This window comes from Mustela putorius, unplaced genomic scaffold (assembly GCF_011764305.1).
Source record: "Mustela putorius furo isolate JIRA1106 unplaced genomic scaffold, ASM1176430v1.1 tig00003869_pilon_pilon_pilon, whole genome shotgun sequence".
NCBI classification, from domain to species: domain Eukaryota; kingdom Metazoa; phylum Chordata; class Mammalia; order Carnivora; family Mustelidae; genus Mustela; species Mustela putorius.
Window position 1 is genome coordinate 31,883,422 of NW_025422021.1, and position 71,864 is coordinate 31,955,285.

Below are 71,864 nucleotides of genomic sequence, written 5' to 3' on the forward strand. Positions count from 1 at the left end.
CACCCTGTCCCTATCTCCAGACAACACGGCTCCCCCTACCCCTCAGCCATCTCACAAGAAGAACAGGGCTCACTCCTGGATGTCTTGAAAATGTGTAATTATCCTTTTTTCAGAAAGAGCAAATAAAGTCTTAGAAGCCCTCGGGTGCTTCCATATGCAACCCATCCTTCCAGCTTCCCAGTTTGTGAGGACAGGGCAGTGCCTCCATCCCCCACCACCCACGTCCCTCCCAGCCACGAGGCAGGACAGAGAATGGTCCTACCGTGGGTGTAGACATGAGGTGGTTGGCATGTCTGGGAAGTGGCTCATGTACAGTAGAGTGTGGCTGTGGCTGGGGGTTTCATGCCCACAGACCCCCGGCCCCCACCAAAGCTGTCTCTCTGAGGCAGGGATGTGTGGGTAGGGAGAGGGACTGCTGCTCCTTGTTTCTTTTCTCACTTTGTGCCTCTGATGTCTGACCTCAGCAATCACATCTGCAAACAACAGAAAACCCTCTGGTAGACCCTGGTCCAGTGTCCCCAGTTCCCAAAGCTTTGACCTGATTGTTTCCTTGGGGAGATGTTGATGAGCAATGGGCAGATTTAAGGTTGAGCCAAACGGTGGATGGATGGGTGCATTTCTATCCAGTCCACTCTTAGCTGAGTCTGGCTACAGCTGGGTCCGTGTGTCAGACCCCTTGTCCATGTGTCAGACCACTGGGATGGAGAGTCCTCACCAGACTAGAGAACAACACAGGGGAGGGGTTACAAAATGAGCCTGCCTGTGATGGTGCTCTTTCCGAGAGTAGTGGAGATTGAAGTGGGGGTTCCCCGAGCCTGGGTTTCCTCTGCTGGGTAAAGGGTGTGCTCTTCCCAAGTCCCACCTCTGACACCAAGAACTTTTTAGGTCACAGTTGATGCCTTCTACCTAAACAAGCCCGTGTTTCTCATGCAAAGCTTGTACCTACTGAGGGCTTCTAGGACCCATGTAATCCTCCCTCCCACCATATAATGCTTTGCTTTGAAGTTTTCTATATTCCTTCCTAGGATTTATCTCCTCCGACCGTAGCTTGCTTTAGGGAAGAAGGCAGGGGAAGAATGTTAGCTTCATTTTCCCAAGGAGGAAATAGATGGTTAGTCAGATTAAACATTTTCATGGGTTCCATGGCTAGGGAGCAGCCAGTGAGGGAGAGCAGGTTAGGGTTAGGTTTTTTGCCTTCATAACACCTTTGCAGCAGGAATTTTGACTCCACACAGAGAATTTGTTTTGTCCCTCACTCTTCACAAAAGCCAGGGCTGCTATGCCAACTTCAGGATTGACTTCATATCCCTAATGGTCGGGGGTTTACTGATCATCTGGGGACCCCATGAAATCCTGCCTCTTTGGGAAATAAATCATCACCATGTCTTCCTTGACTTCAGAGGTGTGTGTGGGGGGGGTCTTTTGGGAGGAAAGATTCGCTCTCTTAATGGAAAAAGAGATAAATGAAATGAAGACTTTGATTATCTGAGACAACATCAGCAGACTTCCTGCTCTCCACAGGGAGTTAGTGCAGAAGGTAATTGTTTACTCAGGAAATTCAAAGAACGAAAAGAGAAAAGATAAGGCAAAGTGATAGTTGATCCAAAGACATATATTGTAGACTTACTTACTTATTCTTGGTATATTTTTAGCTTTTTATTGTATAAAATTTAAAACATATACAAAAACCACATAGATACTATAATGTACTCTCATGTATCCAACACCCAACTTTAAGTATTGGTCCCTGGCCAGTCATTTTTTTTTTTTTAATTCTAAACCTCCTCCTGCTTCCTCCTTCCTCCTTATTATTTAAGAGCAAATCTAAGACATTATAAAATATCTTTTGCAAATGTCTCTGCATGTATTTCTAAGAGAAGAAGTCATATTTTCAGGCTCAATAATGGTTTTGTGGTTATGTTAAAAATTTCTTAATATAAAATATCAAGTCAGTGTTCAAATTTTCAATTGACTCACAAATGTCAATTTGTTCTTTTTACATATTGTTTGAATCAGAATCCAGACAAGGTTAACATAGTATGAACATTTGATGCTTTTTAAGTCTTTTTCAGTCTGTAGATTTCCTTTCCATATATTTTTTCCCACAATTTATCTGTGAAAGAAGCGTTCCTGACATATTTCACATTTGGCATTCATTGATGAATTTCAAGTCGAGGAGAAAAGCAAAGAAAGAAAGTGTGTGTCCAGTGTAGCTCTTCTGGGCTTTTGATAAATGTGGTTTCTCATGACTTTTCAAAATAGAGAATGAAGAGAAATTTGAGATGTGTATACTCTGGTCCTTTATGTTCTTGGCTACAGCTCATATTTCAATTCTCTGTGACTGTCTAGAGAATGGGTTGAGACTTAAGTAATTCCCAACTTTTCAGAAGAGTTTCTGAAGATGGAAGACAGAAATGCCAAGCTTGGGGGAGAGCCAGGAAGGTGATTCAAGAAGTCAACAAAAATAAGTAACACTGACTGAGCACCAGCTCTCGACCAGGAACCAGGCTTAGTCTTTTAAATGGATTATCACATGGATTGATCATTCCCCTTTTAACAGAACAAATCATGTAATCTAAAAATGTCTTTAAATCATCACGAAGCATTCACCCCTCTTCTTACTATTCTGAAAACTCCACAGGAAAAGGCTAGAAAGGAGTCATTTGCTTTGCCTCTAGTACCTTGAAAATAGGCTCAACAAATACTTGCCATTCATGGTCTAACAATTCACTAGCTTGGGAAAAAAGGAAGAAGAAATGAAATTCATTTTTATCACTGTCTCTGCCAAAATAGGTCTGAAAAGGTCAAAGGAAGATGTCCATTTTCTATAGTGGTGAACTATATTCATCACTATCACTGAGAACCATTCATAGAGACCTGGATAAAAAAACAAATTCTAAAAATCAGTTTAGGGATACCAGAGATCTGCCAAGGCACAGTGTAATTGAGGAGTCAAGATTCTGAACATAAGAAAACACCTTAGAAATAAACCCAACACTTGGCTCTTCATTCTCTCTTTAGGCATTTATTAGCATTGGTTCTAAAGACTGACAACCCACTGAGTGGCTGAGGCATCAGAGACCCTGCGGGCAGGGGTAATACAAGGAGTATTACAAGGTAATACAAGGTGTCTCCCAGAGAGGAAGGGTGTGGCTGAAACCTTAGCACTCAGCCAAAACTGACAGGTCCACCTTCCCAGAGACCCACTCAGCTCACCCCACCTGGGGTTAGGTGAAATTCCCTTCCCATTACAAGCCACCAGAAGCCAATAACTGTCTCTTTGGAGGAGATAATGTAATCCAGAACCTCAGACTATGCCTCAAATATTTCAACATAATGTTAAATACTTAATCAAAAGTTATCAGACATGCTAAAGGTAATGTTAAATGACTACAATCCCAGTAAGAAAAATAACCAATAGAAACAGATCCAGAGAAGATGCAGGTATAGGAATTATTACAGACTTTTTTTCTTTTTAATGCAAAAAGACTAAAATAGAAGTGCTGAAACTGGAAAATAAAGTCACTAAATTGAGAAATCATTCAATGAATTTAATAACAAATCATACAATGAAAGACATTAGTGAACTGGAAGATGGACCCACAGAAAATAGAACAAAGCACTGAGAGACCAAAGGATGACAAATGCAGAAAAAAGACATATGGGAGATGGTGGAGAAGTCAGACGCACATGTAGCCAGAGTCCCAGAGAAGAGAGAGGATAGAGCAAAACAGCTTGATAGACACACTGGCTGAGAATTTCCCAAACACTAAAAGCATCAAGCCATAGAACCAAGCAATGTTACACACCCCAAGTGGAATAAATGAAAAGAAAGTCACAACTAAGCATACATAGCAAAACTACGGAAAACCAAGGATGACAAGAAAATACTAAAAGAAGCTTAGGTCACTTCACACCCATGAGGATGGCTACTATTTCCTAAAAAATGCCCTCCCCACACACACTGAAAATAATAATTTTGGATGAGTATGTGGAGAAATTAGAACCCTTGTGCATAGTCGGTTGGAAAGTGAAATTGTGCAGTAGATTTGAAAAACACTCTGGCCCTTCCCCTCAAAATTACATATGTATTTATTATATGACCCAGCAATGTCACTGCTGGTTATTTTCCCCAGTGTATTGAAAGAAGGATCACAAAGACATACATGAACATCCATGCTCATAGCAGTGTTATTCACAATAGCTGAAATATGGAACCCAGTATCCATTGACAGATGAAGAGATAAGGAAAACACAGTATACAAATACAATGGACTATTATTCAGCTTTGAAAAGGAAGAACATCTGACACACACTACAACCATGTTTGAACTATGAAGACATTAAGCTGAGTGTAATAAGCCAGACATAAAAGGAAAAATTCTGTATGATTCCATATATAGGAAGCACCTAGGGGAGTTAAATTCATAGAGACAGAAAGGAGAATGATGGGTACCAGGGCTAGGGTAAGGAGCTGGTGTTCCATGAGATTTCACTTTTGTAGATGAACGTGTTCTGGGGACAGATGAAGGTGATGGTAGCACAACACGAACATATTTCATACCATTGTACTCCACACTTCAAAATGGTTAAGATGCTAAGTTTTATGCTATGCATATTTTACCACAACTTTAAAAAAAAAAAACAAGAAAATCAAGAAATTGTTGTTGTTGGTGGGTAGGACACGTTATTTTCAAAGAAATAAACCTGACAGTTGCTTACATTTTCAACAGGGAAAAAATAGAAGTCAGAAGACAATTGGATGCCATCTTTCACATTTTAAAAGAAAATAATTGCCAACTTAGAATTCTGTGCTCTGTGAACACATCCTCTAAAAATAAAGGTAAAACAGAGACATCTTCAAATAAAGTCTAAGAGAACTTGTGATCAAAACATATGAACTAAAGGTAGTGTAAAACGGAATTCTTCCAGTAGACGGAAAATGATCCCAGATGGAAGCATGGAAACAAAGGATGGACTAAAAGTGTAAATGCGTAGGTCAGTCTAAATGAGTACTGTGTGTTTATAGTAACAATAATCATTTCCTATGAGATTAAATTGGATGTAGAATTAAACTATGGAAGTAAAAGGGATCTGAGAATGATCAGGTCTTTGCATTGTGTTGAAAAGTCTAATTTATTTTAGAATTTTATAAGTGAAGGCTACATTTGTTAAACTCTAAGCCTGAGATAAAAGAAGAGTAAAGTATGGCTAAGGAGCTGATAGAAGGAAGAAAGCAATTATAAAGAAAATTAACCCTAAGGTGTGAGAGAAGAGAAAAAGGTACAAAAGTTGAAGAAAATAGAAACAAAACAATAGAAGAGCAGTTTTAAAGATCAGAGAGTGAGGAACCATATTTGCAGCACCCATTACCCGTGACTCAAATCCAGAGCTTGTAAAGTACTCTACCTCAATGAGAAAAAGTAAGAAAACCCAACAGAAAAATAAGTGAGATGCTTGAACAGGCTATTCACAGCAACGACACCCAAATAACCACAAACAAGGAACGTGCTCAGCCTTAGCCACAGGGACACACAAAGCAAGACCCCTGTGTGATGGAGAGGCAAATAAGAAATGGCACAGACCAAAGTTGTCAGGGGTGTGGAGCCCAAGTTGGCACACATACTTTACAAAGCATCAGGGGTTCCTGCTGTGGGGGGACGGGCTCATACCCTGTATCCCAGAAACTACTTTCCTGGGTAGACAAATAGTAGAAAAATCCCATATGTGTGCACACAGACACAAGAAAGAAATACCCACCAACAGTAGAATGGGTGCCCCGTGGCAGCTAATTAAGTTTCAAAGAGCAATAAAGATGAATTGAAGGGTTGGTACACAAGCTACCAGGGCTGAATCTTACAGACCCAATGGTGAGCTAAAGACGTCAGACCCAAGAGAATACTCTGTACCTTTGCATCCATATAACTTACAAATCAGGTGGATGTTACAGATGATGTAGAAGTCACAAGAATGTTTTCTCTGGGGATGGAGGGACAGGTGGTGACTGGATTGCCAGTCATGCTCTCTGTCTTTATCTGGACGTGGTTAACAGAGGGATGTTCACTTTGTGAAAAATCCAACCTGCCACACACTTCTGGTTTGGTACGTTTCCATATGGAAGTTAAACTTCAATATCAGAGCGTGTTTAAAATAATAAAAGAGGCCAAGGGCCATTTGGGGGTTATGGTTATGTAACTGCAGTCATTCCAGGAAGCTCTTGATTAAGAGCAGGGTCTAGAGACAAGATGATGTCATTCCATTAGCACAATGCTCCAAGAAAATGCAGTGGTAGGAAGAGCTGGCTAATGTAGCAAGCCTAGGGCAGGGTGGGGGGGGCCCACTGCTGTTGCACTTCCCTGGGAGGCCAGGGTGAGAGGGAGCAGCAGCCATAACCAATGGAGAAGCACTCCCAGCAGGGGCGGTGTGGGGAGAACTCCAGGGAAAACATGGCCCCTTCTTGTCCCTGAGTTGGCCAGTTACAGTGGTGTAGCCTCCTTGAACCCCAATGTGGCCATATTAGGATTGTGGACATGTGGTCTTCTCCCTCGTGTGTTTGTTCCGACTAACTGATTAGACTAAGCTGACCAATCGAACTCACCCAGTTCCGTAACCCAGTGACCTGTATAAACCCACATCTCAGGCTCCAGGGACAGAAACTCCCCTCTGAAGGAACCCAACCTAGGACTGATGTGGAAAGGGGTGAGGATCAGTAGCAGAAGGGTGTGGGCCCTTGCCGGAGAAGGTGAGATGCAGAGCTGGGCTGAGCAAGGCAGAGCCCCCAGGCTTGTGCACCTAGACTCACCTTCGAGACAAATCACTCTTGCTATAGAAAGGAGCAAGGAGGGACTGAGATAGGCGGGGGCTGTCTGCCACCTGCTCCTGGGGATCCCATCCTGGGGAAGGCAGCATTGGGGTGGGAGAGAAGTATGCCCCAACACGTGAGGCCCCAGCTCTCTCATCTGTGTTACTTGTGGCAGCCCTGGTTGAGAAACTACTGGGAGGGGTGACTCTGCCTTTCACCCAGTTCAACCCAGGGGCTCCTGGGCCCCCATGAAAGGTGGGGTCTACCTGTCACCGTGGGCTGTGCCTCTGCTCAAGAAGCCTTGTGGGCGCCCTCTGCAGGGCACGGCCTCCCACACCTGCACCTACAGGGATTGTGGATCCAAGGCCGGTCCCTCACCCACACTCCCTGTCCCTTTCTGCTCATATATTCAATCCCTGTCAACACAACAGAAACAACCAATTTTTTTGGTGGGGGGGAAAGCACATCCTGCATAGCTATATTTTTCACAGTGCTTCGAAAATTGGCTGAAGCTGGGAACGCAGGTCCTTGCTGGGTTTATGAACTCTGGATCGTGTTCCAGAGAAGCTTCTTAGGGCCGATAATAGCGTTCTATAATGGAAACACTCCGCGATCAGTAGCCATAGCAGTTTTAATGGTGCAGTTTATAAAAGAGTTTTTAATTAGGCAGTGTTCACTGACTGTGCGGAATTATGCTCGGGTCCTAATCCTTGGAATTAAGTGGCTAATAGTGAGTAATACCTCTCGCTGTTCTTTGTAATAGTTGTGTTCTTACAGATCTTTTCTTTCTTCCTTCTTTCTTTCTTTCTTTCTTTCTCTTTCTTTCTTTCTTTCTTTCTTTCTTTCTTTCTTTCTTCTCTCCTCCCTTCCTCCCTCCCTCCCTCCTGCCTTCCTCTCATTCTCTCGTTCTCTCTCTTCTTCCCTCCCTCCCTTCCTTAATTCCAGAGATACTATATAATATTTATGTGGCAGAGTTCTGGTAGAATTCAGATAAGCCACCAGATAATGAAGGCATGCTTCTTGAACAGACTACTTCTCAGTTCTACCTTCCAATTTCAGCAAAACAACACACTCGTGTTATTTTCAATCTCTACCCATAGATTGCTGCCTATTAGTTATGGGAATGCACGACGGGGGCTGTGGCTCAGCTTCTTTGTTTTATAGGCTGGGAAACTGAGGCATGAGGGTCAGGTTACCTGGTCAGGGTACCTAACTTCTTAGTGGATGCCGGGGCAGATTCTAGTGTGGGCTCCTGGCCCTCGGAAGTGTCCTTCGTAAGTGCTCAGCTTTGTCTTCATTTAGGATGGCTGCTGACAACACGCCTGAGCCAACTTCCCAGCTGCTTCCTGGTGCTCCTGCCTTGTTCTAGAAATCGATACTGTATCCGCTCCCCACTACTGGGAAGAATGCTGGCTAGGCTCAGACAACAAACAGTTCTTACTCAAGAGGAACCATGACATGAGCCATAAACACGAGTCTGACCCTAGTCTGTTAGAATCGCACTGCACGATTTGCACGTGTGCACAGCTGGAGCCTCTCTGTGCTTGGACAGCAGGCATGTGATCAGAGTCGTGGGCTCAGTGATTCTCGAGGTGAACTTGTGTCCAAGCGTTGGTCATGGGCGGCAGTCTTGGGCTCCAGCTACAGGGCAGGTGGTCAGAGCAAGGGGACTCTCGTCCTGGGGCAGGGAGGTGGTCCCCCGCGGGTCCCTGTCCTCCTTCAGTATCCAATAGCTTTCGAGCCTGCGACTGCCTTGACCCACTGCCATGACCCACTGCCACAGACACGTCTAGAGTCTCTCTTTACAATGGGAAAGAATAGTCCTAAAATAAGACACAAGGGGGTACACAGATGTAAAGGGCACAGTCAGGACCTCGGAGGATGCTGGGTCTGCTCCTTCGTGCCCACAGACACACATTTCCATGGCTCGCTTTGCATTCACACGCCCCTCCACCCCTTCTCCAGAACGTGTCTCGTGTGTCCATCATCATCTCTTCCTGCCACAAACCCACCTGAGGTCGGGTCAGTCTGGCTGAGTCCTTGGTCCTGCCCCCCAAAAGCCAGAGAGCAGTCGCCCCCAGAGCAAAGGCAGACGGAGGAGCAGTGGCCCCACCATGACCCTGTTCCCTCCCAGGCTATGGCCTCCTGGCAGTTTGATGGGGGACCTTCGAAGGTCCCCTCACTTTCCAGACAGGAAGGAGTCCTAATGAGCTTGCAAACTTCCTGCTGTCCGCAAAGACAGGCAAGGGCTTGGCCAGGTGCTGGGGCAGTGGGGCACGTGCCTCCGGGGGGTCGGGCTGGGATGAGGGGACATGGCCTCTCAGTGTCAGACCTGCAGTGTCAGTGCCCTGGGCAGGACTCGGGCAGCAGTGAGCCCACAAAATCTACTGTTCCTAAAGTGTGGAGCCCTAGAAATTTCCAAAATAGGGCTGTGGTTTTCTCCTTTGGGAAAGACTCAGGTTGAGGAAGCAGGTGTTCAGCTGGGCTCTGACCCCTGTGGTTGGTGGAAGAGCCCCAGCCGGCAGGGCCCAGAGCTGGTCCTGGCCGGCCCCGTGTTTCCTTTCTCAGACACGTCTGTGAGGGACACTTGGCTCCTCTGAGTAGCCTGTCCACTTCCTCTGGGTGGGCCACCCCCAGGAGCCGTGGAATGCATTCTGTGAACATCTTCCTGGGGCAAAAGGGAGCTATGGCAGCTAGGCCCCCATGAGGGGCCAGGAACTGTCCTCACGCTCCATGAATAGTGTCCCTTTCCTGCTGCTGTGACTGCTTAAGGAAATAGAGACCCAGAGAACCTGCTCACCACCCTGGGCCACAGCCTCAGAGGGGGTTTCAGGACTCATCCAGGAGCCCTGACCACCTCTACCCCGGCACCCACAGGTGGGGCCACGCTGGCCACAGGTGACATCTGCGGAGGGAAGAGTGTCCAGCTGCTTTGTTTGGTAACTTCAGGATGCTACCGATAAGGGCAATTCTTTTATTCCAAGAGCGACCCGGAAGCTCAGTAACTAGAATTCAGTAACGGGATCACACAGACCTCGATTTCTGCTAATGTGTTCGCTCTTATTAAACCTTATCAGCTTATTTCCTTAGCCTGTATTTTACCACAGTTCCTCTGTTAATCTAGAATAAATAAAAGCTAGCATGGCCGGTGACTCCCATGAGAAAAGGAAGTAATACTGTTTTCCTTTTCCCTAGTGCTCACGAGGCTTGTCAGAAGAGGAGAGAGAGAGAGAGTAGAATGCTAGCCTCAGATGCTCCATCCGCCACTTTAAAAGTGGGAGCTTAACTGCAAATCATTTGAATGCTTTCCTGTTTGCTGGATCTGGACTCGGGCACCACTGAGCGTTCTGGCGCTGACATTTGCGCCTGGACTGCGGAGAGTGAAGGCGAGAAAGGCTGTAACCGGATCAATTACTTGACACTCCAGGTGGGTGAATAACCTTTTCAAGTAAGTCACAGAGGGACTGGCCGGCGCTAAGACGCGTTTTGATCTTTGGCATCTCAGAGTCTTGAAAATGCACTTCTTTCTCTTTGATTCACCTTCTTTATGAATTTCTTGAGGCGCTGGATCTTAATGAGGGAATGTCTTGTACGGCTTACAAGCGAGACCCCGTGCGTCACTGCAGTGCTTTGATGGTTATAAGCCCAGCTTTCTTCCTCTGGGATACCTTGTCACCCTGCCTGATCACTCAGATGGGTCTGGACGAGCAAACGCCCTCAGGAATGGGCTTGGCGGAATCTGTGTCCTGACTTGAGTCTTCATCCAGTGACTTCTCAACCCGCCCGGGACAGGCCACAGACGTCATCCACATTTCATTTGTAATTTGCTTCTGTGATGATATGCTGCTGTCCCTGAGACAGATACCTCACCCCAGAGATACAGGATGGCTCATCCAAAACCACCACCATCACCCCAATTTTCAGTGGCGTTTTGGCTGTGAGCTTCCAGATGCCATCCAGCAAAGACAACGATGAGAGTGAAGGAGATGCCAGAAATGATATAAATTTGGAAATTTTGAAATATTTATCTATGGGCCAACCGAATAATTACACTGCATGCTGGGTCTCTAAAGTAGTTCTGTTAATTAATAAGTTTCAAAAGTAAAATTACTTTGAACTTCCAAGTGCCCGGATGGCTCAGTTGGTGAAGCATCTGCCTTCGGCTTAGGTCATGATCTCAGTGTCCTGGGATGGAGCCCCCCACATTGGGCTCCCTGCTCAGCAGGGAGCCTGCTTCTCCCTCTGCCTCTCCTGCCTCTGCTCATACTCGCTCTCTCTCTTTCAAATAAATAAATAAAATCCTTTTCTTTTTAAATATTTTTTATTTATTTATTTGACAGAGAGAGATGACAAGCAGGCAGAGAGGCAGGCAGAGAGAGGGGAGGAAGCAGACTCCCTGCTGAGCAGAGAGCCTGATGCGGGACTCGATCCCAGGACCCTGGGATCATGACCTGAGCCGAAGGCAGCGGCTTAACTCACTGAGCCACCCAGGCGCCCTGATAAATAAACTCTTTTTTAAAAAAGTAAAATATTTGTCAAAAATAACATGGGCGTGCTCATTAAGGCAAAATAAATCTTCTGCCTATGGATTATCTCAACACTAAACCAACGTTTTGAGCACGTGGCCTTTGACACACTGAGAACATTGCTAGCCCCTTCTCTTGGCACGAGTGTATCTTTTCTCCTTTATCTCTTTATCTCGTCATGGAATGGCAATCTTCTCTTATTTGTGGTTAGTAAATTTGAAATGGTAGACTCTTCAATCAACTTTTCTGTATGGATCAGAGTATGTTTGAGGAAATGTTCTGTCAACGCCAAGGTGTAAGATCAGAATAGTTACACTAAAGGAAGGCTGATCTTAATTCTAATTTTCATATATAAATGTGTAAATATTTCAGGTCAAATGTTTTCATAGGTACTATCTTAATGCCTCCCTTCAGGGTGCATTTCTTTGGAAAATATATTTATAAGATAAAACTTGTCAAAGAAGTTGTATTCATGATTCATTTGAATGTTTTTCACCATATATAGATCATGCAAAATTGTGTGACTTCTCAACTAAATTCCTTTCTGGTATGGGGTAGAAATTTATCCAATTAAAAACAACTGTTCCCTCAAAAGATTTTTCCCACAAACTGAGATATAGCACAACACGTGGACTTTCAAAACCAAATCTTGTACATGTTGTCACTCTTATCAGTTCAATGGTTCAGGACTTTTTTCGACTTTGGCCCATTTATATTTAATGAAATTACTGACAAAATTGGTTTTAATCTTGCTGCTTATTCTGTCCCACCTGTTTTGCCCCGTTTTTCCTTTTCACTGTATTTTAAAGATATTATTAAGTTAATATTAATAATTATAAGTTAATGTTAAGTTAAAGATATTATTAAGTGCTCTTTATTATTTTATTTTGTGGCTATTTAGACCACATTTTTGTGTTCTCCTTTTAGAGGTTGCCTAGAGATTACACGATGTAGTCTTGGTTTATCCCGGGCCACCGTGGCCTGGAACGTTTCCCATGCCTGAAGCAAATAAACATGGCAGCTGTGAGGTGTCCTGGGGTTCCCAGAGACCCTGCTATAGGGAAGGCAGTTGGGGGCAATTCCAGCATCTGGCTGAGACCACGGTCTTGTGTCCAGGCTGCTCTTAGCCAAGGATTGTACTTGGAGGACAATGTCATGTCTTTCCTGGGCACAAGATTCCTTTGATGGCAGTTCTAACCTGGGGCCCCCAGAGGCCTGGCTGGGCCACCACTGAGGCTCCTCTGACCTGGTCCTGCCCTTACTGTCTCTGTCATGAGGGTTAGGCCAGCATCATGATTTGAGGCCTCTGCTCACCTGCTCTTCATTCCCTCACAGGTGTCCCCAGTCTTCTGCAAATCTTCATTCTGGTGTCTGCTTTATGGTGTTGGAATGGACAACAGGACACTCTGGCAGGAATGTAATTCCATTTACACCTTGCCTCTCTCCAGCCCCATCATTTGCTGCATAAGCCTGAGAAACATAGAAGTTACTGTTGCTTTAGACAATTAGTATTCTCTGATATTTACACACAGTATTTGTCTTTTCTCTGGCTTTTTTTTCTTTTCTTTCTTTTTGCAGTTTCTATTTCTAGTTCGGAAATTTTCCTTCAGTCTGAAGAACTTCTTTTAGTATTTCCTGAAGCATGGGTCTGCTGATAACAAATTCTCTTTGCTCTTGTTTTTCTAAAAATGTCATACATTTTACCCTCCTTTGGAAAGATTAGTGTATACAGATTTTTAGGTTGGTAGGATATCCTCCTCCAACCCACCCTTTCATTTAAAAATCCAATTTCCTTGCCATTTGACTTCCGTTAGACTATTTACTATTATTCTGTGGCCCTCACATTCTGTTGCTTACTCTTTCCTTTTATTTCTCTGCTCCATCTTGGGTATTTTCTATCAACTTATCTGTCCTCTGCAGCGTCCAGCACACTTTTAAATCCATTAAATAAATTTCTCATTTTAGGTATTGTGCTTTTTATTTCTAGAATGTCTGTCTGACTTTTTAAAAATAGGCTTCAGGTCTCTGTTGAAATACTCCAGCCTCCACTTTGAGTATCTTCCCCCACTTAACATGTTAATTGTGTATATACAATTAATCATAACGTATAATCTATTAGCTTAAAAACCTTGTCTGATATCAGAATCACTGGTGAGTCTGATTTTCTGGTCTGTAGTCTAAAAAAAAAATTAGAGGAAGATGTTATTTTCCTCAAAAAAGTTGAAATTTTTTGGTATACTTTATCATATTTCAAGCATTGTATACCTTCTAGTTTCTTCCTGATTTGGCTTCTCTCCCGTACCTTGAAAAAGTTCATTATAAACTGATTTTTTTTTTTTTAGCTTTTATAATGACTACTGGTGGGAGAATCAGAGCTATAAAATCTACTATTTTATTTATTTTAATTTCATTATTGAAACTGAACTCCCCTTTCCTTTTTCTTAGTTGAGTTTCAATGCCTTCCTGTTTGTGGCTTTGTTTTGAATAACTATACTTGGTAAAATCCTCAAAAGCTAAAGTTTTTGGATATTGTTTTCAGTTAATACTTTAACTAAAGATTTCTAAATGTCATTTTTTTAAATAAAGTGCCATTCATAGCATTGTAGGGTGTCCTGGTCCTGCTGACTCATATATTTTTAAACTCAAATTCACAGTAGGTATCAAAGAGAAAAAAAATGCTCGACCCTGATATAGATATTTTTATTTAATATCTGCTTAATCGTAAAAGTTCTGTAGCCGGCTACTCTAACTCTGTGTCTGCATACATCTATCTCATACATACTAATAGGGTAAAATGCGATGCCTATAACTTCCATTACCATTGGCAGATGATCATAGCTCGTCCGACAAGATTATGAATTATATTTGCACCGTGATCAATGCCAGGTTCCTCCCCGTAGTCTCCCTCATTTAGCAAGAATGCTACTTCACCCCCAAACTTTTTCCTCATTGCAAACAGCTAGCTTTATTCCAACGCTGAACTTGGTGACTGAATTGCATTCACAAGAATACACATTTACTTTGCAAAAGGATGAATTTCTCAAGGCTTTTCTCTGATTCTATGAATTAAATTGTTGTAAAAACTGGAATCCTTTGTTGGAATGAACACACCCAGTTTGCTTCGTGGCATCGATGTCACTAAGGAGGCAGTCCGTGGAGTGTCTGGGGGCTCCTCTCATCCCGCTGACCTGGGTGCACGCGGAAGCCTAGGGTTCAGGGTGAGCAAAATGGATTTAAAAGAAAAATCAACTAATCTAAATGAAAAGTTAGGCTTCCCGGTGCAGGCAAACCCAGCTTTTGTATCCGCACGCGCAACATTACGATTTTTGGTCATGGTTTGATATGAATTACAACTTAGTTTTTAAAGTAGATGCTGACATTTTCCCCTCGTTTTTGTGAATTCAGGATGACTATCAAGGTCCCACAGTGATAAAATGCTGATACACATTTTCTTTTTCTTTTTCCTTTTTTTTTCCAAAGATTTTATTTATTTATATGACAGACAGAGATCACAAGTAGGCAGAGAGGCAAGCAGAGAGAGAGAGGAGGAAGCAGGCTCCCCACCGAGTGGACAGCCCGACGTGGGGCTCAGTCCCAGGATCCCGGGATCATGACTTGAGCAGAAGGCAGACGCTTTAACCCACTGAGCCACCCAGGCGCCCCGATACACATTTTCTGCAGTTTATATGCTTATCATCCACTTAATTGAGAAACAAATGAGGTAGAATTTTTCATTAATTGTGTACTTTTTAAAGCTTATTGTGTTAACAGGATTTCTGGCCAATTTGAAAGACATTACCAAATACTAAATTAAATACATTGTTGATATTTACTCCACGCAGAGCAAAGCTGCAGAAGCAAGGGCCTTAAACCATTGCAGAGTGCTCAGCTGTTACTTCCCTGCAAGCGTGTATCAATGTCCTGGGGCTACCTGACAAATTACCACAGACCAGGGGACTTCCCACAAGAGAGATTTGTTCTTTCACCATTCCGGAGGCCTGAAGCCTGCAGTCGAGGTGTCTGCTGGGCTGCTTCCTTCTGGAAGCCCCGAGGGAGAATCTGTCACTCGCCCTCCCAGCCTCTGGGGCCTTCTGGCAACCCTGGCATCCCTGGCTTGTGGGGACATTGTTGCCTTCTCTGCCTCGTCTTCACAGGTTCTTCTGTGTGTCTCTGTCTTTAGACCTGCCCTCTGTTCCCTTGTAAGGGCTTCCGTGTTGGTCTCAGGACCCCCGGCTCCAGCGTGGCCACATCTTAGCTTCATGATGTCTGCAAAGATGCTTCTTCTGGATAAGGTACACCCTCAGCTATGGGGTCTAGGATTTGAACCCATCTTTGGGGGACACCATTCACCCCCACTTCGAGATGTTTCCCAGCCTCGCGGCCTCTGGCACTGGGCTTCTCATAGTCCACGGCAAGGACCACAGGTCAGGGCACAAGTGTCTGGGTTACCCAGGGGCCACTGGGGCAGCGGCTGACTCTGGGCCCAGCCCTGCTCTGCAGGCTTGAGAGCCCAGGTGTTGCCCTGCAAAGGGGCTTTTAGGAAAACCCAGATCTGGACAGTGGAACAGGGTTCATTTAGGAAGTTGTGCAATAGGGGGACAGAACAGGCAGAGGTGAGTGGGGATTTCTAGCCAAGGAGCAGGTCTGGGTGGGGGATGAATTATGAGAACTAACACCAGGAGGGGGTGGTCCTGGCTCCTGGACCTGGCAGGATTCCTGCTGAAGGCCAGGTGATCGGATGTCACTGGGGTCGGGGGAGAGGCATGTGCTAGCTGTGAGGGAGGGGGAACGCACCTGGAGCGAATGGAGCTGGATTCCCACTGACACTGGGCAATGCTGGGACAACACGTGTACTAGACAAGGGGGATCCGAGGACCCTAAGTCTGGTGAAGGAAGGGGGGGGGTCTATCAAGGTGCTTGTCACCATTGCCTGGAAAGGCTCGAGGACAGAGAGGTGGGTGACGGCAGGTCATCTGAGATCTGGCTGCTGCCATGGGAGGACTGAGTCCCTGCCTACGGACCTTGGCCTACGGTTGTCTCTGCTTTCCCTCCTGGCGGGCTGGCCCCAGCTGCTGTCCTTCTGACCCTGGAGGTGGTCTAAGGCCGTGTTCTGAGGAGGAATCCTGGGGCCAGACCCTCAAAGCCGAGAGGCCACCACAGCTGTGCTCATCCTCCCACTGCCTTGAGCCATGGAGTCCTGTAGACGGTCGCCTAATAGACACTGCCCCTGATGCCGTCCCCACGCTTAGGGCTGCTCTGGACAGAATTCTTGTCAGTAGCTCTGTGGGATGTCTAGGTATGCCTCACCAAAGCTGGCCCCTCACTGCTTCTGCTCCTGCTGAGGGACACCCCACCAAAGTTGGCCCCTTAGTGCTGCTGCGCCTGGTGAGGGATGCCCCACCCAAGCTGGCGACTGACTACTTCTGCACTTGGTGAGGGGTGTCCCACCCAAGCTGGCCCTCCACTGCTGCTGTTCCTGCTGAGGGATGAGAAAGAGAGGGTTGCATTCACTGCTCAGGACAATACCATCATTCGAGGCTTCAGGGCTCCCATAAGTCCCATAAGGCTCTTCTGAGGGGATGGCAGGCATGGCCTCCTTCCTGCCTTAGGACCAGAGAGAAGACAGGGATAGAGCAAGTCTAGGGGGAGCGAGGGCTGCTGCCACCACAGGGCAGAGGGAGACCTGAGGCACTCTCCCTCATCTCGTATAGACTTGGCCAAGAGGCTGTTAGGATGAGGACACTGAGAAAGGGGCCCTGTGGGCAAGTTTGAGGTGAAGCCCAGAGAAGCTGGCACCTCCAAAATCACCCACCAGGAGCCAACCTCAGCCCATACCTGGACTACAGCTTCACCCTCAGTCACAGCGGACCTGGAGTTCGTCAGGGTCCCTCAAGAGGAAGGGCCGGGCTCCATCAGACCTGCCTCTATGGGCTTGGCCCGCCACCTCCTTCGCCACCCCCAGGGCCACATGGATGGCTTGCCTGGTGCCCCCGGCCACTGAAGAGCCACACACCAGCCCCAGGGACCACCATGGCACAGACAGACCCCGCAGGCTCAACTCCACAGTCCTGGCCGTCCTCAGGCCACAGCACCAAAACCTCCGGTGGCTGGTGCCTCAGCCTGCAAAGCTGGTTCACTCGCCTGGGAGGCAGGACTTGGAGTTGCAGGGGACGTGGGCTCAGGGAGCTCCATGGGCTCGGGGGCCCTGATCCCTGGTCTCCCAGACCTCAGCATGCTGTGTGGGGTGGTTGGCTCAGCATCTCTGGTCTGGGGTTCCCATCAGCAGGATACATGAGGGGTGGTTTCTGGTGTCCTTAACATGTACATGATTTAAGCTGTCTGGCATCCCAGAAACCTTTAAAAGAGATTTAAGATAAAGAGGGACAGGGGCACCTGGGTGGCTCAGTGGGTTAAAGCCTTTGCCTTCGGCCCAGGTCATGATCCCAGAGTCCTGGGATCGAGCCCCACGTCGGGCTCTCTGCTCAGCAGGGAGCCTGCTTCCCTTCCTCTCTCTCTGCCTGCCTTTTTGCCTACTTGTGATCTCTGTCTGTCAAAAAAAAAAAAAAAAAAGATAAAGAGGGACAAAGCGTTAGGCTGCTTCACCAAAGGGCACATCAGTGTGGTTTTCAGCTTTTTTGCAAAGAGCATGGAGTGTCTGCCAGATGCTGGGGATAGAGTGAGTCTCATGACTGCTCCTCATGTCAAGGGGGTGGGAAGTGCAGTAGCAGCAGGTCTGGTGACCCTCTGGGGTCTGGCACAGGCTTTGGGCTCCATGCATCCAAGGTCGGTGGCACCAATGTCCCTCCATCTCTTTCCCTGATTATCAGCCTGGACCACAAACCTGTGTAGAGGACATTCTGCAAATCAGGGGGAGACCCACCTCCTGGATCTGTGTGATGGGGCTGTGGGCTCCCTGTTTGCCTCAGTGCGGGGGTGGGACCCAGGGCCACCTTTCAGTTGCTTTCCTTGGGGGGCTCAGGGACTGTTCTTGCCCATCGACCCCCTGCCCTCAGGTCCATCCAGCAAGATGGAGTAAGATGACAAGACCAAGGTTTGGGAGTCATGTGGGGGGCTCAGTCGGTGAAGCATCTGCCTTTAGCTCAGGTCATGATCTCTGGGTGCTGGGATCGAGCCCCACTTCAGGCTCCCTGCCCAGCAGGGAGACTGCTTCTCCCTCTCCCTCAATCCCTCCCCCATCTCGTGCTCTCTCTGTTTCTCTCTCTCAAAAAAAAATAAATAAAATCTTAAGAAAAAAAAAAAAAAGACTGTGGTTTGGGGTGTAGTGCGAGGCCAGGCTATGAGGGGAGCACTGGCTGTGGCTCGTTCACCAACACGTCCTGTCATCAGAGAGCTGGGGCCAGAACCCAGCCCATGATGTGTTCCTCTGCTATTGTCCCTGCACGTGTACCTCTCTGGGGCCTTGACCAGAAATAGCAAGAATCACGCCAATAGCTGTGCTCTGGCAGGATATTCTAAAATTCTAAAATTCTAAAATTTCTAAAATTCTAAAAATCTACATGCACTGCTTTTCTTAACCCTCCCAACAGTCGTAGGATAAATGTTAGTATAATGTCCACTTTATGGACAGGTAAACTGTAGGTGAACCGGTGGCTTGGGGCCGTAGAGGCACAGGTCATCCTTGTAACTGGTAGGCCACACAGAGTGAGGTTCAGCCTCTGATGGTGTGGCTTCGGGGTTCACGCTCATCCCATGGATCCCCTGAGGCCCTGCAAGTGATGTCACCGAACAGGAAAAGCAATTCCCCCTCACGCCTACCAAGCACCCTAACAAAAGAGTATTTTTGTGGTTCAGCTCACACCCGTGGAATGATGTTCTCTTGACTATATCTGGAAATGCCAGGTGACCCTACTCCTTGTTTCTGCAGCTGGCCTGTGACTGAGTCCCTAGAGGTCATGGATGGTTTGATCTCTATGTGTCTCCAGTCATGGACATGTGGTCCCCCAGCCCAGGAACCAGGTTCTTCTCATTATTGGTGCTGGACTGTGCTTCCCGGGGCAGAGCAAGGATCTAAGGATGGGCCGTGTGATCTGTGGAAGGTTCCTGTGGTCCAGAACATGCACAGGAGAGCACGTCTCAGAGTAAGAGATGGTCAGGATGACCTGTGTGATTGCGGGGCAGGCCAGGGGCCCAGGGTGGGGGGTGCTGTGCTGTTTCTGCAGAGCAGCTCACAAGTGGGTGGCTTTGTCTGCCAGCTCCAAACTTTAGACACATTTCCATTGGCTGACCATTATTTCTACGGTTTATGCTGGTGGAAAACATTTAATAAATTTGGGAATTCTGGGCTGACAGATCAGAAGGTCCAGCCACCCTGGGCTCACTGCTCCTTTGGACAAAGTAGCTGGAGCTGAGTGGCCTTCTGGGTGGGCCTATGCATCAGGAGCCCCAGACCCTGGCCATGTCCCTTTGGTGCAGACACCACAGCCCGCCTTCCTCCATGTAGAGGGAACCGGGGACTCTGTGCCGAGCGGGTCTCACACTTCTGATCCAGATCTGCACAGTTGAAATTTCATGGTCAACCTCTTGTAGATTTAATTAATAACTGAAGTCATAATTATGCAGGTCTGATTTCACAGGTAGGGAAGATCAACTGTTTTTGGAAATCATGAAAACATGTATTTTAAGGATATATTTTCACAGGAAGAGAAAACAGCTCAAGGAGTCTGTGTCCTGTTTTAAATGTGCAGTTGGCTAAGGCTCAGAAACTCAGCGGCTGCTTCCTGGGTGCCTCTGCTCCCACAGGCTCTGCGTCACCCATGTTCCCCACGCTGCAGGAAGAGGTGCTGGCAGGTGTGTCTGCTCCTGACAGCGATGTGGTTCAGGATGGGACTGGTCTTCCAGGAGCATCTGCAGGGGACATAAGGCCCAGGGGAGCTTTCTGGAAAACTGAAGCCTTCAGTGTGTTCAAGTGGCACCGAGAGGCCTGGTGTGTGGAGCTGGGTGCCGGAGAAGGCACCCTCCCACCTCGGAGGACGCCGGATCTTCCCAGGCCGTAAGTACCAGGAAAACACTGGTCTGGGGGTCCCGGGCGCTGAAGGTGCAGAGACCTGAACTGTAGGGTGAGGACTCACATGACATGTCAGGCAATGACCCGAGGAAGAGCCTCCAGGGAACCAAGTCTCTCTCAGCGTCCCTCTGGGGGTACAATGACACACATGGCTTCCCGGGGATGTCGCCTATTCTCCAGCCTATCTTCTGGTGGCCCTGAACCAGGAAAGAGGCTGACGTGTCTCCAGAAAGATTGGCACACCTGGCTTACCACGGTGTGCAGTTGGAGCTCAGGAAGACGCTGATTCTGGTGAGCAGGACTGGGGAAAGCCAGTGTGTGCACCTGCCCCTCCTGGCCCTGGTCAGAGACAACGAAGGCCAGTACCCATGCTCTCCCTTCGCTATGGGTGCCACCCTGGGTGGCATGAGGACCATCAGTTTCTGTGTGTACAGGGTGTGGAGGCAGCAGGCGATCAGAGCACCTGGACCCCGAGCCTGCCTCTGTGTTCCAGGGGCCCTGCCAGGGCACCTGCAGTAGTAAGGGCATCCAGCCCCCAGCTGGCACAGATGTGGGGCATCCCGAGTCCCACCTCTGATCTAGACAGCCACATTTCCCGTCACAAAGACTGCTGCACTGACATGGAAATTTTCCTTTGTCTCCCCGTTGGTGGCGGCGTTTTGTGATTTATTGGCTGCTTGGCAGAATTTGGCAGCCCTGCGGGACAAGGGTGCCTGCTGCCGTGCTCAGGGGAGGGACCAATGCGTAACTGCGTTAATTACAGTCTTGCTCAGTGCGCAGTCCTCTGCCTGTGGGCCATGTGCTTTGAGACTGCTGCCTGTACCTCTGCACACTCCCCTTCCTTTGCACCTTTGAAGGGGCGGATGCCCTCTGACAGCCAGCAGAGGCCATGGCCACGTCACTTCTCACCTGCAGCATGCTGAGGGAGGCCAGGAGCGGTTGGGTGCCTGTGGCTGAGGGTGGGTGGGCTTGGGGCTGTCCTCAGGCAGGCCGCGGCAGGATTTGGGGTTGATGGAAGTGTTATACAACCTGAGTGTGACAACGCTATGGTAAATCTGTGAACTGCTCAAAATCATGGAATTGTAGATTATGATGGCGAGTTTTGCCATATGTGGGTTATCTTTCAATGAATTTTCATTGCTGCTGGGTGTCTGGGCCAGCGAGTTAGCCAGCAGACTCTGCCTCTGCTCTCACCATGCTCTGCCTCAGTTTCTCCATCTGTGAAGCAAGGGAGGGATCTCCAGAGAACCAGGCATGCTGCAGCCTACCATTCTCCGGAGCAGGGCCTGTGCAGTGCCCATGGGAGTCGGGGAGGGGGTCTCCTGGGTGCCCCTCCCAAGCTGTGACTGGCTTGGGGTTTGAGGTGCCCTGTGCTGGGTGGTGCCTGGTTCAGCCTATGAATGGCATTCTGTCTGCTCAGGAGTATCTTCTCCACTGTCTAAAACCCCAGAACCGGTGTCCACCACGCTGATGGGCTCGTGCCAATCTAGCTGTGGTTTCCCTGAATGCATCTGTCGTAATAAACCACCAGGGTTCAAATAATGTCTCAGGAATGTGGCTGTGTGTTGGGACTTGTGAGGTCAGCGTGACTGCTGAGTGTTGGGTGTAATCAGAGTGGCTGAGCGGATGGGGGCCCTGGGCACACAGACCTGTCTACCGAGCTCCATCACGGGCTGCACAGACCCAGAGAGCAAGACACTGGGGTCCCAGAGGGTGAAGCCAGGAAATGTAAAACAGCAGTCAGCAGGTAAGAATGTAGGCCACCCAGGCCACAGCTCCTTCAGAGAGGCCACCAGGGCCGCAGTTCCTGTGGAGACGCCACCCCAGCCCAGGGACCCAGAGGGCTGGGAAACTTGATTTCGTGGGGCACAGGGACCATGGGGATGGGGTGAAATCTGAGAGGTTGCACTTTGACCCAATGGGCTAATTTAAAGGCTGACATCATATGGAGGCCTCTGGAGCAAGGCCCAAGCAGAGACCGAGAAATAAAGGCGCCACATTCCCCCACCCGTGAGCGTGGTGGGACTACATTTGCACCCCCCCCAACACACACGTGTAATATGAATATTCAGTGACAAAGATGTTGGGTAAAATTAATGGATTCAGATTCATCTGAAATCCCCCGCCCTCCACAGAAAATATCTGCCATGGTGTTCTCTTGGCAATACCCTTCGGTTTGTCTTTGCTAATGGTCAAGGTGAAACCAAACTGACATGTTAATGTGGGCATGCACTTGGTGGGGGCCTGGGAGGTGGCCAGTACCAGCCCCCAAGCTGAGACCTGGGCTCGCACCCTGTCTCAGGCTGGGCCCCGGGCAGCTCCAAATGCTGACCCCTGGGGGGTTGGGCCCCGTCTTCTTCCCTGGCATGTGGCAGGGCTTGTAAGCCCCAATTCCCTATTTTGTCTCGGGATTGCCAAGAAAATGCCACCTGTAGCATCTGCCCGCCGTTCCTTTCGCTGGACCTGGCTGCCCCAGGAGATGAGGCATTGGGAAGGGATGGGAAGTTGAAGGCAGGTGTTTACGGGAGTGAGGGAGGAGGGGAGGGGCAGGTAGGGCCCTTCTCCCCGGGGTCCTGCCGCGGGGAGGGCCTCTGAGAACCCCCACTGGAGTCACGATAGACTGTTTGGCAAAGCCAGCTACCATCCATGCTGACGCCGCTGTTCAAGTGTGGCCCAGAGTTAGGCCCTCCAGGTGCCTAATTGAACAAAGTGTTTGTGAGCTTAGCAAGTGCCTGGTGTGTCCCGCAGGGATGAGCCTGACACAGCCCTGCCCTCACATGGCTCCGGGCCTGTGTGAGGACACCCTGAGGCTCACAGTGGGTCCTGGTGGGCAAAGAGGGACCAGGCCACGCCAGCCTCTGCTGCTCCTGTGGGTGGGGGTGAAGGTCCCCACCCCCATGGTTGTGGCGCCCCTGCCTTTCCATCTGAGGGACAGCAAGCAGGCCAGACAGAGTTACCAGGAAAACCTGCCCCTTCCCCCAGACCAAGGGCTCCTGGAATAGAGCAGCGCTTGCTACCACTGGATAGCCGCTCACTCCTTCATCTGCAACCCAGTCCGCACCTGCCTGCCCACGATGATGCTGCCACAAGACCCTTGGGAGCCGCTGACCCAGTGTCGTGAGTGTGGTCTGCCCACGAGTGCTCAGTCCAGCATGGGACAGCCGCCCAGGGCTCTTGGACAAGAGAGCGTGGGAAGACACTGAGCTGGCATACAGAAGGCGTTCAATAAACGTTAGGTGAGCCCAGTCCTGTGAAATGGCCTGACAAGGTGTCCTAGGTCACATCGTCCCTAGAGGTGAGCAGTCGTCAGTCTGGACAGAGACAAAGAGATGGGGACAGAGACAGAGAAGGGAGATGCAGCAGGGAGGGAATGGGGCGAGCCGGGGACAGGGGATAGTGGGCATGCTGCCTGGCTATCTCGAGGAGGGAAGAATCCTTTCTTGGCCAAGCTGGGAGTGGTGGTAATGTGTTCATGGAGCCCATGAAGTCGCTTGGCCCCAAGGTCCCACTCTTAGGAGGCATGGAGGGGCCTCAGGAGGAGGCCAGGAGGAGAATTTACCCTGGGGTAGAGGACGCTCGGACCACAGAGGCCCTGGGTGGGATGTTGGCTCCTAGGCCTCGAGGACAAACCCCTGAGCCACTTCACATACCTGAGCTCTGGTTTCCTCCTGTGGAAGATGGCATGGGGGTGGCCTCCTCACACGCTGGGGCTGACGGGCTCCTGGGGGGTGCTGGGGCCTCCTGCCCTGCAGGCCAGCTGGTTTACTCCAAGCCCAAGCTTTGTCCCTCACGGGGGTGCATGACCAAACGTTCTGCTCATAAACACGCACCTTCAAAAGCTGGCTAATTCCATCTCCCCCACCATCCCCACAGCCCCACGGGTGAACTGCAGGGGGAGGCGGGGCCTCCTCATGTCCACTAGGCGGCCAGTGGACATTGCCACCCCTGGACGACATGGGATCTCTTCCAGCCTGTGGAGGCCTGCACGCAGGAGAAAGAAGGTATTCATTACAAAGGCCTCTCTGGACGGGAGCGAGGGCCCCATGTCCCTCCATGGACATGTGTGGATGAGGAGGTCCCCGCCTGAGCATCTCTAGTTTCCCTGGAGTCAGAGCGGGGGCTGCAGGTGCTCCGTCCCCTGCTGGGTCCCCGCCGTCTGCGCTGGGCCCCAGGGAAGCAGGTCAGGTTTGTTCAGAGTTCCCACCTGCCCTTTGCCCTCGATGCCTGGTCCGAGGAGCTCCTGCCATGGAGGGGGACCAAATGTCAGTGTCCTCAAGTGGACGCCGCGGGAGAAGGCCGGAGGGCCTCAGCCAGGCTCTCCTTCCACACGCACCTGCCATTCGGCCCAAGAGAAACTTGAGCTCATCGAAGGGCTTGCAGAGCTGTCTGGGGCTGCCAGGTGCTTGCCCCACAGCAATGCCCTCTGTCCGTCCGCCGTGCTGCCCTCTGTCCATCCACCACACCCATCCTGCCTCTGCCATCTGATAGACCCTCGGCAGCAGGGTCTGCACTCAAAGCTCCACCTCGGGTCTCTCGTAGGGGCTTCTTTTTCTGATAAAAATAGAGTGATTTCACCCAGACTCTCCTCCTACTTCTGGAAATAATTCAAGTTTTAAAATTTTCTTATATATTCTGCTTCTTTTCCCCTTATGTCCAGGCCTCCTTTCCTGCATGGATCATGCAATGTCTTCCTTGTTTACTCAGTCCTAGGAACCAAGTCCAACTGGGTCTCCTGGTACATGAGACTCTCACATGAATGTTATGTTTAAGATCAGACTTGGAAGAGACCCCAAGTCCCCCCATGGCCTGGTTTTATCCTGGAGGAGGTAGAGCCCAGAAGAGAAAGGAAAAGTGGCCAGGGTCACAAACACGGTGAAGGTCTGAGCCCTGACGGACGTCGGGGGTCCAGGCTGGCCCCCCCCCCCCCCCCGCTGCATGCCCCGTGGAGGAAGGGTGAGATGTCAGCAGCAAGGTGACCAAGCTGCGTCTGCAGGAACATCAGCAGGGAAGGCCCTCCTTCTCCCCTGGGGAGCTGCCAAGTGACATAGCCCTGACCAGTGAGGCACAGGGGACTCTTGCCAGGCACATCTAAGAAAGTCTTTCCTTTCCCCATGAAAACAGTCCAATACTGGGCCCCGGATTTTTCAGGTGGACGCAAACACTTGGGCCACCACATGTCCCTGCTCCCTGTGGCCCACCAGGCTGTGGGTGACTGCCAGCAGGGGTCTTGCTCTCCCGTGGGGATGCAGGATGCCCCACCTCCATGCTTGTTCACATGGCTGTGGGTAGAATTCAGATCCCCAGAGGCAACGGGACTCAGAGCCTGTTTTCCTAATTAGCTGTGGTTGGAGCCTGCTCGGTCCTGGCCATGGGAGCCCCACAGCCTGGCAGGTGGCTCCATGAAGGGGAGCTAATGGTGAGGGCCTGCCACAGGGGAGGCTCTCAGACTTGGGACCTAGGATTTTGGAAGCAAAATCCAGAAAGTCTGGAGAGGATGAGATTTCTGCTTCTGCCAAGCCTGTCCCTCCTCTGAGGCCACAAGCACTGCCCTGACCATGGCCTGCTGGGACCTGGAGAGCAATGAGGACAGGGAGTCAGAGGGACGAGCACAGGAATGCACGTCCCACAAGAGGTGAGTCCCTAGACTGGGAGGGTGAGGTTCTGGGGCAGCAGTGACATGGGGATTGTGCTCCTGCCAATGCCCAGCAGTCAGCCAAGTGTGGGTGGGTTTCACGTGCTCTTGTGGAGACAAGGACACACAGAGTGAACTCTGGCCCAGGAGCCACCCTTGCGAGGACAGACGTGTCCATGCTGTCTGAGAACGTCACCTTGGAGGTTCCAGCCAACACCGCAGACTGTGTCTCATGTGCGCAGCCAGCTGGGAAAGCACCTAGCACATGGGCCTCACAGCAGATCATGGGATTCCAGTCCCACGCATGCTTTCAGGATTTTCCAGGCCCCATCAAGAGGTGGAGTCTCCTCTGTTCTTGAAACATGCAACCTGGTGGCTGCCTCACGGAAGAGCCATGTTGGGAATCCCACATCACTCCCAGGACCAGGAAGTCTCCCTTGGCTCATGGATCTCTTGAGACCCTTGTCACCCAGCCGCCATGTTGTGAGGAAGCGAAACTAATGGAAAGGCCGAGAGCTGCGGTGTTCTGGCCGGGAGCCCAGTTCAGGTCCCTGTGCATAGGAGCATCACCACCGATGTGGGAGGGAGGGAGCCTTCGGGGACCCCATGCTCCCCACTTCCAGGGCCCGAGGAGGTGCTGCCCCACACCCATGCCCCCCTGTGTCACAGATTCAGCAGCAGAATAGGTGTGGTCAGTGTCCCAGTAACTAGAAAACTGCTGGTTTCCTCTGCAACATCCAGGAGCTATGATAAGACCCTCCTTCTGTGTTGTCCACAGTGAACACATGTAAAATGTGTGGCAAGAACCAAGGGAGGCCACCTGCTCTTTGGGACTGGTGACAGGAAATCAGGTAAATGCCAGAGAATAATTGTCCTGTGGCCTCATGGTCTGGCTCTGTGGGCCAGCCTTGTCTCTGGGCTTTGCTCCAGTCGTAACAGTAAGGCGTGTGACTCTGAAGAGGACGGGCACATAGACATGCGTCTGGGGACACGCAGCAATCCCACAAAACCCTCTTCCGACCATTCGCTGGCCCAGCACGCGGGCTCACTACACTGCAGGACACTTGTCTTGCTGCTTTCTGCAAGGACACTTGTACGCAGTTCCACCCCATGGGCATTGGAGCCTTCAGGAGGCAAAGGATGAAGTTGTGGGATTCCCAAGAGCAGACCCTGCACACCCACCCCCTGCTCCCTCTTGGAGGCACTATCCCCGGCAGGTCCACAGGGAGCCATTTTCTGCTACCCTGAACCCGTGCCTGGATAGGCCCGGTAGGCTTTGTCCCCAAGCACAAGACCTGGGCTTTGCTGGGCCCTCCCACCTTTGCCTGCCTTCTGGCCTTGCGTTCTCAGGAGCCACGGGAGCAGGGGAGAAAGGACTCACGCTCTCGCTCTCACCCCTCCCTGTGCAGGGGTGGCTCGGGAGGGCCGGTCTGAAGAGTTTACAACCTGGGCAGGGAGTCCAAGGAGAGAAAGAGAGAAAAATCGCAGATACAAATTTGGACATAAAAGTGAATATTTATTGAGAAGGAGAAAAAAATTGCAACCAATCATCATACCTTAAAAAGAGCTGGCAAATAGCACAAACATCACAAAATCCAGAAGAATAACGTCATTAATCATGAATAACTACTTGTCTGTTACACTTTCTCCCCTATGTATTTTCAGCTTTATGCTTTCTGATGGCTTTTCCTTACGATGACGTCCTATCATTTGGCTGCCATGTGGGAGAGTGAGGCCACGTCCACACCCACTGTGAGGGGAGAGAGGACTCCACACAGAAATGCAGCTACTGGACCATGCAGACGTGCTTGGGAAACATGAGCTTTCTTGTCACCGGCATCGTTGCTGTTAGTGACCGTGACAGTTTTCTCCGGGCCTATAAATGGCACAATGGTCACATGTGTGGAGCAGCCTGGACAGGTGCCCTATAGAATGTAGGCCTTAGAGTCCTCAGCTCGCTAACGTCACACAGACGAGACAGAATTGCCATCCATTAAGGGATGGGGCATTAGTTAATGGAAAGGGTCTGTCATTCCCAAGGAAAAGAGCATTGTCCTTAGAAACTGGAGACCGTCCAGTCAGCACGGCCAAACACACCTGCTGGAACAGTGGCGGAGGGCATGATGGCACCGAGTGAGGGCATGGGGGCATGGAGCTCAGACCCCGCAGGAGGGACGAAAAATGGGGCAGCCACTGTGGACAATGGCTTAGAAAATTCACCATATACTTACCAGATGACTCAACAACCTCAGCTGGGGTATTTGCCCGATATAAATGACAATGATGTCCGCACAGGCTGCATTATGCACACGGAGGTCTGTAACACTTCTGTTGATTACCATAAACACTGAAGATCCCGAGTATTCTTTCATGTTGGATGGCTTAGCAAGCTGGGAACATCACACCATGGGGCGCCGCTGAGCTGTAGGAGGGACAGTCTGCTGATACACGACAACCCGACTGGGCCCCAGAGGCATTGCGCTAAGTGAGGAGGCCTATTTCAAGAGGCTCCCACTGCTGGGGTCCGGCTCTGTGTCATTCTTGAGGGGCCACCGATGTGATAATGGCAGAGCAATTGGAGGCCCCCGGGGGTCAATGGTGGGTGAGGCTGGGGCTGGAAAGTAGCTGCCCCAGGGGCTTTGATGAGTGATGACTATCCTAATTGTCATGGTGGTCACACAAAGCCGTACGTGTGGAAATCGCGCGAATGGTGCACACACGTGAACACGATGTTACTGTATGGCAAAACCTGGATGAGCAGTGACTGGGAGTGGAGCCATTCAGAGCCTCACCAAATAGGTGATGTGGGGGACAGAGGTCACGTGCAGAGCCAGGCTCAGCCTCTTCCTGCTTCTCTGCCCAGCAGTGGGGCTGTGCCTGAGCCTGGAGGGCGGCCCTCTGGGGTGACCTTCAAGAGAGCGAGGCTCAAGAGGAGGAATCTGGGAGGCCTGGGGAGGGGGGAGGGAGCCACGTGTGCCTGAGAAGGGCAGAGGTCACCCAAGGCTGACCTGGCGTGGTGGGCACAGCTACGAGGCTGGAGGCCCTGACCGGTGTCCCTTGTGTGTCTGGAGACTGGACCTGGTGGGCAGTCCACCCTGAAGGTGGGAAACATTTGGGGACACGCCAGCAGGGTGAGGCGGGGGCACTGGGGGAGGCCATGTGGGGGTCACCGGGGGCCTCGGCGGCAGCACCGGGCCACAACCATCTCTGGGGCAGGGAGTCCCGCGAGCTGCCCCGCAGGATGGGGGCCACATGGGGAAAGACAGGCCTGTTGGCTGTCTGCGCCTATGCTGGCAACGCGGGGCCAGGCCAGGGAACGGATGAAGGCAACTGGAGCAGCTCGGCTTCTACCCCGCGGTGTGCAGCGTTTCTAATTTTAGGACTGGTTGTCATGACAACGGGAAGTGGTTTTGTGTTAAAAATAGCAGCTGTTCCAGTTTCGTGGTGCCCTGTGGACAGGAGTGCGTTCTGCTTTGAGGTGGCTGAGGACGCTGTGTCGGCTGGGACGGAACGCTGGGTGTCCCTAGGGACGTGGGGACTTGGCATGACAAGTGGGGTTTTCAGTGGCCCTGCGAATCTGGGGCTGGACCTGTCTGAGTCTCTGAATGAGCCCAAGGGCAGGAGCCCCACTACCAGGCTGGGGGTGGGGTCCAGGCCTGCAACCCTTGCTATGGCATGACTAGTGACCTTGTCTGCAGGGTGGACATGGCCTGGGTTTTCTCTCCCCAGAGCCCGGGTGATCCCTCTCCCCGGAGCTCAGGTGATCCCCTGTCCCATGGTCATGCTGAGCCTCTGCATAAGGACAGCATCATGTCCCCGGTGAGATGATGATCCTGGAGGCCTGTGAGTGCCCCAAGGCCCTTCCCGGGATTCTTGCTTCCCTGGGAAGGAAGGTCTCCCCAGAGGACACCCCCGCCCTCTGAGAGGTGGGGAAGGTGCTGAGCAGACTGGGCCCAGGACCAGCCTAGTGGTTCTTCTGGGATTTTCCCACCTGCAGGAAGCACACCAGCTCTGCTCTTGTGGGCACGATCCCAGGGATGGGGCATCGCAGGCTGGCCCAGCCTTGCAGGTGCCCAGGAGCAGGAACCCAAGCCTGCCGAGTCATAGACCCACGCCAGGCACCTTGGCAGCAAGTAAGCAGGTGGGTGTGCCTCTAAATTATCAGCAGCATCTGGGAAAATGACCCTGGGACCCAGCAGGGACTACATAGAGGGACCTGAGCATTTTCCTTGAGGACACCCCCGAGGGGCGCCAATGGCTGCGCATCGTGTTTGTGGCTTCTCCCCCAGCATCCACTGCCCAGCGCTGACCCTGTGGAGAACCTCTTCCGGGCCTTTGCAGAGGCTCTAGAATCTTCCCTCTTGTCCACAAACAAATTCAATTTCATTCTTTTCTCCACTTGCTCCTTTGCAAGAAACAGCTGTAATTCAACTTTTTAAATTGAAGTATGATTAACATACAGTATAGTATTAGTTTCAGGTGTCCAATATAGTGATTCGACAACTCCAAACATTTCTCAGTGCTCGTCATGGTAAATGTGCTCCTTCATCCTCTTTTTCTCTCCCACCCATCCCCCACAGATATTATCACATCACACAATTATGAGGGGCTGGCAGCCACCTGTGTGTTCTCCATATTTAAGAGTCTGGATCTTTTTGTCTCTTTTTTTCTTTGTTGTTTGTTTCCTAAATTCCACATGTGAGTAACATCAAATGGTACTTGTCTTTCTCTGACCGACTTATTTCACTGAGCATAATACCCGCCAGTTCCATCCACATTGTTGCAAATGACAAGAGTTCATCCTTTCTGATGACTGAGTAATATCCCACTGTATTTCTACACCACATCTTCTTTATTCATTCAACTGTCGATGGACACTTGGGCTCTTTCCATAATTTGGCTGTTGTAAATAATGCTGCAGGAACACAGGGTGAATAAATCTTTTTGAATTAATGTTTTTGTATCCTTTGGGCAAATACCCGGTAGTAGAATTACTGAATCACAGGCAAAAGAATGAATCTGGGCCACTTCCTTACACGGTCCACAACAATAAACCCAAAGTGGATTAAAGACCTAAATGTGTAGAGATCAAAATCCTAGAAGAGAGCATGGGCAATGATTTCTCTGACATTGCCCACAGAAACAGTTTTCTAGGTGTGTCTCCTGAAATAAGGGAAACAAAAGCAAAAACGAACAACTGGAATTTCATCAAAATAAAAAGCTTCTGCACAACGAAAGAAACAATCGATAAAACAAAAAGACAACCTACTGAACAGGAGGAGATATTTGCAAATGACTTATCCAATAAAGGGTTAGTATCTAAAATAAATGAAAAACTGATACAACTCAACTCCAAAAAAATCAGATAATCCAATTAAAAATGGGCGGAAGACACGAACAAACATTTCTCCAAAGAAGTCCAGCTGGCCAACAGACACGTGAAAAGACACTCAAGATCACTTACCATCAGGGAAATGAAAATGGAAACCACAATGAGATACCACCTCACACTTGTCAGAATGGCTAGAATCAAAAAGACACGAAACAACAAGAAAAAGGCGCCCTGGTGTACTGTCGGTGAGAATGCACACTGATGCAGCCACTGTGGAGAACAGTATGGAGGGTTGTCAAAGAAATAAAAATAGAATTACCATAAATCAGCTTTAAAAAGATGGAAAGTTCGGTAGAAAAATGGGCAAAGCCTGTTGACAGGAAGTCACAGGCATATATATACACATATATACATACATATATACATATGTATGTATACACATATATATACACACACATATATATATATATGCCCGTGACTTCCTGTCAACAGTGTGTATATATATATATGTATACATATATATGTATATGTGTGTATGTATATATATATATATATATACATATATATATATATATAGGACACTGGGCAGGCCACCATGTATATTCACTCAAGCTCACTGGTAGTCAGGGGCACACTGTGGGTTTGGCTTCAACTAGAAAATTAAGCCCTTTTAAGGATGTGGCATAAATGGGCAAGTTCCCAAGTTCCCACCCCACTGGCCGAGGTTCCTGAAAACTACAGCCACTGATTAATGTCACAACACATGTTCAATTGACAATCCATGCTTGAATCGACCAGGGTAGAGGCGACCTAAAAAATCCACACGACCTCTGGTTGGTGACATGACCTGAGTGAGTCTCAGCTGCATGAGGCCCCATCTCCCAGACCATGGAAGGACTCAGTGACCCTGCTCTTGGGCCACACAGTCCTGTAAATAGGACACGTGGCTGCCCCTTGCAAGAAGGTGATGAGGCTCTAAGTGTGATGACAGGTGTGGGAGGAGCTATGGCTCAGAGACCAGTGCCTCACTCCCTGCTTGGTGTTTGTGATTCCAAGTCTATAATTGTCCTTTGGAGGGAAGGACCTGCTCCCCATGGGCTTGAGGAACAGACATCCCCAGAATGATTTGCTACTTCTCTAATAGCAAACTCCTGTATAGTTTCTTATTTCTGTGACAACAAATGACCACACACTTAGTGGCTGGAACAATACAACACACATTTACCAATTCATAGTTTTTTTGGCCAAAAGTCCCACATGGATCTCACGGGACTAAAATCAAGGTGTCTGGAGGGCTATGTTCTTTGTGGAGACTCCAGGGGCAAATCCACTGTCTTGACTTCACAAACTTCTAGAAGTGGCCCATACCTCTTGGCTTGTGGCCCCCTTTCTCCATCTTGAAGGCTAGCAACACTGCAACTCCTCAGCCCTCCTTTTGCTGTCACATCTCTATCTAACTGCAGCTGGGAACGGTTCTCCATTTACTGATGATTGCTGTTAGCTATGTTCATAGATACTCAGATTCCCAAGTATCTCTTGGAAAGAATCCTTAAGAAGAGAGTATAGTCATAAACACATGAGCATGCCTGACTTCCATCCTTTCATCCACCCACCCATCCATCCATCTGCCCAAACTTCCACCTACCCATATATCCATCCATCCATCCAACCATCCATCCACTCCTCTATCCATGCTCCTACCCATCCACCTACCCTTCTATCCATCCAACCACCTTTCTACCCACCCTTCCATCATCCATCCATCCTTCCAGCCATCCCCCCATTCTTCCATCTATTACCCCCATCCCCCCACCCTTCCTTCCATCCATCTGCCCATCCACCCACACTTCTACCCACCTATCCACGCACCCTCCCACCCATCCACCCAGGCATCCAACCATCCACCTACTCATCTATCCATCAATCTATCCATCCATTTATCCATCTACTAATCATCTGTCCATCCATCCATATATCCATCTACTCACCCACCCATTACTCATCTACTCATCCAACTATTCATCCATCCATCTATACATCCACCCATCATCCATACATCCAACATTTACTGAGCCCTCACTATAGGCCATGCCTATGCTGGATTCAGAAGAAACTGGGGAATAAGTCATAACTTCTGACCACCAGGAGCTCACATTCCAGCAGGGAGACAGATGTGCTAGCAAGTAACTCTTACAATAATGTGATACATGCAATTATCTCAGTGTGGAATCGGGGGAACTCCTTCTGCCTGGATACTGTGAGCACAACTCAGATGTGGCCTCTGCCCCCAAGAGCTGAGATTGTGGGGGAAACCTAGAAGATAGTCACAAATCATGAGAATGCAGATCAGTGAGAAGCTGTGTGGGGACGTCAAAGAACAGCACAGACCAGGTGTCCTGGGACTTAACAAGAGGGAGTAGACACTTCTGACCTGAAGATCAGGTCCTGACCTGGCCACTGGACGTTTGCTCCTTCAGCTGACCTAGGTGGACTTTTGAGCAACACCCTATTGGTGCTATATCAAAAATACCCTAGACAGACCAGCATTTGGATTTGGAATTCCAGCTTTAGGTTATTCATTTCTCGGAATCTATTTTTTTATCTATAAACCAGTGACAATTATACTTATTTTGAAAAATGTTGAGGCACATAAAAGAGTATATGTCAAGCACGTGGCCCACTGCTTAGTAACTTCATTGACCAGTTTAATTCAACAGATATCATCACACAATTACGAGGGCCTGGTATACATTGATGGGGAAGGACAAGAGGGGCTCCCCAAATCAGATGACACTGAGAAGAGGCCGACACAAGACAGCAGTGGGTCCTGACTGTACACCTACTTAAGTGGATGGCTCAGGAAGGTCCCTGAGAGGCTAAACAGAGGCTGAGAGGGTCCGCAGGTCAACGGCCTGGGCAAGGAGCCTGGGTTGGGGGCTGTTGGTCTGCCCCACCCCCAGCTCCTACTCAGCCTGGAATAAGCAGCTGCAATCTGAGGGTCCCTGGAGATGTCATAGAAGGGAAAGAGCAATAATGCATATTTTATCAGGTGGGGGATGAGGTCACTGTTGATGGACGCCTTCGTTGCTCCAGCCCCGATGGGCAGGAGGATCTGCAAGAGGGTGCCGGTGGCGCCAGGATAGGGAAGATGTTCCCCCAACCCCACGAGGCCCTGGAGGACCAGGACCATCAGTGAGGGTGGGGGTCTGCCACCCACTGGGGCTCAGAATGGCAGGAGTGAGAGGGGAAGTGCAGAGGTATGGAACCCCCAGCTAAGCAAGAGCGCAGTGCACACAGAAGGACTGAAGGCTGGATCTGAAATGTTACTAACAGTCGGAGCTGCCTTTTCACACGGCTTTCTGTTTGGAGTAACAGCCTCTATCTGGGGGCAAGAGGGGACGGAGAGGTGGCTCGGAGGTTCTGGGAGCAGTGTCTTCCTGCACCCATCTGACCCGTGGCCCATGGGCTGGGGTTCCCACAGTGGCATCAGGAGATTGAAGAGAAGGGCGTTGGGGGATGCTGGGGCAGGGAGGCCCTGCAGAGCACCGGGCCTGCTCGCCATCCTCCGATGTGATCCTGATGCTCCGCGGGAGCTGGGGGTCACTCAGCAGCCAGCAGGTGCTTGTTATGGTGGAGAAGGATCCCCGTGAGGCTGAGGCACTGGAAACACTGGGAGGGAGTGATGATCCTTCCCTACGTGGTCACCATGGAGCAAGGGTGGGCCCACTCAGGAGGGGCGAGCCTGCCCTGCCCCATAGGGTCAACTTGAAACCTCAGTGGGAGTCTTGCCCTGGCCGAGATTACATGTATGGGGGAGACTGTGTCCAGGGGGAGAGGCTGCATCCAGGGGAAAGGCTGTGTGCAGGGAAGAGGCTACGTCCAGGTGAGAGACTGCATGCAGAGGGAGAGACCACGTGCAGGGGGAGAGGTTGCATGCAGGAGAGAGGCTACATCCAGGGGAGAGGCTGCTGGGCCCAGGGATATGCTGGTACTTCTGCAAGTTGTCAACAGGGACGTGGTGGTCACACAGTGACCAGCCCTCCAGCGCCGCCCTCTGAGACCCCTCCTCACAGAAAATGCACCTGACATCCCACTGTCCCCCTCCTGTCTGGCCTGGGTCCCCTGAGGTGATGTCTGCCACAGGTCTGGGAGGCTTAGAGGGACTATGGGGCTACACATTTGCTGCTGAGGGGTTCCCTCTCTGGCTGGGGACACTCAGTCTTCCTGGGGCCCCAGCGCCCTCCACCCCAGGAACCCAGAGCTGCAGCCCGGAGCATGTGTCAGCTGTGCTGGTTGGGAGCATGGCACACCATCATGACCCGCTCCTGACTCCCTGAGCCTCCGGTCCCTCACGGGAACTGACCCTCGTCTCTGGGTGTAGCAGGATTACCTGGAGTCATATGTTTAATGCTTTCAACAGGCCTGGCAGGAGAGAGCATCCTGAAAAGGCCAGGGTGCCCTCAAGGACAGAGAAGGAGGCCCATGTCCTTGGGCCTGGCAGCTGTGCGTGGATGTCTTCTGGCTTCACTCACTTGACCATCTGAGCACCCAGCTTCCATCCTGGCGCTGAGACAGACTGGGCCCTGTGGAGGGATTGAGCAGCAGACCCCCATCTCCTCCCAAGTTCTGGCAAAATCCCCTGGGGGAGGGACTTGAGGAGGATGACGATGTCTGCAAGGAGCCTTAGAGCCTCATGGGGAGCACCCCGGGGTCTGCGGGGTTGCGGGGCCAGACCTGAATGCCAGGCACCTCAGAATCCCCAGGGCAGACACGGCCACATGGGAGCTGACCCCAAGCCTGCCCACACCCATACACTAAACACGACCACATGGGAGCTGGGGTTGTGCTCCAGCACTTCTCTCGGGGGAAATGGCCTTGGGCAGCGTGCTCCATCTCCCTGTGTCAGGTCTTGTCTGTAAAATGCAGAGGCAGGAGACCAGGATGGAAGCAGCCAGTGTCTACGGGCTGGCTCCGTGTGCGTGCCAGGGCTGGTCTCTGTGCAGGAGAGCTGAGGCTGGCATGAGGGAAAACATCCTCATTCGAGGGCACCATGCACGCAGCCCAGGGAGACGATCCAGGAGGGGCCGGGCCAGGAGCCGGGGGTTCCATCCAGGATGGAGGTGTCCAGGTGAGCCTCCCAGGACTTCTCATTCGGAATGAGCTACATTCTAGCTCACTGTGCTTCCTGACGCACTAAAGAGACTTGGTTGCCATTGCTGTTTATTTTTAAGTTCAAATGCAACAAAGCTGGAGAAACTGATGTGTGTGCTTTCTTGGGGGGTGAAGCCCACCTGTGCCCCAAACCCCTCCTGGGCAGTGGCATCCCTGAACCCCAGCCCCAGGCAGCACCTGCTCTGAGGTTTCTGGGATACGGGGCTGCCCCCAGGACGCCTTATCGCCTCCACCGGGCCATCTTCTCTCTGCACGGACTTCCCGGGGCTCTGGCTCCCCAGGGCTGAGCTCACTCTCAGTGGAGTGGGGAAGGCTCTCCTGGGATCCCAGCCTCCCTCCAGGGCCTAGAGTCCCATCCAGCCGAGCAGGACGATGGGAGATGATGCCATGGCCCTCAGGCCAAGGAGTGCATGTGGTCTGGAGGCCAGAACACCCCAATGGCCAGGAGGAAGGGCCCTGCAGGGCACGTGGACCGTGTCTGCTCAGGGACCCAGACTGGAGACTCGGGCCTGAGGGGCCAGCTTCGCACGCCCAACCCCAGTGGTGAGGTGACTGGCTGTCGTCCTGAAGCCCACGGAGGAGTCGGGCTCAGGTTCTGCCCTTGAGCTCTCATGAGCCCCCAGGTCAGCTTCTGTGGGCCCTGTGATGTCGACCACAATCACGATGACGTGAAATGTCAATGAATTGACAATCAGGACTGAGCTGACCTCGCATGAGCTGTGAGACCTCAAAGGCACAAAGGAGGTTACATGGGGGCTGGTCATTCCCCCATCAGGCCAGAAGTAGGGCCATTTAGACCAGATGTCCAGAGGGCAGGGGGAAGCCAGCCCGCCAACTGCCAGCTGCCTCTGTCATGACCCACGGAGTTGAGCCTTGCCCACTTTCCAGTCCTGTGCATCTGTGTTCTGTTTCTTGGCACTTGGTGGACTTCTACCGTCCATGGATCATTCACAGAGTGGAAGCTATGATGCTGCTGTAGGGTTTCATCAGTGTTCTCAAAAATTCCCACATCTGTGGCCAAGTTAGGGTGATCAGTCCCAATTAACGGAGACGGGGAAAATAAAACATAAAAAATGTAAACAAAACCGTGAAGCCGCCTTAAGTTCTTGGCAGAGGCCACGATCACACTTCATCCAACAGGACCGATGGGCGGAGTGAGCCGAGTGACGGTGACCCCCATTTCTGCACAGCAGCCTGGCAGGGCTTCCGGAGCTGGCCACCGGGGCCAAGGGTCTGAGGGAGTCCCAGTGGGGGATTGAGAGAAGCAGACACAGCAGGTTGCCCATTCCTCACAAAGGTGGGGACAGGAGGGACTGTGAAGGTCCCATGGGCTCTGTCCTCCATTTTCGCCCTTGAGCTTAGAACAGGGCTTGGCACATAGTAGGGGCTCCACAAACACTGCTGCAGGAACAGCAGTAGCACTGAACCAAGGGTTTAGGCCCAGAGCTGTCTGGCTGGTGCTTGCTGCTCCCTGATCTTTGTAGGCAAGAGTGGGTTGTTGTACACACACGCACACACCCCATGTGGCGTGAACAGGAAGCAAGGCTGTCTCTGTCGGGTTTAGGAGACTTGAGGGTGGCTGAGGGAGAGGTTTGAGAACGTTCCTTGAATGGGCCAGGTCCAAGGGGACAGGAAGTTCCTCGGGTCGTATGAAGATCGGGAGCTTGACAAACATATGATAACATCTGCGTCCTTTCACAGGAAGTGGTGGTCCCCAGAGATGTGGGATAATCATGATCATGACTCCCACCATGGGCGTGGACCTGACCTGGGCAGCACAGGGTGCTTTCTGGGCTCAGTGTCCATGTAAGCAGGCTCTTTGGGGCCCAACCCCAGGCGACCCTGGGCGTGGAGCCTCAACAGGGCTGGTTCCAGGTTTTGTCAGTTCTAGCTCTCCAACCTCGAGCTGCCCTAACTTCTGTAAACCTGTTTTCTCTTGCATAAAACTTGGGGGAGAATGAAATAAGAAAATGACCTTCCTCTTACTACTTTGTCCTGGGCTCCATGTTGGAATCCCAGAACCAGAGTCAGACCCTCAGTCCCATTTAGAAAGAGCAGTGGGGGGTGGTCGAAAACACTTTCCCAGCTTGGGGAGAAGAGCATATCTCTGGCTCCATCCTGCTTCTGATTCGGTAAGGTCCCTATAAAGACTGAATGAAGTAAGGTGAGTAAATCATGGAGTCGGAGACTGGCACATACACGGTGTCATGAACAGCAGCTTCGTATAAATGTGAAGAGTTTGCAGTCCAGCAGCCATGCTTGCAGCCAAAAGCCCACATATCCCTTCCCCGAGCAGAACGAGCAAGGACTCAGAGCTGGAGGGATGGTCGAGGCGTTCTGCTGAGTAGCATCTAGCCAATGTGACCATTCCTATGCTGGAGGTGACCTTGTCAGGTGGAACAGGTGCCCCTGTCCACCAGACCACACCTTGACCTCCAGCAAGGACCTCTAGTGACCTTCCCTATTGACCATGCCCATGTGTTGACAGCACTGTGGTCACTGATTTATAGGATGCCTGGCCTGGGGGCTGTCAGTCCCTCTTAAATGATCTCCTAGCCCATTTCCAGAGCAGTCCTACTCTCTGTGTCAGCCCATCCTGCTTCCCTCCCAGGACCTAGGATCTAGAGGGGTTTGAGGCCCTAAAAAGTTGATCAAACAACAAGATGGAGCCCTGGTGCTGGCCATGTCCACCAGGCACACATGTTCCAATTTCTCCCCAAAAGGGTTCAAGAGGAAAGGCTCGTTGAGTAGATGTAGTGTTATTTTGAAAACCACATCCACTGTTTGTATCTTAAATTTGCTTTGTTTGTTTGTTTACAAAGCCCTGAACCTCAGTTGCTATAAAAGGAAAAGTAGCTCAAGGTCAGGAAAGGAGGGTGTCTGTTGTTGAAATTGCATGCTCAGTGTACTTACCATCTCTGTGGCGCTAGTGGACACAGTGGGCCCAGGTGGGGCTCCTAGGCTGAAGAGGGTGAATGAAGAAGGGTCCTCTCATGGCTGGTGCACTGAGGAACACGGCGTCCACACCCAGCCCTTCCTGCCTCCTCTATTTGACTGTGAGAACTGCCATGATGGCGGGCCAGTGCCTCTTGAAGCTCTGGGACCAGACAGACCCTCGCTGGCTTACCTACCGGGGCCCTGGCCCTGGGACCCCGGGGTTTTGGGAGCCTGAGTCCAGCTGGTATGAAAGCCAATCAGACCAGGGGTCAAACACATTCCAGGGTCTTTGTCCAGAGGTTGGCCGCTGTTCCTGGTAAGACAATGACCGAAGAAGCAGGAAGTGACTCTGCCCATCCATCAAAAAGTGTCTTTATTACAGAAATTTTCAGACACAGACAGAACTGGAGAGAAATATAATGAACACCTGACTGCTGCTATGGAGTTTCAACCATTATCAACTTTTGGACAGTCTGCCTCCTTCTGTACTCCACCCATGTTCTCACGTGTCCACATCTGCCATTTTCATACTTGTAGAAAATTACGTGAATTCCTCAGTCTCATTGTTCATGCTTTCTGGATTGTCTATCATTTATTTTATAGTTTTTAAAAATTTGAGGGGAACTCAATTAAGGGCCATGTATTATAATTGGTTGAGAAACCTGTTTTAGTCTATAAACCCCCTCTGTATCTTTTTTAGATATTGACTTTTCTTTTTCTTTTCTTTTCTCCCCCGCCTTTTTTTTTTTTTTTTTCTGGTGGTGATTGTTGTTATAGAAAATGGGCCAGGGGCACCTGGTTGGGCCATTTGGATGTGTGACTCTTGATTTTGGCTCAGGTGGTGATCTGGGGGGTTGTGAGGCTCCACACTCAGTGGGAAATCTGTAGGAGATTCTCACTCTCCCTTTGCCCCTCCCCCTGCTTGCATTCTTTCTCTCTCTCTAAAATAAGTAAATAAATATTTAAAATAAAAAAAGGAAAATGGGCCATATTTCACTTTGTTTGCTAATTACATTCTCAGGGTGTCATTTAGCCTGTTCCTCTGTCCCCTGTAGTCCCTGAACACTGGTCCTTAGATCTAGAGGCTCCAGCATGTGCTTGTGGGGCACTGATTCCAGATAATGTGGTTCCCATCCTTCTAGAGGCACCTGCTGTCTAGCTCTCTCTGTTTCTGATGGAAGCTGTCACCGACGGTCAGTCACCCTGACTCAGGGCTGTAAGACAACACCACTCCAACTTTCTCTTTCCTTCTTTCTTTATCAGCTGGAGACGTTCCACAAATTGCCCCTTAATAACAATTTGGTTGCACTGCATTTGCAGAGAAAAGGTAGGGTAAATGCTTCATTTTTATTGTTCATTTACCATTTTTCAGAATAATAAGATGGTTCTCCAGCACAACCAAAATTGACCACTTAAGTTTGGGTTATTATTATTATTATTGTTATGAACTCACAGATTAAAATGTATTTGAAGTGTTATAACCCATGGCAAATATTTTCATATTAATGCTCAGCCAGTATCTGATACTTCTGAAAAGTGAGGAAATCCTATCTGGGGTCCTCAGACTGGCCCCTCTGCACTCCCACCGCCTCACAACCATAACTGAGTCAGAGGTCCAAGCCTGATCCCTCGGGCCCACCTCCCGGAGACCTGAAACATGTGGAGGATGGATGGAGCACTTCTGATCGAAACAGACTTTGTTGCCAGGTGGGAAGAGGATGAAGGTCAATTCAACCCACCTGGGCTGGCTTCCTGGGGCTGCGGGTGGACAGGATGCCCCTGCACATGGAAGGCAGTGGGGACCGGATGTGGTCCAGTGTGAGACTGAATGAGTATTAGATGTCCTTGTTGAACCCCATCATGCTCAGGTCAGCCCTCCAGGTACTGACTCTGGGGAGCCCTGGGACAGAAGAAAATGACGGCACATGCACCACCACTTCTCAGAGCAAGGCCAACGTACAGCTGGGGCAGGGGCTGGAGCAGGGGAGCCGGCGTCCGATCGTGCTCCCCTGATTGCCCCACCACAGGAATGAGGGAGTCAGACAAACGCTTGCAGTAACCTTTGGCCCTCTGAGTTGGCATTCAGGCATCTGTTCAGGGGTCCCTTGGGGAACTGAATACCAGGGGAGGGGAGGTTCCAGATGCTGGAAGTGCTAGCTGCAAGGATGCCCTAGTGGGCTCACTTGGAAAAGTCTTTTGGGTGTGACATATGCTGAAATGACGAAATCTTTGGATGTTCTTGTTCCACAATGAGTCCTAAAGTGCATAGCTCTAAACCCCTATGAGCCACCCAGCTTGGGCCCTGCAGCCCCAAGGAAGACAGCCTTCCAGGGCCCTTAAGCCATGGCATGCCTGCCTGAATGCTCTCTTAAAATGCATGCCAGTTGTGAGGGTTTACGATTTTAGAGAGTCAGAGAGGTATATAAATACATACAATCGCATTATGTTTATATTACATATGATCACTGCTTCCCAGAGAATCATGATTATACTCTTCCAATCTGTTTTCTGGGCCTGCAGTTACACTTACATTGTGTGTACACACATACACACATAGAAAACACACAGATTTTCATACAGCTACATTCACACATAAAGTACGTGTGTATATGTGCTTATATATTTATCTTTGTTAATACATATCGATGAATCAGTGGTCATATAAAATATTTGTTATTGGCACAGTTATAAACAAATGTGTCAGTGGGTCAAAGGCTCTGTAAGTACAGAATTCAATACAGGACAAACAGTAATAGATCAAAGAGCTGGTAAATGACCAGTGAGTTGATAGCCTCATAGAAATGGAAGAATGTCATGACATTCTAATACTCTAGATGTAGAAGGTAATGCTCGGTGATTGAAGAACTCATCAGAAGAACAGAGCAGGGCTTCTGCTCTGGATGGCTCAGTCCCCCTCGCAACTGGCATGCATTTTAAGAGAGCAGACCACCTTTGAGATCCCTCGCCCAGGGCAGCCAGCCTGTTCAGTCTGCAGTGGCACTGCCTTGGGACCCGGGGATGGGTGCACAGCTCCCTCCCCAAGGTCATCCACAGAGATTTCTCAGTGGCTCTGCATTCCTCCTTCTAGTCTGGGGAGCCTCCCTGCTCCTGCTCCTGCTCTCTGCCCCTGCTCTCTGCCCCCCGAGAGGCACTTTCTGCTCTCCTCCAGCCCTGGGTCTTAGACTTTGGGTTACAAAGTCTTTAAACACATAGACGTTGAGGGAAGCCACCCTGAAGCCATGAACATGTGTGTCCACATGAAGACAAATACTGACAGCAGCCCCATTCACCCTCGCCCTGGCTGGCGACCATGCACAGACCCTCGGACTGCTGAGCAGGGGCACACACGGCCCTCCTAGCAGGCAGGCAGCTGCCGACACCCCTGATGGCTCCATCGAATTAATTTACTTTTGAAAAGCAATACTTTCTGAATGACCTTTGTTACTATGGGAGAGCTATTAAACCAGACTCTATTAATACCGAGTGGCACCAGAAGACCTTAATTAATCCAGCACCCAAGGGTTCCCCAGAGGCTCTAGGCTGGGCCTCTAAACGGGCTTTCCTTCCAGGCCATCACCCTAGGATTCGTTCTGGTTGCTGTGAGTGTTGGGGGAGGGGCTCATCGGGCCTGCTCCTGCCGTGTGCCCTGTGGTGGCCGGACTGGGTGAGACCCCTGCCCTGCGAGTGGCCTCCACTGGAGCTGTGGTCACTTGGGCACCCGGGACAGCTGTCACGCCGCTGTCCTCAGAAGCATCGCTCTGTACCCTGGTGCACCTGAAGGACCGTTCCACCACGGGGCAGGGTAGAGCTCTTCTAGAGAATTTACCTGTGGGCACAGCCTCCCTGCTGCTCTGAGATCGAGGTACATAGGCTCTCGTCAACCACCCCTCAACCTGTAAGCACCTTGATTCGTCCCATGGGTCTCTCTCCTCTCTGCACTGCAACCTCTCCAAGCACAGAGGCCTGATTTTACTGGGTTTACTGGTATAGCTCCAGCCCCTCAGCCAGCGGTGAGCCCATGGCTGTGGACACTCAAGGTGGGCAGTGAACAAGCAAAGACACACGATTCAGTTCTTTCCATGGTGGAAGCGCATTCTGGAGCCCGAGGGCACCGCGGGTAGAGTAACACCTTGACAGTTGTTCCTTCCAATGTTTCTGTGAAGTTTTCCAAGCAAACAGAAGAGTTGAAAGCATTTTATAATGAACATCCAGAAACCCAACAGATGCCGGATTTGCATCACCACGTGCCCACCCGTCCGTCCGTCCGTCTGTCCCTTCTGCAACCCATCTTTTATTTTATGCATTTCAAGGTAAGTGATGGATGTCAGTGCCCATCTCCCAGGGAGTTTTGCATGAGTATCATTAGTCAGAGCCCAACGGCTGGTTTTGGGTTTTTGTGCAAGTTTTGTAGACAGTGAAATGAATAAAGCTTTCTGCTCAGGCAGCCCAGCTGAAGGCTTATCTGTCCATCCAACTGCTGCTATCATCCCACCAGGGCTGGCCTCACTCCCTCTGCTAGAGTCTCATCATGCCCTCCCTCCTCCTGGCTTGCTTCTAGCTTCGGAAGATGGGAGGTGTGGTCCCTGATGGGAGGTCTGCCTTCTTTTCTCAGCTCACAGCGGCACATGCTCCTCTGAGCACCGTCTCTGTGGCATCCCGCAAGCACACCATCGATGAGTCTGGACAGACTGCAGACTTGTGTGATCCAAACCCCGACAGATGCAGAGCATGGCCCCCGAAAGTCCCCCAGATCCCTTCCCTCCCATTCCAACTTCACGGATCCACAGAGGCAGCCCTGCTCCAAGTCAGACACTGCTGGTTAGGCTTCCCGGTTCTGGGGCTTCACATACACATAGGGTTGTGCAGAACACACTCTTGCACTCAAGGCACGCCCCACTCGGGAACGTTTCTGAGATGCACTCGCTGTTTCACATGTAAGGACAACTGTTCCTCTGTTGAGTCGTTCTGCATGGAATGGGTGTCCCACAGCACATGGACCCAACACCTGTCGGTTGTTGGATCATGGGGCTGGGACTGGTGCTTGGTTCTTATGGTACAGCTGTAGGACTTCTTGTCCAGGCAGGGTGGAATTCCTGGACCATAAAGCAGCTAGGGGAGCATTTAGTCTTATGATAATCCCTTTTGATCATGGACCCTCTCTTGATGATCTCTCCTGTGTTATGTGGAAGTCATTTCCTCTCTTCGTGTTTTTGGCTTCCCTCACCCCTAGACCCACGGTTTCAGCTGGAAATAGTCGTGAGAAATGATCACAAAATCCACTTGCTCTACAAATATCAGCGGGCCCTCCCCGACGGCAGGCCCTGGCCGAGCTGTGGGCGCCCAGAACGAGACCCTTTCTTTGGTCTTACTGAGTAGGGGGGCCAAATCCCTACTCACGGCTGCCGGCTGAGGTGAGACCCTAAACATCCTCAAAATTTGGTGGCTAAAGATGGTGACCTCCCCCAAGCAGTTTTTTTCTGACTTTCTAGAGAGACAGTGGCTTGTTTCGCCTTCCAAGGACATAAAGTTCTTTTGTCTTAGGAAAATAACCATAATGGGCCTTTTGCTTATGCGAAGGGAAAGCAAATCCCGTCTGCGGCAGAAAAGCTCTAGTCAGCAAGGAGCTAAATTGCTCTGGTAACGAGGTAATCGGCTGTCTTCCTGGGGGTAGAACGGCATCTTTGTGGATGATGTTTGCTTTAGGAAATTTCTCTTAAATATGAATTTAGTCTGCACTGTTCCTGAAGATGACTGTTTGTTCTTAGAAGAGGTGAGTGTATGTGTGAGCCTGGGTGGGTGGAAGCGTGTCGTGTGTGCGTGTGCGTGAATGTGTGTGTATAAGTGTGTGTGCGTCAGAACGTGTGTGCGTGTGAGTGCGTGAGTGTGCGTGTGTGTGTCCTTGTCCACTCTGGGCGCGGGAATGGAAGCAAAGAGGCCTGCTGGTGGGCTGAGCGTACCTCCCACAGGGACCAGCGTGGCTCTGGGCAGGGAGGGCCCAGCAGGGTGGCCTGCCCTTCCCCAACCCCCGGCCCCCAGGCCCTGTGGCACCCCTTGTGGGGGTCATTGTCTGGCAACGCTAGGCTAGAGTGGGCCTAAGGGCAGAGTCACTACCTCGGGGGAAAAGGCCCATTCCTGGAAGGACAGGTCCCTTTCCTCCAGTACCAGCCTTGGAAAAAGGCAGATCAAGGATAGATCGAGGAGGCCAGGGACTGAGGAGAGAGACCCCCAGGCCCATGTGGGCAGGACGGCTTGAGCTTGGTGCACAGCCGTGAACAGAATGCAGGCATGAAGTTGTCCGCCTTCCCCCGTGCAAATCCCCACTGTTCTCTGCTGGCTTCTGCAAAGTGTGGTCAGCATGACGCCGGTCTTCTGTTTGAGGAAGCAGGAGAGAACAGGACTGTGTGATGAGGACACCCGTCAGGAGGGACAGCTGCAGGCTCGGCCTGGCAGAGCTAGTTTCCAGGAAACCCGGCATGGCCCGGAGGACAGGCCTACTACTGCTCAGAGTCTTCAGTGGGCAGAGGGCACCCCCCGCAGTGGGATGGGTGGTTTGTGCACGCACCCCCGGAATTCCCAGAACGCTTGGTGATTCACTTGGAAGGAGCCCCTGGATTCCCACAGTGGGAGCCAGCCTCGTCTAAAGCTTTAGGGGTTGAAGCCATGCCTGGCAGGGCCTGAGAATAAGCACGCAGGGCAGAGATGCGCAGTGGCGCCCACGGGACACGGGATGGCCTTATGCGGGTGAAGGGCGCCTGAGGGGACCTGGACACGGACGTTGCCGGCCATGGCAGCCACCACGTGGGTGGTCTGAACAAGGGTTCCAGGAGGAACCCATGCTCCAAGAGGTGCTGTGATCTGGCTGCAGCCACACATCAAGGCAACGCCCTGTTCCTGCCCCTGGAGCTCAGGCCTAGCTGCCATGGGGTCAAGCTTGGGCAAGCAGTAGGGAAGGAGGGAGGCCGGGCTCCCACTTTTTGCCACACTGGTGGAAATCAGATCCTTGGGAAAGGGATGGATGTGCTGACCTTGCTGCTCAGCGCTAGCTCGGTTGAGCCTTGGCCCTGGACACATGGGGGCCCTTGCCCAGCATGGAGCCAGGAGGGTTTGCCGGTGCAGATGTGTGGGTCACACCAGCCACCAGAGCCCCAGGTGGGGAGGGAGTGTCCATGCGGCCGTCATAGGATTGGCCACGTGCCAGGGTGTAAATAAGCAGGGGCCTGGTGTTGCATCTGATGAGGCCCAAGCACCTGGGACCCAATGCCACCAGGACCCAGCAGGTGCACATTCATGCCCAGATGAAGGCCCCAGCCACCGAGGACCAGCCATCCTGACCCCCTCCTTCCTGGCTTCCCCTAGCTGATCCTCCTGGCTTCTGCTGCAAGAAAGGCTCCTGGTGACTTGGGAGAATCATACATGATCTCATGGGACTCACATCCTGGGCATAGGGACCATGATGCAAATCTGGTGACATATAGCATGGGAAGGACAGACAACTGTGGACATCCAGAGACGGGAGGGGCCCCCAGCCAGTGGAGACCCCGTGGAGGTGGTAGCAGGGACTGTAGCCTGGAAGGACAGGGGGACTCAGATTCAGGGCCTAGGGGCAGAGACACCAGCAGGAGCAGCGTAGGAGGGGTCGGCCCAGCCAGGAGCAGAGCCGGGGATCCCAGGCTCAGCAGGGAAGGAGGAGGGTGAGGGCTGCCTGCCAGGCAGGACCAGACAAGAAGTGGGCAGATGACAGAGAAGGGACGCAGAGAGCTAGTTAGAGTGACACTACCTCAGTTTCTCAGCACTGATGAGGCTCCAGGCAGCACATTGCCACATGACAGGTTGTATCTCGTGGAAAGTACCGTGATGCCTGTTTCACAGAAGTACCCACTGCTTGGAGAGCTCAGGGTAGCTGTCCACCGGGAACACACACAGCCAAGCCAGGGCCCAAACGAGCTATGGTTAGGATGTGAAGCTGTGTTCTAGGGGTCACCTCATTTGGACCCCCTGACACCTGTGGGAGGCAGGCTGGGTAAACACAGCCACCCCCATGGGGGGAACAGGGAGTCAGCGTCGCCCATGCCATGCCCCGGTCAAGGCGGGGAATGGAGCCTGGCCGGACCGGCTTTGTGTGGAGGGACAAGTGAGGGCGAGCTCCCCACCTTCCCCCATCACGATGGGGTGCCTGGTCCCTAAAGAAGCCCAAGGCCTGTTCAGGGCTCCTGCAGGTGGCTGACGTGGCAATGGGATCCTGGCTGAGGAAGGGTCCCCTCTGCCCTTGCCACAACGGGAGAGGAGCAGCAGGGGTCATGGAATGTCGAGGATTGGAGACTGAAAACCTGAGGTCAGGTGTGCAACCTTGAACTTTGCCGGGAGTGCGAACACAGTGAGAGCCAGGGAGCCAGCTTCTGTTTCTCAGACTGGTCAGAAAGCTCACCGCCTTGGCCCAGCATGACCCTTGGAGCCCACACCGTGCACAGCGGGAACCATGGCCAGTCACCCCCTCCAGGCTGGGGCCCGGACGGCTGGAGGGGTGAGTGCCCTTCAGGGACGTACCACCATCCAGGTGGGTTATGTGGGCCTGGGGGAGGAGAAGACATGACGTGGGCAAAGAGGCGTCCGCGGACAGGAGGCCGTTTGTCCAAACAGGCCACAGAGAGGTCCTGCTCGTGTCTGGAGGATGGGAAGAAGCCATGCAGGGTGGCCACTGCAGAGATCCATTCTCCCCAGGCAGTGACTCTCCAGCCACTTTCTCCCTGCACAAACTCCCCACACAGGGCCTTCTGTTCAGGCTCATGGCATGGCTACCGTGATGCGGGAGCCCTGAAATTTGCTCCTATCTCTCCGGATGCCTCCACTCACAAATTCTCTGCACACATGCATACACACACATGCACACACACACACACACACATGCACACACCCCACCCCACCCCCACATTTTCCCTGTGTGCTAAGCGACAAGAACAGGGCCTGCCAGGGACCCAGGCCCCCTCAAACTCACCTTCCCCAGCAAGCATGGAGTGGGGCTTCATCCCCCTGGCTTGGCCTAGCGAGGTTAGGGCCCCCTCTGCCTGTCCCCTCCTGCTCCCAGCCTGGAAGGTGACCCCCGCGGTCTGAGACTGTCCCCACCATGGGCTGACCCCCTCATCCTGGAAAATCACCATGTCAACACTGTGGGGGGTGGGGACCATAGCAGCTGTTACCACCCACAGAGGCGTGGGCCCCCTGAGCTGACTTTTTCTGTGCCAAGCAATTTCAGACATGAGCTCATTGACTTATTTCCAGAGGAGAGGGTCTGGTGGCCCAGGGGATCCATGTTGGGCTCAGGGCTGGGGGCTCAGCAGGGCTGTGGCCTCAGGCATATCCCCGGCCCCCAGTCTGCAATTCAGCAGGAGACCCAAACACAGACGTAATCAGAGGAAACTGTGCCCCTCGCCACCCCTGCTCAGCAGGTCCAGTCAACTGAGAAGCCCCAACAGTCCCCACCACCACAGGGCGCCCACTGCCAGCCTGGGCCAGCTCCACTCCCCGAGCCACAAACCCTTCCTTGGGGACTTTTCCTGCTCTGGGCTGGACCCCCGGTCAGACTCTGCTGCTCACGAGCTCATGCCCACGCTGTGTGGACACTGTGGGCACAAGGGTCAGACCCACACTGGCTCTGTGGATGGAGAGCAATGGGGCCTTTCGTGACTCAGGATGATAGGGTGCCTGACACTAGAAAGGATTATCTAGGCCCAAGAGGGGCTGACGAGGGAGCGGACATGTCCACAAGACTAGACCTAACAGCTGGACCCATGGCTAACTGTGTCCACCTAGGCCGTTTAGCAACAAACCACCAGGCATCGCCACCAAGTCTCCTAGGACGACCACGTGCTGCTGAGGTCGCAGCCCTCTGCAAGGTGGGCAGGGCAGTCGGACTTCACAGAGAAGAGACTGAGGCTCACACTGGTCCCAGAAGAACGCATGAGCGGGAAGCAATGAACTCGGTCCCCTCACTGCTCGGTGGTCCTTCCAGCAGTGTCTAAGGATCTCAGAGTACCACACAATAAGGAGGAAGGTGTGGCCTCATCTTGGAGCTCATGGCCTGGGAGGCACCAGGCATGAGATAAGAGTCCCTGTCCATCCCTTCTGGGGACAGCAGGGGCGACCGAAGCTGGCTGGACAACTGTTCTCTGTGTCTGCAACTTGTAGAGTATGCATTGAAGCTGGGTCTCCACCCTTCCCCTCTTCCAAAAGCCACCAGGTTATCAGGGACCAGTGCCCACATGGGGGCCCCTTCTGGGCCCAGACACAGTGATTCTGCAGACCAACTGATGTAACTGTGATAGCTGTGGGGCATCCCGGAGCGGTGGTCGGGGCCCCGGGAGGGATGTGGCAGTCCAGAGTCAGTCGCGAGGCCTTGGTGTCACCAAATAAGCAGAAAGGACAGGGGAGAAGGACGCAGGTGTGTGGGTCTTGAGCTTACTGAAGGCTCACGGCTTGTCGGCAAGCACTCAGGGGTCTGGCAAACCTCTACCGCCACTGACCCCTGCAGCCAGATGTGGCCACCCTGACCTGGCAGTGACTTTCCCACCTGGCACAAGCCAGGACTTTCCTCCCTAGATGGGAACTTGGGGTTTTGTTGGCGGTTGGCAGTTGGTGGGGTACCAGCACAACAGAAAGGCAGAAGCCAAGTTGGAACTCTCCAGCCGGCGCCTGGCTTCGTGGTCCAGGTTTGTCTTTCATACCTGTGGGGTGAGGGCAGGATCCCACTGAAAGGGGCTCTGGGCTCCCAGGCATTGCTGGGGGTGCCCAGAGCCATTGGGGATCCAGCCATGTCCGGGCTCCAGTCCTAACGCACGGGGCAGGTGGAGGGGATGGGGTCCTCCACCCTAACCCCCTCACCAGGGACCACCCAGTCTTCCTCTACTTACTGCAGGTGGGGATGTTGGACCAGCTGGCCGAGGGCTGATAAGGGACAGCCAGGCGAGTGAGAAGGGATGGCAGAGATGTGTGCTGGGCTGAGGGGCCATCTCTGGAGACCCTGTAGGAGACTTCCTCAGTCGCAGCAAGTGTCCTGAGAGTTGGTTCCGCCCCCAGAGCTCCACACTGGCCCCCAGCAGGTTCATCACCCCAGAGGTTCAATCCTGCAAAGGCAGAGATTGGACGACTCCTGCCCAGAGAGAGCCAAGCGCTTTCATGAAGGGGCGTTAGCCAAGCTCGGGAGACTGGTGCACGATGTCAGAAGGCCATGGGGTCCTTGTAGGGACAGAATCATAGGAGTTTAATTGGCAAGTCCCATGTGGGAGTCACCTCCTCCTGGGAGCCCTCATCCCTATAATGGGGCCAGGTGCCCATCCCAGGCCTCCCTCCACTCCTGGACACCGCACAGTTGACGAAGCTGACTATGCCGGTTTGCACCCCTGTCTCCTGTCCTGGAGCCCACCCTGAGGTCTGCTTTTGAGTAGGAGCCGCATTGATGCCATCGTGCGTCCCCCCACCCAGCACGGCCTGGCCCACAGCTGGGCTCCCTGAGCCTGTCCACATGAGCAGAAGGGGGACCCCCCCCCACTCCCACCGAACAAGCCCTCAGATGAGTTCCTTTCTTGGCAAGTTCCCAGGATGGGTACCTACGCCCACCACTCCAATGGCCCAAATCCTTCTGTAGACACAGTAGTTCACCTGAGTCAGTTCTGGGACGGGGGTGCAGGCCTGGCTCTGTGTCACCTGCCTGCTATGTCACCTAAAGGGTCAGGCTTGTCCAGCCCCGAGTCCTGGGCCAGCCCAGCCCTCTGGATGAGAGGCTGACCCCGGGCCCAAGAGAGCTGGAGGGGCAGGCCGCTGTACAGAGACTTATAACATGTCACCGGATGACCCGAGCACAGAGCTGGGTGGTTACCTGGGGCTGAGAGGCCCCATGGGTTGTCTGTGGACCCAAATCAAACACTTCTTGGAGCTTAGGACAGGCAGTGCTCACCAGAGCGAGCTGGTGCGGGGTGGAGGGGGCTTGTCATTGCATAGCCAATAGAGGCAAAGTGTGTAGGGATGCAGGCAGGGGACCCAGATCCAGGACCCGGGCAGGGGCCTCAGTATCCTGGTCCTGGGCAGGGGGCCCCAGATCCAGGTCCTGCACAGGGGGCTCCATATCCAGGCCCTGGGGAAAAATCTGGGGCCTCCACCCCTGTGCCCTGTGTCAGGAGAGGAGCCAGATCTCTAAAAGGGTTCCCACTGGTGGAGACAGCCTTAAGTCTAATACCAACCGCTCATTCTACACTGGCAGCTGGCTCCCCGGCTTGCACTGGGGATTACTCCAAGGTGGGAGAACAGAGGTCCCCTCTCATTGCCTCATTGGTGCCCTCTGCTCAGTCATCCCTGGGACTCCAGACACTTCTGAGTGAAGGGCTCCTCCTCCTTGGGAGGCACCTGCGGTACAGCCTGCGCTCAGGAGGGCAGTAGGGAAGTCTTTTTGCGCACCTGCCAGCCAGCTATCCCCGCTGTCACTGCCTCAGGCTGGGGACGTGCCCTGAGCTCAGGGGGCCTGCTGGCATCTCCCCTGGTCTCCGCCTGCCTTGGCCTCTCCTGGCAGCGGGGAGATGGGCATTAGGGAGCCCACGCAGTTGGCGGGAAGGGCAGGAATGCAGGATTGAGCCATTCCCAGATACAGCGGAGGAACAATGGGCCCAGTTCCGCACTCCGCCAGTGGGCCGGCCAACCACACATGCCAAACGGGACGAGCAACACCATGACCTCTTACCAGGCACCCAGCATCAGAGGCACTCCAGGGGCGGGAGACGCCAATTAGCTTCGCCTCTCAACAGCTTCTTTTAGCCAAGTCCCTCTAGGCAAACACCTGCGACGCCCACCTGGCTCCTGGGAGGGAATTCCCTGCTGAGCTTGGCCCTGGGCTTGGGATCTCCGAGGCTGCAGGCCTTTCGCTGCCCACATCTCCCGCAGGAGAGCCAGAATGAGGGGCGGTCCGCCCACTCCGGTTTAAGCTCAGCCGGGAGGAGGCGGTGGGTGCTGACAGGCAGAGGAACTCTGGGATAGGTGAGCTCCCCTGGGTGCCAGTGGTCACCTGAGCGCCTGGCTTGGACGCACCCACGATCACCAGTTACCTTGTGACCGGCCCAGGACAGTCACAGGAGTGCCAGGAGACCAAGAGAGGTGCGCGCTCACACTCACCCAGTGGGGTCCCGGCGGCTGGGGCAGAGCGGGATCCTGTGCTGCAGGGCTCTGGGCCGGGGCCTAGAGACACCCCGAGGGTGTGGGGACCAGGCAGCCCCACTCTTTCCTTGTCTCCATGTGAAAGAGGAAGCCCGAGAAATGACAGTCCCTCCCCGCAGGTGGGGGACACATTTTCAATCTGTAGATGTGGGGTAGCTCCCTGCTTAGTGTGTCTTCCCTCAGGCATGGGCACTCTCCTTGGGCCAGCCTCCTGCCCCTGTTGCTCTACTTCTCTCTCCCTCCCATGTCTGGCCCCCTGGAGCCCCTGTGCCCACCCTGGGACGCTCAGAGCCTTCCCAGTCCTGGAGCCTGAGGCAGCCCACGAACAGCTCCTGGGGGATGGGGTCGCTGATGGCCCATCTGCCTATCCCCCCGGGGAACCTTGCAGAATCCCCAAGTTCCTCCAGGGTCAGAGTCTCTCTTAGGACAGGGTCCAGTCGGAACAGGAAAGCTAGGCGTGCTGGCGTCCCATCCTGTCCAGGGTACAACTGCTATATCCTGGCCTGGTGTTGGCTTAGCTGGCTCTGCAGCTGCATGGAGCAGGAGGAGGAGATGAGTGGCCAAAGCTGCTGCGGGGTGGCAGGTAGAGGGGTTGGGGTGGGGCTGTGGGGGGGCGTGGGGGTGGCAGGGGCCAGAAGGGGGCTCCTTGTTAATCTCCCCATCCAGACCAGCCTCCATCAAGCCTTCCTCAGTGCCAGTCTGGGTGCTGGGAAGGAGAGTGTGTTTGCCGGCTCTGTTTGCTTTTTCTTGGTTTAGGGAGTATGTCTCAGGTTGCCCCCTGCCTGTCAGTGCACCCCGCTCTTGCTTCTCTGGGTCCTGGGGATGCCCCAGGAAGTGTGCTCTTTGGGAGGAAAGATGCCCCAAACTGGCTTTTGAGAGGAGGCTCCCGTGTGTAGGATGGTGGCTCTTCTTCCACCCCTCCCCATTGTGGAGACAGGGCTCTGGGATCCCTGCGCCCGGTGGGGTCTGGGCCATGTTCATAACCCCACGCCGCAATCATACGTTGCCCCAGGGGGAACACACGTGTTCTTTTCCTCCCGCTGTCAAATCTCTGCTCGTGTCTTAAAGTTAGTGTGCATAACTCACCTTCCTAATGTTTCTGCTTGGGAATCCTTTAAATTCCGAGCCACTTAAAGTCTCTGGGACATGCTTTAGGATGAGCGATCCCGCTGCTTGCTCGTAGGGCCTCCCGGGTCGGGGATCCTCTGTGGACCACTCCCTGCCCCCCTCAGGTTCACCGTTGATGCAGCAAACGGAGCAGGATACCAAGAAAAGCCTTTGGTCCTGAGGAGACAGACCTGCCCCCGGAGCCTCACCACCAGCCCCCACCGGCTCGTCCGGCTCAGGCAGGACTCGGGCCTATGTGCCCTCCTTCCTGCGGTGGAGAAGAGTCCCAGTGAGCGGACTCTGGGCCCAGCAAGTCAAGGCCACGGGGGATCCTACATGCTTCGCAGTGTCTGTGGAGGGCCAAGTCCCTCTTGTCGGGAGAGCGTAGAGCTGCTTCATGGCCTCCAGGAAAGTGAGAGAATTAGTGGTGAGCCCACTCCCTGGCCAGCCGGGCGGGCCACTTTGACACGCAGCTCGCCCGCGGCTTGGAGATGGTTACGCAAGGGCAGCTGTGGACGGCCGGGCCGGCTGGGGCTGAGCCCCTTTGTAGTCTCAAGCAATGATTAAATTCATCTGAAAGTCAAATAAGAACCACAAATCAGAAACAGAATTAACTGAGAGTCAATCCCAGGGTCCGTGGGACTTGATCTGGATGTGTTTGTGGGAAATGGCCAGGGTCCCCTCCCATCTGCTTAGGCTTGGCCTCCCTGGAAGCCCCGGGGCCCAGGTCACACTTTCCATGAGCCAGGTCACGGAATTGGACGGGACATTTCCAGGCAAGAGCAAGAGTGAACACCCAGCAGCCAAATGTCCGCTGGCTGGGGAGACCAGCGCTCTACAGAAAACCAGTCCCCAGGCCTGTGGGGCGACATACAGGTTTGCCAGACCTCCTCCCAACCCATTTTAAGGCCCTTGAGGCCTGGTGCTCCTGTCTGAGGGTGGGTGTTTGAACCTATCCATCGGTCCCAGGGCTTCAGGGCCAGGCCATAACCAGGAATGAGCACAGACAGCCCCAGACACCCGAGTTCAAACCCCGTGTCAGCATGACCAGTATAGACACGCATAGAATTCTCGCTCCCGCCCACCGGCCCAGTGGAGCCTCACGCTTTCCCTCTCCACTCTGACTCTGGGGCTGGTCTTGCTTTTAGAAAAAATGTTTCCACTCCCCCACTTTCCAAATGTTTTCTCAATTTCCCATGCATGCACAAACACACTCACACACACATACATACACACACACACAGATTCCTTCCCGGGAACAGCCCGGGGCTCAACCCGCCTGGTTCCAGGACCAGTGACATGTGTTAGTTGCTGGCAGAGAGCGGGAGCAGCCGGCAGACGCCCAGCCTGGCAGGACAAGGTTGCTCTTGGAATGTAAGCAAGTGAGTCCTCTGCACCCCCGTTTCTCACCGCTCTCAGTACTAAGCACCCCACAAAGCCAGCATGTGGGGGGGCACAGTCAGGGTCCTTGAGGACCATTCCCAGGTGTGTCCACTCTGGGCTGGCTTCTAGGACCTGTCTCCTTACACATGAAGCCAGGTGGGAAACATTGGTGGGGGGTTAGTCTCTGTGGCCGAATGGGCCTGTGCCTGGTCCTTTCCCCCTAGTCCCGACGTTCCAGAACAGCCTTGACCATGGCCCGTGACCCTTCCCTGAGGGAGCTACCCACAGGATGGCTGACACCAACTCCTGCGCCTGGTGAGCTGTGACGCCAGCAGAGCCACTCACTGTGAGGAACACACGGGAACCCTCGTGTGCTTAGCAAACATGCTCAGAGCGTGTCCCATGCCTGTCACCCCTGGAGGGTCAGAGAAACAGCTGTGAGCCAGACAGTCCACGCATGCCTCCCCCGATGGTTCAATTTTTCAGGGAAGAAGCAGACAGAAAACCCATAAATGACAAAAATGATTGTGTTGCTTCATGAGGAGTGTTTTGGAGAGACTGAAGCCGGGAAGGGGCATGGGAATACCAGGGGGGTGGGAATAGACCTTCTGACAGTGGTCAGGGACAGTCTCACTGGGGCATAAGCCTGGGAGGACCCAGGGCAGGTGGGACTGGGGATCTGCAAGGGTGGGGTAGGAGAGCACATCTGAATGACTGCCTGGAGTCCCTGGCCTGGAGGGGGCCCGTCCCCTCACAGCAGCCCTTCTGAGTTCCCTGTGGCATGTTTAGCCACATCTTGGGAGAACTGAAGGAAGGTTCTCCTGAGCAGATGCACCCCTGTGTCTGCATTGTACTGCGGTGTGCAAATGTCTCCGTTTAGGCGGTGAAACAAAGCCATCTCTTTCTTATTCTTCCGGGGTTTTGTGTGTAGAAAGACCTTGCCCATGATATCAGACACCTGCCTGGGGTCACTCCCATTAGTCTGTGACTCTGTCTTCAACACGGCCTCTGTAATCTGCCTGGAAGGTGCTCTGTGGGGGGGACATAAAGTCCAATGGGAAAGCCGGGTTGAGCGGTCGCCCCAACAGCAAGCGTGAGAGCTCGCTGTGCCCTCCCTTAAGGGGTCCTCAGCAGAGCACAGGCATGGCTGGCCCTTCTCCACGAGGCCTTGAGGGGCCTGGTCTCCGTCCCCGTGGGGCTCTCTGCACACTGAGCTCACCCGTACCTGCTTCGCCCTTTCTCGACTTCTAGCTCCCAGAAGAACCCCTCTCTCTGGAGTCCGGCCTCTCTTCAGCGGCACCCCTGCCCTGAGCCAGACCTCTGTGACCCTTTCCCTCAGGGCCATGCTCCCGTCCTGTCCTGTCAAGGCCACCACAGCCCCTCCTCACTCACAGTGTCCCCTTCCCACTCCAGATCCCTCTCCTTCTCCACAACTGACCCTGGAAGTCCCAGTTATTTTGTTTTATTTGCAAATTTTTATTTAAATTTCAGTTAGTTAGCATACAATGTGATATTAGTGCCAGAGTCATTGTTTCTAAAAAACACCCTGTACTCATCACAAGTGGCTCCCTAATCCCTACACCTAAGTCCTTGTTCTCTCTTGAAATGAAGTCTTCTATTCTCAACTTTTTAAGAGCAAGTGAGATAAACCTGTCACAGGGCCCCTCCTGGGAGCACAGAGGGAGTAGGGACAGTGACAGCTGTGCTTGACCCTTGTGTGGGCAGGTGTTCTGAAGACAAGTTTGAATCACTCCTTGTCTTCCTGTCACCCTCGCAGTGGACATTGAGAATGGGGACACTTTGGAATGTGGGAATTGGGGGAGGCTCTCACAACTCATTTTGGGATCCGATACACCATAAAGTTTGTTTTGACTTGTCCAGCCGCCCCGTGGGTCTGGGAGGGTTGCCCCGAAGCGGAGGTGATGGGCCGGGAAGGCCTGTGGGGGACATGTCCTGTGGAACCTAAGGGATCCTCCTGGGAGGGTCCCAGCATTGCAAGCTGGTGAGGTGGCAGCCCCTGAGCCTGACCAGAGGAAGAGCAAAAGATCTGACAGTTGCCCCCCAGCCTGGCACAGCACAGGACAGCTCCAGGCTTTGGGATCCCCATGCTGCCCCTGACTCTGAGGCTGCTTCCAGGACCCCACCTGCACAAACACCCCCCATCCCCCCTCAGCACAGCCGAGTGAATGCCGGGGTCAGACCCACAGATGTGCAGGAACATCTCTTTCGCCCATGTGTCCTTGTCTCCTCAACAGAGACGGCCCCTGCCACCCACAGCCCACCCCCACCCCCCCAGCCCCGTTTTCCCACCTGCTGGGAATTCAAATCCCATTTGAATGGGATGGAGAGATCCATTAACCAAGGTGGCCTGGCTCTGTAGTGCCAGTCTCACCAGTGCCCTGTGGCTTCCCCACTCTACCTGAAAGACCAAAGCCTGATGCGGCTGGCTGACCCCCTCCACCTGGGAGAGCAGACAGGAAGCTGCCTTTCTCCCCCACTGGCCCCGTGAGGCGGTCCAGGCCCAAAGCTTCCCTGGGCTTGCTCCAGAAGATGCACTGCCCAGGTCACAGGGTGCATCACAGAAAGACTAGCCCTTGGGTCTAAGTCTGCCCCGTGTTTAGTAATCTGGGGGTCCATGCTCAGGGTTCCTAGAGACCTAAATAACCAAGGAGCCTCCCAGTGCAGAGGGAAAGAACAGTGCCCGGGGGGAGAGGCGGGGGCAGGGGGGGGACAAAGAGATTTCTGTGCTGGGCGCCTCCAAGGAGCAGAGGGCAGCACCAGCTCAGAGCTGGCAGGCATGTCCAGCCGTAACACAGTGGCCTAGTGAGCCCACCTCCTCTCCACCCACACCTCCTCTCACCTCCCTTCTGCCCTGCAGAGCTCTCTACCCTAGCTCAAGTGCACCATGGGTGATCAGTACGTACCCCGCTCTCTTCCCGCCCCACTGCCCCTTGACACCGGGGGAGAGGGGGACCATCCTGGTTGTCTTGGCCAGCCATCTGCCTGGACGGTACCATCTGACTCTTTCTTTCATGGGCTCTTCCTTCAAGCCCCTGCCACATTCCCAGGCCCCCATCCTATGGGGATCTCCCCCTACTGGGAGTTAGGTACTTTCCACTTTGAGTGTCACTGCCTATGGCTCCAGCTCCCCCAGGCAAGCACTGATCGCTTGGCAAACAGAGTTGGGCTCCAGTCCTTAATCTGCTTTCTAGAGACTGGGGAATGCCTACAGCGGTCACCTCTGTAACATGAGGGCAGCGTCCGTGCACAAATGTCATCGCAAAGGCACAATGACACAAGCCGGTGGGCAAATCTGTCGGAGGCTAGAAGTCAGCATAAATACTTGGGTCCCCACGGGGATGACAAGCCTCAGAAATGGCAACTTTGCAGATAAATATGAGATGCTTGTGTTTTAAATTCTTTTAGAAGAATTAACCATTCAACGAAAACAATGTGTTATGAGAGTTCCACCACAGGCAGGATTAAATTTAATAATTAGGATGACTATAAATCATTTAAGCACTTGAAATAAAAGGCAAAACTCTCAGATTGGATCAAAGAACAAGATTCACTGTAAGTTGTCTACAAGAAATGCGCTTCTCCTATAAAGACATAAATAGAACAAAAGCAAAAAGGTCTGAAAAGATACGCTGTGTGAAGGTTAATTGTATGAAAACCCATGAGTCTATTAACATCAGACAAAGCAGACTTCGGGACGAAGAACGTCAACAGGAATACAGAGAAACATCCTATTGGGATGAAAGGGTTAATTCATCCAGAGGATACAACCGACGAAATACACAAAGCAAAACTGGAACAATTAAAAGGCCAAGTAAGCAAATCCGCAAATGTCATTGGAGATGGCAGTGCGCCTCTTGGAACAGGTGGACGATGGACAGAATATCGCGGGGGAGGGGCAGGGAGCTCAGCAGCGCTGCCCAGCAAACTGCCCCACGAAACTCCCTCAGTGCTCCACCCAGGAGTGAAGGAATGCACGCTCTTTTCAGAAAGATTCTCCAACCTTGTGAAACCCGACACAGGGGAGGCAGCACCCCTGTCATCAGTGGAGAAAGGATTCAATAAATCCTGGGAATTTATATTCAATATTCAATATTCAATAATTATATTCAATAAATGGTAGGAATTTGCTGTCCATGCGGAGAAAAATCATATAAAACCAGATCCTGACTCACATTGTGCCCAAAGGATAAAATCCAGATAGATCCTGGATCCAACTTAATTGTGGAGAACAAACCTTTAGAAGTTTTTTTGTTTTGTTTTGTTTTGTTTTTAAATTAATTAATTTATTTTCAGAAAAACAGTATTCATTATTTTTTCACCACACCCAGTGCTCCATGCAATCCATACCACAGAAACAACTAAAGGGTTAAAATCCAGTGGACATCAAGAAGTCCTGGGGTGCCTAGATGGCTCAGTCAGTTGAGCATCTGACTCTTGATTTCAGCTTAGGTCATTATCTCAGGGTTGTGAGATCGAGCCTACATCGAAACTCTCTCCCGCTCAAAAACAAAAACAAAACAAAACAAAAACCCCTACAAAACAATATTAAATAATAAACAATACAAAATATTAAAAGAATCGTGGTGATACCCCTGTCACTTAGATATGGATAGATTTGAAGACCCAACCTCACTATTATTAAAAAAAACAAATTATAGTACAATAGAATTCCATTCTACACCACAAGATCCACAACATTTTATGTCTCCTTATTCCAGATGCTGCAGAGGATGTCCAAAACAGAGAATCCCTGGGGAACTTCTGTTTGCACCTGTGAACTGATGTGGCTCCGCACCCAAGACAGCCAATGGCCAAGACCTAGTGAATCTGAGCCTGCAGGTCCCCGATGATGGGATCACACCACAGAGACAGACAGCCAGAAGATAGGATATATTAATATAATTATCATCATAATAATTTATTCTAACATATGTAGTTTATATTATATTTTATATTGCAATGATATTGATGATTATAATAAAGTATTATAATATTATTACATGTAATCCTATTGTATTATCAATACATTGTTGTATGAGTGACCGGAGAAGCTTCCAGGCACAGAACAGTTTGCTCCCCCCAAAACTACATTTCCCTTAGGGACGCAGACATAGGTGGTAAGAGTGTGTTCGGGTTCATGGTGAAGACACGTCCAGTGACTGTCCTCTCCTGGAGGACGCTGAGGGAGAGTAGGGTCGGGGAGGGATAGGCTGGCTATTTAACTCTATATTTAATGTTTCATTTCATGAGCTGATTGCTGGGGTCATGAGCAAATATCATATTATTCTTCACATCCTAAGTCTGACAATTGACATAAGCTTTATACTTCAAATATTTTTCACACTTTTTTTTTTTTTTAAGAGAGAGCCAGTGTGCATGAGTGGGGGTTGGAGTGGGGGTGGAGGAGAGGCTCTCCAGCAGACTCAGTGCTGAGCAGGGATCCCGACGTGGGGCTCGATCTCACAAACCTGAGATCAGGACCTGACCCAAAATGAAGGGTCAGATGCTCAACCGAATGTGCCCCCCCAGGTGCCCCAAGTGACTCTAAATACTTTTGAAACTCTGCACAGATAGCGATGTTCACTAGAACAGTGATGTTAATGTGAAGAATCATGAGTTTTAGGGTTTGATGGGAAGGATCTGGCTCAAAGCCTACTAAGTTTCCCTCCAATGTGTGCTGTAGGCACATCCCTTGCAGTCGGCAGGTGGGGAGGGTGAGAGATGGGGCTTCCCGCTCTGGCCTTATGGCTAAAGAGGTATTTCTGAGAGTGTGCCAGGGCCTCGGGGCGCTGTGAGGGCAGAGCTGGGAGTTTACTCCTTTGTCACGGGTGTGCGTTTGACCTGATGGTGCAAGGCCACAGGTGGGTGAGGCCACGAGCAAGTGAGCCCATGGAGGAGAGGGTGAGGCCATGGAAGGGTGAGGCCACAGGGATATAGACCATGGTGGGGAAGGTGAGTCCACGGAAGGGTGAGGCCATAGGCGGGTGAGACCACAAGCAAGTGAGACCATGGCAGGTAAGGCCACGGAAGGGTGAGGTCATGGGCAAGTGAGGCCACAGGCAGGTGAGACCATGGGGAAGTAGACCACAGTGGGGACAGTGAGGCCATGGGCAGATGAGGCCACGGGCAAGTAAGACCACAGGCGGGTGAGGCCGACGACATAATCTGGTCAAGGCCACAGTGCCGATGAAGCTGGCCCTGCCCACCTCACCACCAGGCACTCAGGCAACATGGAAAAATGATCGATTTTATTAAATCTCCATGTCTGAGGAGATTTGTAATCTTCTTACAACGTGGCAAGTGCCCATGGAGGGTTTGGGTGGAAGGCTGAGACACAGAGGTATCTGAGGGGAAAGGAAACCCCTTCCTGGAGCACATTGTTCCCCAGAAGAATGATTTACCGATAAGCTATTCAGGTTTTTTTTTTTTTTTTAATTTATTTGTTTGTCAGAGAGAGAGAGAGAGAGCACACAGGCAGGCAGAGAGGCAGGCAGAGGCAGAGGGAGAAGCAGGCTCCCTGCCGAACAAGGAGCCCGATGTGGGGCTCGATCCCAGGACCCTGAGATCATGACCTGAGCCGAAGGCAGAGGCTTAACCCACTGAGCCACCCAGGCACCCCAGCTATTCAGGTTTTATTTTTGCAGGTAACGTCTAGAAAATGAACGAGGCGACCTGGTGTTTCGAAGAAAACAACTCATTCTATTGCTAATAAAACGTGACCTTTCAAGTGAAAATTAGAATTGTGGAAGCCGTGTGTCCACCATGGAAAGCTTCAGAGCCTCCCATTACATAAAGACCCAAAGACAGGGTGACGATGGCAACAGGGATTTTCAGAGGTCGGATCATAAAACGTGTCTTCCTTTGAAACTCCACGTGACCCGGTGAACCAGTATTTCCCAAATGACCAAGACATTGTGTTACAAAGTCATGTCTTACCTAGTGCATGTGGATGTAACAGAGACGGGAAAGTTGCTGGAAGGGTTTCAGATCCCCACTGCAGCGAGCCCTCCAGAAACCACCTGTCTGGTCCGTGGCAGTGTGGAGGAAGGGTCTCCATGATTACCGGAAAAAAAAAAAAAACAACACAAGAAGCGCTTTATTTTCGCATAGCCCTCTGCCAGGATCTCAATGTGCACTTCAACGAAAACAGCATATTCGGCTGGTGATTATAGAAACCGACATGAGGACCTGGGCTGTCTAGTGACGCGGAGGTTTGCAAAGTTATACACTAATACCATGGTTCCCACGAATATTTTTAATGGAAATATATTTGTTTCTCGTGTTAGTTATGTTATGATAGTTTTTTTAATGGTTATTTTCGGTGAATAAGTAAATACCCTAACTGCTTAGTTTTAATTGTTAATACAGTAGATAGTGACAGATACAGGCCACGTGGACGAAAGCTTCTTGAGGTCCTTGGTGATTTCTGAGACCACACAGTTGCTGACGTCTGGACGCGAGCACATTTATATGTCGGAGGTCTTGCAATTGCCAACGCAAGGCCTCGCGGACAAATATCCCCACACAATGAAGGAGACCTGCTTTCTAGAAACAGGTCCTGAGCCTGAGGGTGTGGAAATAGGCCCTCGGCTGTGGCTTTGGAGGGCCGTGTTAAACGGCAATTTTACTTCTGGTAAAGAAAACAAAAACAAAAACAAAAAAACTGATACTGCTTTTTATTTAGGATATTGTGGTTGGAAATGCAGCCGTATCTAACAACGGCATCACAAGTAGACAGTGAGGGGAAAAGAAAAAGGCAGGGTCCTGGCCCCCAGGGAAATCTTCTCAGGAGCTGGGTGGGTCCGGAGATGCCCCTGAGATGCCCTCAAGATGCCCAGCCTCGACCCCACGTGGCAGCTTATCTCCCTCCTCACGGAATTCACTCCACCGGGAAAAAAAATCAGATACGAAGCAGATAATAAAGCAGTGTAAGGACGGGCGTCAGGAGGGAGGCTGGGAATGGCCGCGGCCCGGTGGGCGTGGGTGGGAAAGGCCTCTGGCAGGGAGGGTCTCCCGGTGCTGGAAGCCAGCAGGGCGCGGCAGCAGGGTGGGGGGCAGTGTTTCAGGCCCAGGAACAAAAGGTGTGTGGAGCAGAAGCACAAGCCAGAAGCGGTTTCGTGGGGTTTCTATGTGGCAGGCTGTGCCTTCCTCGCTAAACGCCAGCAAACAGACCCTGTCCCAGGCCCTCCTTTGGGATGTAAGACCTGGCATCAAGCAAAGGGCCTGTGGCTCAAGGAGGAGCAGAGCCTGGGGCCTGCGAACCTGCCAGAAGCCTTCCTCATGAAAGGTCCCTGGCATGTGCCGGGTGTTTCCAGGGATTCTGGTATCTCTTCCCCGCAAAGAAGGTGGATGACGGCTCACCTGACTGCAGATGCCTGCAGGACGTAGGGACCCCTCCCGGCACATGCTGATGGCCCATGTCGGTCGGTACAGCTATTCTGGGAAGGAATATGGTGGTTTCCTACCGAACCCAATGTGTCCTAGCTCGTGACCCCACAGTGACACTTTGGGGCCTTTATCCCACAGAAAAGAGTACTTACGCCCACACAGAAGCCTGTACATGAAGGATTTATTTCAAACAGCCCCAAACTGGAAATCCCGAGGATACGCCCGGGCAGGTAAGAGGTCACGGTGAGGATTTGGAGAACCACCGCACGGCCGAAAGGAGACCTGCTCACATCACACCACGGGTGATCACCGGGGGCGTGTGAGACCAAAGCCAGCGCTGACCTGCCATGTCCCGGGGCCGGAGCAGGAGGGCTGCTGAGGCTGGGAAGGGGGCCTGAGGGGGCACAAGGACCCCGCCGTGCAGCCGACAAGGGTCCTCCCGGCGGCACTGCGTTCGGACGCCCGTGCGTCACTAACTCGTGGGGCACTAAGTACATACCCATGCAAGGGCCCTACATGGCGGGGACGCTGCTTGGGGGGGAGACCGGATGAAGGGCCCAGGCTGTTGCTTCTCACAACGGCATGTGACTCAAAATACATTGTTTATTTAAAAGATGATAGAGAAAATAAGGAGCTCTCACCCCGTTGCCACGGAGAGTCCTCAGGGCTCTAAGGGGGAGCAGGAGGAGCGAGGCTGAAAGGGTGCAGACCCATCAGCAGGTCCCAGGGCTTCCCTGGGTGGTTCATGGCTGGTGCTGGGCCGCCGGTCCGTGGCTGGGTGACAGTGCCTGACAGAATGCACGGCACTGTCGCCCAACACCGAACCCTCAAGGTTTTGCCCCAGATGGGCCCAGGTGAGCAGGGGCAGTGGACGGCCATCCCCACCACCCTGACACAGGGTGGAAGGCCTGGCTCCAGTCTGGGCACCATGTCAGAGCCAGATGGGCCAGCGCGTGTCCAGAAACTTCCCTCAGCTGTTGAGGAGACACCCCAGGGCCGAGAGCGAGAGTCCGCACTCACCGTGCTTTCTGGTTTTCGAAGACTGAAAGGTTAATGGGGCAAGTGGGAGTCATGCATAGCATCTGTATTAACTTCTTCTTTGAGGAGCTGGCATGGGTTTAGGAGTTCAGGGAATTGAGGTGCATACGGATTTGCCAAGCCACACGCCCTTCCCCACCAGTGTTAGACCTTGGCCTTGGCCAAGGCCCGGCATTTCATTCCTATTAAAATCAAATAAAGTCATTCCACATGGGAGAGGCCTTTCTGACCTATTTCCTAGGTCTGTTCAGCTGTGCAGGGTGTGCACTGACAGGCCAGCGCCAGGACGGAGGGGCACCAGGCCTACCACCGTGACGGGACACAGCTCTGCAGCCTGGGGCCTTGGGTCCCGCTCTGTGATGCCAGGATGGATTCCTGCTAGGCCTTGCTCACCTTGTGCTCAGCCCCAGCTTCCAGAAAACTCCAAGTCTCCCCTCCTCAGCCCCTGCAGGGTTTTTAGACTTTTCACTGAAGAGTTGCTCGCTGGTCCAGGGGAAACAGCTCTCGTGTGCAGACTTGGCCTCCTTCGTGACCGTCACGACACCGTATTCCACAAAAGCCACGGGAATCTGTCCTGCCCAGGGATTGCTAGGGGACATCCATGACTGGGATGGGCTCTGGCTGGGCTGGCCTCTGGCTGGGCTGACTGAGGCCCGGCACCATGTCAGAACGGAGACCTCGTCTGCTCATGGGCCCCTTGAGAGGCCCACGGCAGGTGAGGACCAAGGATAAGCAAGCATGATCTAGGCTGGCATGGAGCTCCTCCGGCCCAAGGAAGCTCATCTGTGGGTTCACCTCACCCCTCCTACCCCTGAGAGGAAGTGGCAGGGGTCTGCCTTCTCTCTTGGGTCTCAAATTCAGGAAATCCATGCAGAGTTATATAGGCCTGGGGTGGTCACCCCCAGCCCAAGGAACAGTCCCCATTGTGTGCTGGGAGGTCCTGAAGTGCCCATGGGGTCCGGGTGCTGGTCTCCCGCTGCCCTTTGTGGCTGCTTCTCACTGCAGGGAAGCTGTTTGCCCCAAACCGGCTGCAGAGCCGCCCAGAGCACTGATGGCCATCTTGATGCTTCCAGCATCCCCGCTCACTCCAGCCAGCCTTCTGGATCATCACCCCCTTGGCCAGTGGCCACAATTGCCCAGGCAGGTGGGGCAGAAGAGGGGAACGCTCTGGTGCCACAGAGCAGGAGAAGGGGGAGGGACTGGGAAATTATTCCCCTAAGGGGAGGGGGTGTGCAGAGAAGAAAGTACTACCAGCTCCAAAATAAACCCATCAACGCACGGCGCACACCAGACAGGAAGTGTGCAAGCGCTTGTCAAGGCAAGAGGCTATATCCGTCCCCAGAGAAGCTCCGCAGATGGCCGGTAAGCACAGGAAGGGAGGCTCAGCATCATTAGCCATCAGGGAAATGCAAATCAAAGCCACAATGAGACGCCACTTCACAGGCGTGAGGATGGTTCTAATCAGAGACAGATAATGGGCCAGCGAGGCTGTGCGGAAACGGCAGCTCTGCCGCACGGCAGGCGGGGGAGAGCAGCACAGCTGCTCGGGGGAACAGTGTGGCGGCCCCGAGGAAAGTTAACCGTGCCGTTCCCACATGACCCAGCGATTCCCCTCCCAGCGGCGCACCCCAAACAGATGGAGATGTAGGTCCCTGCAAACCCTGGCACGCGGAGGTGCACGGCCGTGGGGCTCCCCGCAGCTGGAAAGTGGAAACGCCGATGGAGGACGGAGGGAATGTGGTCCGTCCACGTCCACACAGTGGGATGCTACTGGCAAAGCCTCAACTTGGGCCACCGTGCCGACGAGCCTTGGAAATGGTTGGCTGGGAGAAGCCGGCCACGAAAGACCACGGGTACATGATTCCACGTATGTGAGCTTGTAGAGGAATCACACGCGGTGGGACCAGACGTGGACTGGTGTCTGCCCAGGACTCGGGAGAGAGGATGCGACACTGGCCGTGACGCCGAAGGGAGGCAGCGTTTCCTCTGGAGGTGTTGAAAACGTTCCAGCTTTGACAGTGGCCACGGCCCCCCCAACTATAAATACATGGAAGGTCGTTGAAGCGCGTACTTTAAATGGGTGAATATCTGTGAGTTCATTACATCTCGGTAAAGCTGATAACAAAATGAGAAGGTTCTGCACGCCTGGGAGCCAAGCTAACTAGCGTCCTGAGTGCAGTGGGGTGTCTGGTTTGGGAGGCTAGGATCTCTGTCCTTGGATTCCGCAACTCTCAGGCATGTAGCATCTCTGCTCTGCTCGGTGTGCCTCGTGAGAACAGCTGGCCCTGCCTTTTGGGGACAGGAGGGTGTCCTAGCACATCGGGCAGATGTTAGGCTAGGGCTTTGCTGACATTGACCAAATGCAGGGACGTTCCCTAAGGACACACCGCATGCCCATTGAAGCCACAGGCCGTAGGTGCTGGCCCTTACCTCCTCCTTGTAGACTGCTCGGGTGGGCAGGAGCTGTGTCCCCTTCCTTTCCAAGATTTGACCCCTTAGTGCTGGGCCTTGTGTATTCATGGGGGGCGAGCTTTGGATGCCCAGGGTTTGAGTTAGTGGGAAGTAAATAGCAGGACAGCAGAATGCAGCTGTCCCAGGCAATGGGACGCAGCCCCACCAGGGCCTCTCCCAACACGGGAGCTGTGCTGTGTGCCGGCCTGCAGATGAGGCCATTGAAAGCATCTTGTGACACCCAGCTCTCTCACCATGTCCCAGAAGGGGTCAGACTCAGAGGCTGGACGTTCTCTCCTGCGAGGACATGGATGGAACAGGGTGTCCCTCCTCTCTCCAGGAGGAGCAGGCTTTCCCCCAGAAGCTGCCCTGCATGCAGCTGGCTGTGGGCATCCCGCAGGTGCATGGGAGCAGTCCACAGGCCTGGCCCATGGTGGGTGACAAGTATAGGGCCCCTGTTCCCTTGCAGGTCACTTCACTGGGATCCCAGTCATCATCAGGGAAACTGCACAGTCAGGGGAGGCTTGCGTAACAGTGGAAGAGCTTGTCCAGCCCTGGGGCACTGTCCTGTGAGGCTTCACCCCGTCTACCCTGACCCTCTCGCCTGTCTGGTCTGTCCCTCTACTGCCCTGACTATGGTGACCAGAAGCAGGTCTGACTGGCCGCAGCCTCGCTCCCACGCTACACATTCCTGCTGCTCCTGCCCCCTTCATCTTCCCAGTCATCCCAGGACCCTCCCTCCCCTTGGAGTGGTTTACAGCTCAGCTGGCATGAAGGTCACTGCAGATCACTTCCTCTGGGGAGGAGGCTCCGTGCATTTGAGCCATTGCTGATGGCCCACTCAGATAGCTTCCCTGGCCGCCGCTCAGGGCCGGGAGGCTCCGACAGCTCAAGGAAACCTCCCTCCCCCATCCTGGACCTCAGTGCCAGGGGTGCCAGGCCCAGCATCTGGGGGAAAAGCCCATCATGTACCCCGGTAAGAAGGGACACTTGTCTTCACCCCTGAAGGCCAAAGGGGCTGACTGGGCACTGACCCGGACACTCGGAACAAGCAAGGATCTCATTTTATTCTGAGAACATTGAGTAGGGTCCACATGACCCCAGAGACAGACGGCAGACAAGGCAGTCCACTAACAATGCAGCAGTGGGAAGACTGATCTCCACAGGCCCTTCTCTAGGGTGCCGGGGCCCCTAGGACTGTCACCGGCTTGTCCCCTTCCCCAGGGGGAAAACTAAGGGCATCACTATCCACCATGGTGTGGACACGCGGGCCCAGGACCCCGGCCATCCCGTCTCCATCCTGCCGACGCATCCTCGGGATCGACTCGCGTGTACCCCTTGCAGGAACGCGAGGCCCCATAAGGTGGAAAGACGAGTCTTGGCATCTGCCCATTTGAAAAAAAATTTTTTTTTCTGCTGAAGAAAAATAAGCCAAAAAAACGATGCTAAAAATGTTGACCAGTAAAAGCGGATACAGTAGGCTGTTTATTGGAGAGTCACACCCAGGCACCATGGAAGGCCACAAGCTCTGTTCCACTGGGAGGGCATCGTGTGGTTTTTATCTGTTTCCTTATCATTTCACAAATTCTTAAAGTAGCCCCAATACTTTTCTGTTATTCACATATGTAAATAGCATGACCTACATTTACTTTTGTGTTCATTTTGCAGGAGCAGCCTGGGTGGGGGCTGTCCTTCCTAGTGGCCTTTTTCCTCTGGAGACCCCGGGAGCAAGGGGTGGGTGCCGAGGCCAGCTGCTCCCTTATTTTCCAACCTGGGACACCCAAGAGAGACTACTTTCTCTCTAGAGGCCAAGCAGACACAGGGACAACCCATGTGTCCCTCCCCACAACCCCCGCTCAGACCAGGACCCATGCGTCTCCCCCCTGTCTAGACACTGGCACACACAGTCACCCCCACAATCCCAGCAGACCCCAGGGCCGTGCACGCTCACCATCCCCTTACGCTCCCCCCCCCGCCCCACCCTGCCCAGACGCCGGGGGACACGCTGATGTAGTTTTTGGAATGTTAGTGAGAACGGGATCCAGAGCCAACGGCCAAGAAAGAATTCTTGAGACTTCTTTGGTGCAAAAAGATGATTTTACTAAAGTGTGGGGACAGGACCCGTGGGCAGAAAAAAGCTCCTTCCCTGGGGTTGTGAGGAGTGACTGATTATATACTTTTAAGTTTGTGGAGGGAATGGGACTAGAGATAAAGTCTCTAAGGAATTTGAAAGCAAGGCTTTCAGGACCTTGAGGAGCTAGCTGCTGTTAAGATAAGGTTACATTTGGTTTTTATTAAAACATAAACATTAAGGGACTAAGGCAGCCATGAGTGCCTTGAGGAAGGTCGTGCCCCACATATTTTAGGGATCTATCAGGGGACTTGTAAATAGTAAGGGAATTTAATTTTCACCCAGATACCGGGATGCTCACATCACACCCCCAGACACCAGGATTTGCTTGGAGGCCGGTTACGTCGGGCCCAGACAGGGGTCTGAGGCAGCACACTCTGACTTCTCTATGCCTCCCAGCCTTGCCCGGTTTAGGGGGACCATGTCTATCTGTGGGATGCTCACACTGGCACAACCGTCAGGGAGGCATTAGATGAAGACCCCCGGCCTGAGCCCCTCCTCCCCAAGTGCACACAGAACTCAGACAGACACCCCCCAGCACCCCCTGGAAGAAACCCTCAAGTCAGCTATTCAGGAAAAGGACAACTTTTTACCTGCATTATTGTGGATCATATTGTGGACGTTATTATCCGTAATCCTAAGCAATGGACACACAAGGGTTTGAACTCTGCATTTTCCTTTTCAATAATACATCGCACATTTGTCTTGTTACTTAATAGTCTTGAGAATTATATTAGAGGCAATATAATCTTCAATCCATTCAGCATGCCATAAATTACCTCCCCATTCCCGGACTGACAGGCATCCAATTTTACTTTGTGAGTTGTATAATTCTGTCATAAACCTCTTCATGCATAGGCTTTTGTCCATTTTTGGAATTTTCTTTTAGAACAATTTCCCAGAAATGTCACCGCGAGGTCAAATGGAGCAAACAATTTTATGATTCGTGTTATGTGCTGCCAAGTGCTTTCCCAAACAGCCTGTGTCTGTCTGCAGCGTCCAGGAACGCAGGAGCAGGCAGGTGCAAGGTGACTCCACCCGGAGCGGCGGACGGCCAGAGAACGAGAGTCCCTCCTGGCCAAGGGGTCCTGGAGGTGCTGCAGGTCTGGGGGGACGAATCTTGCCGGCACCCAGCAGCCAGGCTTGGGGGTGGGGACGCACGCATCCTGTCTACCCGGCTCAGCCTCCAAGGCCGGTGGGAGGCAACCAGGGATCATCTGACCCAGGCAGCTGAGGGCACCATCACTGCCCGGCCCACCCGATTGTCCCGTGATCTCTGAGACGTAAGTGGCCCAAGCAGGTGTCCCCTGGGCTGTTTCTGTTATGGCCCCTCCACCGTCAAATGTGGGGCCCTTTGAGCATTGACATAAATAGTAACTGGTTGTAACCCATAGAATAGGGCAGGAGCCCTGAGTTCCTGCTGCTACAAAAACTAAGGAATAAATGAGGAGGGGGAGGGAAGGCTCTCCTTGCAGAGAAACACGAACCGGCGGGGGGGGGGGGGGGGGATGCAGGATGCCAGCAGAGGAGTCTCTGAGCCACAGCTCTCCGTCTGCAGCCACCGCAAGGGGCCTCAGTCTCCACGTGGTACTTTAAAGTGGGAATCAGCAGCCCATCGGGAATGAAAGTTGCAGCGGCAAAAACACTGGACAGCCACGGAAAGAAGGAACCGGGCACCTTTAATTCCAGAGCAGGCACAGCCCCTCCTGGGTGAGCAGCCCAGATGGACCCTTTCCTTTCCTGGGTGCATTTCTGAGCCTGAGCAGAGGGACTTGGCTGAGGGACCATCCTGGGGATGTTGTGAACATCAGATGGTGGGCACGAGAGATTAATGTGGGGGAGACCCAACTGTGTAGCGGGTTCTGTGTCGGCTCCTTGCCCCGTGGCACATGCAGGAGGGGGCGTGTCTGGCCTGGGCCAGAGGGGGAGGCGTGGAGGCCGGCGGTCGGCATGGTCACGGCCAGGTCTCTGTGCGAGCTGCACCGGATCCCAGAGAGCCCAGCTATCTGATGACACTTTGTGTCTGGGGGCGTTTCTGGGTGAGGTTGGCATCTGACCTGGCAGATTCGGTGCAGCAGATGGCCTCCTCGGGGGGGGGGGGATGCCCTCTCCAACACTTGGAGGGCTGGCACAGAACAAAAAGGCAGAGACAGGAGGAATCTGCCCCTTCTCTTTTTGGCTCATTGCTGAAGAATTCCTCAAAATAAAATCTCCTTTTATGTCCTGTTGGTTCTGTTTCTCTGGAGAACACACATGAATACAGGCATCATCTCTCCAACCTGCATCCCGGTTCTGAAACAGTCCAGGTCCTAACGGGGCGAAGGCGGAGGGAGACCAAGCCCCCATCTGAACACAAGGGTCCACGGGGCCAGTGGCAGGGGGAAAGGGAGTGTGGGCATCCTCAGGGAAGAAATGCGTCAACTTTAGACTCTCAGTTTTCTGCACACACTGTCTGCCTTACAATAAAAACTTACAAGCATGCGAGACCCAGAACCTTCCATGGACAGACCCAGAGCAGGGCCCCTCCTGAGAGGCCATGCCCATGGGGGACCACACAGATGGGGACCAGAACCAGGTGTCCAAGGGAAACAGGGTGTTACTTGCTGGGGTCTGGGGCGGAGTGGGTGGGTGTTAGGCACAGAGAGGCCTGACCTGGTGTTTGGAAAGGGGATTCTGGTGGCAGACATGGGGACGGAACTGGAGACCAATCTGGGTGAGTGGCCAA